Source organism: Haliotis cracherodii, unplaced genomic scaffold (genome assembly GCF_022045235.1).
Source record: "Haliotis cracherodii isolate W230 unplaced genomic scaffold, xgHalCrac1.p SCAF_19, whole genome shotgun sequence".
In the NCBI taxonomy this organism is placed as follows: Eukaryota; Metazoa; Mollusca; class Gastropoda; order Lepetellida; family Haliotidae; genus Haliotis; species Haliotis cracherodii.
In genome coordinates this window covers 8,867,616-8,939,704 of record NW_027266274.1, presented here as the reverse complement: position 1 = coordinate 8,939,704, position 72,089 = coordinate 8,867,616, and the positions used below count along the sequence as shown (strand labels likewise).

At 41.0% G+C, this 72,089-nt stretch overlaps 5 protein-coding genes across 5 annotated transcripts in view; 1 reads left to right on the top strand and 4 right to left on the bottom strand.

Annotated features, from left to right (window-relative positions):
- The window catches only part of LOC139467087 (uncharacterized), a 24,712-nt gene extending 1,362 nt beyond the window's left edge, over nucleotides 1-23,350 (bottom strand). Inside the window, exons 1-17 of the mRNA XM_071248805.1 lie at nucleotides 23,285-23,350; nucleotides 20,036-20,155; nucleotides 18,891-18,968; nucleotides 17,329-17,416; nucleotides 15,654-15,704; nucleotides 12,705-12,740; nucleotides 12,102-12,160; nucleotides 11,451-11,503; nucleotides 10,708-10,835; nucleotides 10,045-10,146; nucleotides 8,014-8,093; nucleotides 6,339-6,491; nucleotides 5,018-5,086; nucleotides 4,726-4,790; nucleotides 3,673-3,735; nucleotides 2,629-2,714; nucleotides 1,651-1,766 (exon numbers count right to left, since the gene is read on the bottom strand). Coding sequence (XP_071104906.1) covers nucleotides 1,651-1,766; nucleotides 2,629-2,714; nucleotides 3,673-3,735; nucleotides 4,726-4,790; nucleotides 5,018-5,086; nucleotides 6,339-6,491; nucleotides 8,014-8,093; nucleotides 10,045-10,146; nucleotides 10,708-10,835; nucleotides 11,451-11,503; nucleotides 12,102-12,160; nucleotides 12,705-12,740; nucleotides 15,654-15,704; nucleotides 17,329-17,416; nucleotides 18,891-18,968; nucleotides 20,036-20,118 — 1,310 coding nt within the window. The 5' untranslated portion in view covers nucleotides 20,119-20,155; nucleotides 23,285-23,350. The remainder of the gene's footprint in view (nucleotides 1-1,650; nucleotides 1,767-2,628; nucleotides 2,715-3,672; nucleotides 3,736-4,725; nucleotides 4,791-5,017; nucleotides 5,087-6,338; nucleotides 6,492-8,013; nucleotides 8,094-10,044; nucleotides 10,147-10,707; nucleotides 10,836-11,450; nucleotides 11,504-12,101; nucleotides 12,161-12,704; nucleotides 12,741-15,653; nucleotides 15,705-17,328; nucleotides 17,417-18,890; nucleotides 18,969-20,035; nucleotides 20,156-23,284) is intronic.
- Nucleotides 23,351-26,071: 2,721 nt separating this feature from the next.
- LOC139467086 (uncharacterized) lies at nucleotides 26,072-30,449 on the bottom strand. Its single transcript, XM_071248804.1, has 3 exons — nucleotides 29,957-30,449; nucleotides 28,729-28,894; nucleotides 26,072-27,343 (listed from the first exon to the last, which is right to left on the bottom strand). Exons 1-3 carry the CDS (start codon nucleotides 30,442-30,444, stop codon nucleotides 26,429-26,431), a joined length of 1,569 nt encoding a protein of 522 aa, XP_071104905.1. The 5' UTR covers nucleotides 30,445-30,449; the 3' UTR covers nucleotides 26,072-26,428.
- A 7,701-nt stretch (nucleotides 30,450-38,150) lies between these two features.
- Nucleotides 38,151-49,329, top strand: LOC139466732 (uncharacterized). The gene is made up of 4 exons (XM_071248390.1): nucleotides 38,151-38,238; nucleotides 42,872-43,786; nucleotides 45,031-46,136; nucleotides 46,816-49,329. Exons 2-4 carry the CDS (start codon nucleotides 42,896-42,898, stop codon nucleotides 48,419-48,421), a joined length of 3,603 nt encoding a protein of 1,200 aa, XP_071104491.1. The 5' UTR covers nucleotides 38,151-38,238; nucleotides 42,872-42,895; the 3' UTR covers nucleotides 48,422-49,329.
- Nucleotides 49,330-53,769: 4,440 nt separating this feature from the next.
- On the bottom strand, nucleotides 53,770-54,387 carry LOC139466922 (dentin sialophosphoprotein-like). The gene has a single exon (XM_071248646.1). It carries the CDS (start codon nucleotides 54,385-54,387, stop codon nucleotides 53,770-53,772), a length of 618 nt encoding a protein of 205 aa, XP_071104747.1.
- Nucleotides 54,388-57,844: 3,457 nt separating this feature from the next.
- On the bottom strand, nucleotides 57,845-70,077 carry LOC139467085 (uncharacterized). The gene is made up of 6 exons (XM_071248803.1): nucleotides 70,036-70,077; nucleotides 64,012-64,111; nucleotides 62,132-62,256; nucleotides 61,484-61,556; nucleotides 58,933-59,060; nucleotides 57,845-58,170 (listed from the first exon to the last, which is right to left on the bottom strand). Exons 1-6 carry the CDS (start codon nucleotides 70,070-70,072, stop codon nucleotides 58,103-58,105), a joined length of 531 nt encoding a protein of 176 aa, XP_071104904.1. The 5' UTR covers nucleotides 70,073-70,077; the 3' UTR covers nucleotides 57,845-58,102.
- Between the last annotated feature and the right edge of the window lie 2,012 nt (nucleotides 70,078-72,089).

Genomic DNA, 72,089 nt, shown 5'->3' with positions numbered 1-72,089 from the left:
ATACAACTGTATTACAATGAATGTGTTGTTTCGGTGTAGATACTAACACCATTAAGGGGCTAAAACAAGGACTGGTCGGCTCGGAGTCAGTATACTGTGTCTGAGTGGGATATTCATGTTAAACTGTGGCATGGTATCTCAGTGAGCTAGCACTATAAATCGGCATCAATCCGGACTAGTACAAGCAGCCACACACACACATGTGCATGCACGTCACTATATAAGTGCAATAATCTTGGACCCGACGTTAAACCCCATTTCACCTCACCTCCAGCTACATGAGGGCTGACTAAATAATTGAGTCTGGACCTGACAATCCAGTGGTTGATATGGCTAGCTATCGAAATGGATCAAAGAGAATGATAATCGTGAACAAAATATCGATCAATTATCAATAAATATCGGAGAAGTACCTTTGAGCAAATATGAGAAAAAGTCTGAAAGAAATCAACATATTTCACATCACTGGTGAGTGGTGACACATTAATGCATGGATTACATTGTGGATATGTAATATATATCAAAAACAATCGCTTTCCGTCTTCGGCAATTGCCATTATTGACAATTAAAAGTCTGTTTTGGTAAATTATAATTTTATTTCATCACAGTAGTTTATGTAATATATTATCAATGACACAATTTTTCGTATCAATAATTGTTAATATTTCTTCCCATCAACGATAATTCCAATTATCAATCTTTCTAGTCAGCCCTAGTGGTTGATAATCAGCAATGATCCACATGGGTACGATAACACATAATCTAGCAAGTCACCTAGCCTGACCACATGATCCACTAAGTCACCTCTTACGACCAGCAAACGTTGCTAAGGACGTATTCTAACCCAGAATTCCCACAGTCTCAGTGATAATTCAGCAATAATTCAGCCTTAATCCTTTAAGCATCCTGCTGCAAAATTCTTTAAACTCCACTAACAAATTCTGTAAGGGACATGCTTTTTAACTGTTAAAAATAAAATTGATGCAGAAACTAAACTTGTTTCAGTATTTGCTAGACTAGGCTTAAAAAAATAAAAGAATTGGCTTGTTGCTTGTTCAAGCAAGTATGTCACCAGATAAACATTTGTGTACCATCAACCTGGGAAAGGGCCTCTACCGGTACCTACATAAACAAGCCTAAAAACTCCTATTGCCACCATGACCATAACTTGAGATGTGCAGTAAAGCAGTACACATGTAAAGGGAAGTAACTGTGTGCTATACTTGATCCAATTGTTTTTAAGTATAAGAATTTATTTTTAAAAATTTATAATTGAAATAAAAACGAAACATGCAGCAGATGATGCGGGCTGTGCCTGAGAACCAATGCTATTTTTTTTTTAGCCCTGTACATCAATTCTGAAATTATAGGCCATGATTTTAACATTGGATATGTCATGTATACTTCTGAATGACAATAAAACAAATGAATGGAAAAAAACAGTGATATCCATTTTTCCAATTGATATTTCTGTGCAAACACAACAAGAGATACTGTATTAGAAATTAAGGGGGTCTTTGGTTCCTTGTGGTTTTATCTAAAATATCCTTACTTTGACACCCCTAAAAATTAATTTTTTGAATTAAACTGTGACAAAGACCCATTGACTTTATTGTGAGCATCATCGATGTCCACACCACTGTACTTACTTCTTCAGCAGTGATGCTTCACTTAGAGTACTGCTGTTCATACTTTCTTCAAAGTAGTCGTCCCGAGCCTCTACGTCCCGCGCCTCCCTGGCCTGGTGAACCAGCTCCTCCAGATCCTGTAAAGGAGTTTTGTTTGACTGTTCTTCAACTCATCAATATTCCAGCCATATGACGGCGGTTTAAAAATAATCAAGTTTAGACTAGACAATCCAGTGATTGACATCATGAGAATCGATCCATGTAACTGGGATACAATGACATGCATCAACCAAGTCAGCGAGTCTGAACACCCGATCCCGTTAGTCGCCTCTTACGACAAACAGAGTCGCCTTTCACGGCAAGCATGGGTTGCTGAAGGTCTAGTCTACCCCAGATCTTCACGGGTCTGGTCAGCAAGACTGAAACAAACATCAGTATAGGTGGGACATACTTTTTCACTGTTTCAATTTGCATCACAGTACACTTTGTCTCAGGACCAGAAGCCATCTACTGACATTACCTTCGGGTGAAGTGAGCTGGATAAAACCATGATGAACCATATTTCAGTTACATCACAGCTTGTCAGCTTCATTTTGGAATATAACTCAATATGATTTAGGTCATAGATTGTTACCACTTGGGTAAAACAAGCACAGGTACTAACAAGGAGCATGAGGGGGCACGGTTGTCCCAGTTGGCTAAGGCGCCGTGATTCGCTGTGCCAGAAACCTATCATTGTGGGTTCGAATCCCGGTTCGCCCCGATTATGTTTCTAGGTTAGTCAGCACCATACCCGTGCTCGTGGGTTTCACCGAAGTGGTAAACATCTGAGACCTGCATCACTTTGAGCTTTCCTCCCACATTAAGCTGACATGCCGCAATAGAACTGGAATACTGTTAAAAGCAGCGTTAAACCTAACTCACTCACTCACTCACTCACTACTGGACCACTTGATCCATCTATAATCTTTGCCAGAACGAGCAAGACAAACATCCTACCTGACTGGAATCATATTCCTCGAAGTCATCAGCATAATCTGCTTCAGACTCGCTGCCATCTTTGGCCTCAGGAACCTCTTGTATGTCTGCGATGAGAAAGTCTCAATAAACCAACACTCAAGTCAAGGGGTTGTCATAGAACTATAGGCTATACTGTAACACCTCTGGTATACTTCAACAATAAGTCATGGTGGTGGCAAAGAATGCTTAGTTTATTTTTGACAGTACAACCATGTAGAACCTGGCGATCAGTGCTGAGGACAAGTTGGTTGGTTGGTTTGTTGTTTAACGCCGCACTCAGCAATATTCCAGCTATATGACAGCGGTCTGTAAATGATCAAGTCTAGACCAGACAATCCAGTGATTAATATCATGAGCATCGATCCACGCAATAGGAATTGATGACATGCATCAACCAAGTTAGTGAGCCTGACCACCCGATCCCGTTAGTCAATTTGGAAATGCCCATGACAAATAGTGTTACGATACACATGAGTCATTGTGCCTGTTTGTTTGTTTGTTTGTTTGTTGTTTAACGCGACCCTTAGCAATATTCCAGCTAAATGATGGCGGTCTGTAAATAATCAAGTCTGGACCAGCACCAGTGATTGACATCATGAGCTTTTGTGATACGATGACATGCATCAACTAAAGTCAGCGAGCCTGACCACCCGATCCCTTTAGTCGCATCTTATGACAAGCGGTCTCCTTTTATGGCAAGCATGGGTTGCTGAAGACCTATTCTAAGAGTTATTGTGTCATTCAAAAGGGCTGAAAGAAACAGAGGGCCTACATTACATCACAACGCTTTAACAGGACAGATGCAGTTGATAAAATTCTGTTTTCATCACAACAATATTTGCTCCACTGCAAAGTTGTTACAGAAAAAGAGAAAAGGGAATATTATGTGATCTTAGCACTAAGTCTTTGTTAAAGTATGGGAGTTATATACGTCTTAGTACTAAGATTGCTTTGTGGAACAAGGAAGGTAGCTCAGAGAACCAGAAATGTCAAATAATATGTATGCTTATAATTCATACCAACCTTCTTCGATTTCAGAAGATGATGATTCATCAAAATCATCTGAATACTCTGCCTTATCTTCTCCTGCAATAATAATTGAAATGATGTAATGTTGCGAATCATTGTCGTGAATGAATAAGTATGCTTTTACGCCGCTACAGCAATATTCCAGCGATATCACTGCAGAAATGGGCTTCACACACTGAAATGAACTCAGGTCGAGCGAACGCTTTCACCACTGGGCTACCCCAACGTCCCGCAAATATAATTCATGTGCAATCCTTGTTCTCTACCATTACTGTAGGGATGGTCCACAAGGTGATTAATGTCACGGAGCTAAGACAGTGGTGTAATGTGCCAGTAGAGATTGTTGTCAGTTTATGTGTTGTGATTGTCAGTGACAGGATATGACGGAAACACTATTAAAATATCCAGTGCTACAGTGGCCAGATTGTAACAGGAAGTGTGATATAGAGTTACCTCCCTTGGTTGTTGACAAACACAGGACAGCTTGACTGTTTGAGAAGCTTCATGATGTGAAAGTTTCTAGAAGGCTGGCCTTACCTTAATAAGGGCAAGACGGGGTGTTTCAAGGCCTTTTACGACCTGACTTACGTCTTGTTTACAGATTGGATGCCTATCTAAGGACATGGAACTTCTGCCAGCCTTCCAACAGTATTCTGGATCCACGAACGGAACACGGCCTCTTTCAAGTCATGCAACAGTGACATTCATAATTCTTGACATTAAAGAGTGCACAGACACTTATTGAAGGGTCTGTTACTTACTGCCACTGATAACCTGAATTTGATACCCACCTGGAAACAATAGGTTAGCCATAGCTCTATAAGTGAGTGCTGCTTCTGGTTGGTGAGACGGAGACTTCTGACTGTCGGTTGCCCTCCCTCCCTCCCTCTGACTACTGTGCCTTGTGTATGACAATACCTACCCTCCGGCCTGTTGCCAGCTCTATAAGTGAGTGCTGCTTCTGGCTGGTGAGACGGAGACTTCTGACTGTCGGTTGCCCTCCCTCCCTCCCTCTGACTACTGTGCCTTGTGTATGACAATACCTACCCTCCGGCCTGTTGCCAGCTCTATAAGTGAGTGCTGCTTCTGGCTGGTGAGACGGAGACTTCTGACTTTTGGTTGCCCTCTCTCCCTCCCTCTCACTAATGTGCCTTGTGTGTGACAATACCTACCCTCCAGCCTGTTGCCAGGTCTATAAGTGAGCGCTGCTTCTGGCTGGTGAGACGGAGACTTCTGACTGTCGGTTGCCCTCCCTACCACTACTGTGCCTTGTGTATGACAATACCTACCCTCTGGCCTGCTATAAGTGAGCGCTGCTTCTGGTTGGTGAGACGGAGACTTCTGGCTGTCGGTTGCCCTCCTACTGACTCTAGGACTGGGACCACTGGAGGACTTGTCACTGGGCGGACTGAAAAACAAAGTACCTTGAGGTTCCCGGATAACCTTTTACAAAAGAATAGAGGGCACGGGTGGCCCAGTCGTGTAAGGCGCCGCGATTCGCTCTCCAGAGTTGTGTCCCTTGGGCACACCCGAACCCTAAGATTGTGGGTTCGAATCCCGGTTCTCCCCGATTATGTTTCTAGGTTTGTCAGCACCATACCCGTGCTCGTGGGTTTCACCGAAGTGGTAAACGTCTGAGACCTGCATCACTTCGGGCTTTCCTCCCACATTAAGCTGACATGCCACGATATAACTTGAATATTGTTAAAAGCGGCGTTAAACCCAACTCACTCACTCACTTACAAAAGAATATTCCTTTCTGTATTTTACAGTTCTTTAATCCAAAGAGTATCAAATACAATCATTAACCAATGTATTTCTTTTGTAATAGTTGGAATACATGTAGTTCTAACTTGAAATCTAAAATACTCAATGGCTATTACCTCATCAGCTTGCATTTTCTTTGCTGTTTGTTGAAATATTTTGTCATATCTCATTACCAATAATCAAACCACCAGACAATCGATCATTGGGGATTGGAGACATCTGCTCCGATAAATGATTATCATTACTCATGAAAGTTTCTAGCTGATTGGCCAGTCACCTTCTTGTATTCAAAGAAGATGGCTTGGCGGCGTGTTTTGTTTTCCATCTCTTGTCACTGGATGAATTTTCTGATCCCACCCGGATCACTGTGGATGGTGATAGCCTGGTTTTATGTGTGTTGTTGTGGTGTAGTTTGTCCTGCCTATGACGGATTGCCTTGCCAGCTGAGTACAACTTGCCTTTGTCATCATGATGTTACAATATTCTATGTGTCTTACTTGCTTGTCACCTTACAACTGCCACAGCTGGTCGGAATCAGTGACCAGATCAAAAGCTTGTAAAGTCGTGATGATAAGTTTGTGTCATGCGATTTTACGTTCTAATGTTCGTGTACAACCCCAGTCATGTGATGTACAGCTTGCAAAACCTCCTACTTCCTGCTAGTGAGACATGTAACTCATATCAACTGTTGGAGTAAGTGAGTATGGTTTAACGCCGCTTTTAGCAATATCCCAGCAATTTCACGGCGGGGACACCAGAAATGGGCTTCACACATTGTACCCATGTCGGGAATAGAACCTGGGTCTTAGGCATGATGAGCGACCGCTTTATCCACTAGGCTACCCGACCGCCCCACCAACTGTTGGAACACAGACTGTCTAAAGTGTCCTTACCTCAAAAGTTTATCTTTGCTGCCTGGACTATCAGCTAGCAGAGACTGGCCTAGCGTGTCCCTGACACTCCTCTGCTGGAACAGTGTCTCCTTCTCCTGGATGAAGTCTCCCAGATGGGTCTGCACATACGGCAAGTTCAGGATGGCGCTGGCGCTGGTTACAGAAACCGTACCGTAAGAGACAGGTAAACCTAACAGTAAGAGACAGGTAAACCTAACAGGGAGAGACAGGTAAACCTAACAGTAAGGGACAGGTAAACCTAACAGTAAGAGACAGGTAAACCTAACAGTAAGGGACAGGTAAACCTAACAGGGAGAGACAGGTAAACCTAACAGTGAGAGACAGGTAAACCTGACAGTAAGAGACAGATAAACCTGACCGTAAAAGACAGGTAAACCTAACAGTAAGCGACAGGTAAACCTGACAGTGAGAGACAGGTAAACCTAACAGTGAGAGACAGGTAAACCTGACAGTAAGAGACAGATAAACCTGACCGTAAAAGACAGGTAAACCTAACAGTAAGCGACAGGTAAACCTAACAGTAAGAGACAGGTAAGACTAACAGTAAGAGACAGGTAAACCTGACAGTGAGAGACAGGTAAACCAAACAGTGAGAGACAGGTAAACCTGACAGTAAGAGACAGGTAAACCTAACAGTAAGAGACAGGTAAGACTAACAGTAAGAGACAGGTAAACCTGACAGTGAGAGACAGGTAAACCAAACAGTGAGAGACAGGTAAACCTAACAGTGAGAGACAGGTAAACCTGACAGTGAGAGACAGGTAAACCAAACAGTGAGAGACAGGTAAACCTAACAGTAAGAGACAGGTAAACCTAACAGTAAGAGACAGGTAAACCTAACAGTAAGCGACAGGTAAACCTGACAGTGAGAGACAGGTAAACCTAACAGTGAGAGACAGGTAAACCTAACAGTGAGAGACAGGTAAACCTAACAGTGAGAGACAGGTAAACCTAACAGTGAGAGACAGATAAACCTAACAGTGAGAGACAGGTAAACCTAACAGTGAGAGACAGGTAAGACTAACAGTAAGAGACAGGTAAACCTAACAGTAAGAGACAGGTAAACCTGACAGTAAGAGACAGGTAAACCTAACAGTAAGAGACAGGTAAACCTGACAGTGAGAGACAGGTAAACCTGACAGTGAGAGACAGGTAAACCTGACAGTGAGAGACAGGTAAACCTAACAGTAAGAGACAGGTAAACCTAACAGTAAGAGACAGCTCTTACAACAAGCATGAGGCACTAGGGCCTATTCTAACACTTTCCATATGACTTATTAGTCCCTACACAATTCTGTGATTGTGATTGAGCCGGACCCCAAATGTAGTCAGCATAAGGTACAAGGGCCTCCCCCTGAATATTTGGGTTAGAAATGGTCATCAACAACCCATGCTTGTCGTAAGAGGGGACTAACGGGATCAGGTTGTCAGGCTCGCTGACTTAGTTGATACATGTCATCCCTAATGAGTAGACTGATGCTCAAAATGACAATCACTGCATTGTCTGGTCCAGACACGAATATGCACAGTCCGCCATCAAGGAACGCGTGTGAAGCCAAAAGATCACTAGTGGCCATCAAGATCAACGGGGTTTCTTTGTTTATGTAAAATACAACACTGGAACACAATGTATGTTGAACACTTCCTGACGTACCTGGGTCTGTCTTCTGGTGTCTTGGCCAGCAGTAACTTCACCAACTCCCTCAGCTGCTGCGTGTACCGCGATGGAGGAGGCTGTAACAGTCAGTCACTGAGTTATAAGTTTTTCAGTTAACATGCAAGAGCAATATGCATAATAGGCTTAAAAAAATAAATGAATTGGTGCTCAGGCAATGACTTCTGAAAATATATGCAGGTGGGCGGTGTTTTTTTTAATTTGTTTTATTTATTAGGGGTGAGAGGGGGGTCAAACTAGTATGTAACGTGGGAAAGGGCCTCCCCCCAGAATAAAGTTTTGGGCTACTGTAGGACTTGGAATATTTAGTGATTTTTAAAACTGAAATGTAAAGAAACATGTGGCGAACTTTATGATGATGTGGGCGGTGCCCGAGAACCAAGACTATGATTTGTTTTAGCCATATATGACAACATAAGGATACATCAAGGTTAATACAGATATGCCAAGTCTTACACTAACACTAACACTAACACTAACACACTAACACTAACATATTCCAGCTGTATGACAGCGGCCTGTAATGAATCCAATGATTGATGTTAAGGCAACGATCCACACTGTGGAGGTATGATGACATGCATCAGTCATAGATCCATTAAGTCGCCTCTTACGACCAGCATACGAGGGCTGGCTGAAAAGTTCTAAGCCTAACAGTGAAAGACCCATACCAAGTCAATGGTTTTCATTTATTTCTCCACATAGTCCCCTTCCAGGTTTACACACTTTTGCCAGCGATGCTGCAAGGCCTGGAAGCCGGTCAAGAAGAAATTTTCTTCAGCCACCCTAAAAAAGTCATTCACAGCGGAAATGACGTCATCATTACAAGGAAAATGGCGACCGGCTGGTTCCTTTTTCATTTTGGGAAACAGGTGGAAGTCTGACGGAGCCAAATCGGGTGAATAAGGGGGATGGTCAATGAGTTTGAAGCCACAATCATGGATTGCTGACATGGCAACCACCGATTTGTGAACAGGAGCATTGTCTTGGTGGAACAGGACTCCTTTAGTGAGCATTCCCCGTCGCTTAGCTTTGATAGCTTCACGCAACTGTCTCAGTAGGTCAGCATAATATCTTCCATTGATAGTCTGGCCTTTTTCAAGATAGTCAATCAGCAGAATACCCTTGGAATCCCAAAAGACTGAAGCCATCACCTTTCCAGCAGAGGGAACCGATTTGGCTTTTGGGGGGACTGATGATTCCGGATGCTTCCATTGTTTAGACTGAATTTTGGTGTCTGGTTGAAAGTGATGAGTCATCGGGATCTGCTTCAAAACGGCATAAATTGTCACGGGACGTCAGGAATCTGACACGTTTCTGATCTGCTGTCAAGAGCTTTGGCACCCATCTTACAGAAACTAATGTCATTCCCAACTCGTTGGTGATAATGTGCTCAACCCTCTCATGAGAGATGCCCACAACACTGGCAACATGTCGAGTGGTCAATTGTCGATCAGCCATCACCATGCTATGCACCCGGGAAATGTTTTCTGGAATGGTTGCTGTTGAAGGCCTTCCTGGTCGCGGGTCATCGTCAAGGCTCTCTCTGCCACGCTTGAATTCCGCAGCCCACTTCTTTTCAGTGGAAAAGGAAGGGGTATCATGTCTGTGTTGGAGTTAGCCCTTTCAGTTGCAGGTACTTGATGACTGCCCTATAGCCAGTTTTGTCCATTTCTGGTGATTTCAATGGGTAGGTTCACGAGATGGTCTGGTACAGAGACAATAATAACACTACAGTTGCAGTTCTTATGTCTATGATTCATTAAATGATTGTACTTGTTGGTGTACTTGTTGGTTTCATTCCGATTGAGATATCCCACTTAGGCTTAGAACTTTTCAGCCAGCACTCGTAGGTTGGTAGTGTCCAATTCTAGCATAGATTCCCTACAGGTTCCCAATGTAGATGCCTACTACAATTAGCATTAACTATAGCCATATGAAAACATCAGGTGTTCTTTAACTTCTTTTGAGTAGTATACATATGTATAACATTAATAAAAATGTTTTTACCACAAACTCGGCCTTAACAATCTTGGAGAAGAGACTGAGGATGTTGGGGGCGTCAAACGGCGTACAGAGAGCACACAGCTCATACAGGATACAGCCCAGAGCCTGCACAGACAAAACACATACAGTCATTGTTGGGGGCGTCAAACGGCGTACAGAGAGCACACAACTCATACAGGATACAGCCCAGAGCCTGCACAGACAAAACACATACAGTCATTGTTGGGGGCGTCAAACGGCGTACAGAGAGCACACAGCTCATACAGGATACAGCCCAGAGCCTGCACAGACAAAACACATACAGTCATTGTTGGGGGCGTCAAACGGCGTACAGAGAGCACACAGCTCATACAGGATACAGCCCAGAGCCTGCACAGACAAAACACATACAGTCAACTGTATCAAAATATCTCATAGTCTCAAGTCTTCAAGTTCTAAAGGGGCACGGGTGACCCAGTCGTCTAAGGCCATTATCTGAGTATTTACAATGTCTGTGTGATGCTACACTCCCCATTATAGCAAGAGTAATTGCGATAAACATGGCTGTCTGAAAACATATGATGTCCGAAAACCTATGATCAGATGACAAATGCTGTCCGAAGTGATGTACTGTTAAAAGGAACCACTTAACAAAGTGGCGTTAAACACAGCTCACTCACTACTTACCCAGATATCCGACTTGGAGTTGTACGGGATGTCCTGACAGAGCTCAGGACTCAGATATGTCGGCGTCCCAACCACGGTCTTGGCTACATCAATAGTACTGTCCAAAGTCTTGGAGATTCCAAAATCACCTGTGCAAGTAAAGGTATTGATCATTTGCGGATGCATAACAAGTTACTAGTGTATTTTGATCCAGAGAAATTTAGATTTAACATTTCTCATTATTAATAAAAGAAATGTTATTTTAGATAGATGCTAAGCATTCCTTCTGAAAGTTGAGACTGAAGAATGAGTTCATCAAGTTTATCAAGCCCTAGAAACTCAGGAGTCAAGCTGCTGAACGTGGTCACCAATCAACGCTCCGAGACCGAGCTTGCTTAACTTCACCTGATTTGTTATATGTGCATGTGCTGTGCGCTGTGTGCACAGGACCACATGCATTTCAGCAATAACTATATTATTCTTACCGCGATGAAGTGAGTATGGTTTTAAGCCGCTTTTAGCAATATTCCAGCAATATCACGGCGGGGGACACCAGAAATGGGCTTCATATATTGTACCCATGTCGGGAATCGAACCCGGGTCTTCGGCGTGACGAGTGAACGCTTTAACCACTAGGCTACCCGACCACCCCCTTACCGCCATGAAACAAATATTGGTCAACCCTGTAACAAAACAAAATCGTAACAAAATATCGCAGCCCAAGGCAATTACCATAATAAATTAATAATCAAATTTCACCTTACCTATCTTTACTACATTTTTCTTTGTCAGAAAAATATTCTCTGTTTTCAAATCTCTGAAATGGAAAAAAGAATTAAGTACTTCAAACATTTTAAAAGAAGACAAAGATAGAAGGTTTGGAACTTGTGACACAGAATACATACATGAATCATACTGACAATACTAAAGCACAACATCAAGGTCACAATCCAGGGTAGGTACAATAGCGATACTTTGACAGATTTGAACCATGAATGGGTAAACTAAATTGGTATTTATGGTAACAGCAGCGGTTTGCCAAACATATCAGCATAAATGCATCTCGCTTTCTCCTTCCCTAGTTACCAATATTATAGAAATATCATAGATTTGTTTGTTGATTGTTTAACACCGCACTCAACAATATTTTAGCTGTATGATGGCAGTTTATAAATAGCCAAGTCTGGGCCAGACAATCCAGTGATCAGCATCAATCTATGCAATAGAGATCCAATGACAGGCATCAACCAAGTCAGCGAGCCTGACCACCTGATCCTGTTAGTGGCTCCTACAAGCACTGGGTTTGGGGATCCCCACGGAGAGAATATAGTTAGTCAGTTCTGGCTAGTGTGGACATACTCCGCCCTGGAATCACCATGGAGAGCTCATTTTCATGAAGTACATGATTGACATACCTGTGTAGAATCTTCTTGGAATGGAAATACTGCACTCCCATTACAATCTGCAGGAACCACTAATGAAAAGAGGAACACCCTGATTAAAACTGAAGTTGCATTATCTGATGTTTCTTTGCATGTTAACAATGAAATAAGTCCCCCTGCTACTTTCAAAGTGATCTCAATGTCATATGTTGAGAAATCTTTCATCATACCATAAGCTCATTTGGGAGGTGAGGTGAAATGGGGTTTAACGTCACGTCCAAGATTATTGCACTTATATAGCGACGTGTATGTGTGTGTGTGGCTGCTTGTACTAGTCCGGACTGATGCCGATTTATAGTGCTAGCTCACTGAGATACCATGCCGCAGTTAAACATGAACACCCCACTCAGACACAGTATACTGAATCCGAGCCGACCAATCCTTGTTTTAGCCCCTTAATGCTGAGCGCCAGACAGGGTAACAACAAGTACCATCTTTTAATGTCTTTTGGTATGACGCGGTCGGGGATCAAACTCCGGACCTTCCGCTCTACCATCAGACCACGCTCATTTGGAGGTAAAGAGGTGATGACACTTTTCTGATGTTATCGTATTTAAAGAATACAAATCTACCAACCTCCATGATCTGCTTTTCTTCAAAATACTTTTTCTCCTGGAAAAAAAAGGAAAATAATACATTGTCGGAGATATTTTGATGTAGTGATTGTTTGTCTCTAAGTAATGATCACTTTGATTATTGTAATTTTTTTGTAGCTTGTAATACCCATCATGGCTGAACTTCACTACTGGTAAGGACTTAATTTTCTCTAAGTCATTGCTTAAAAGAACAAGGGCAAAAGTGAGCATGGCTCACTAATACCCCCGACCCGCCTAGTGTGTCAAGCAGTCCATCACGCTCAACTGGCCCTGTGTGAGATGCGTGATGGGAGTCACTCTGTTTCATTAGAAAATGGATAGGGTTAGGGTTTGAAAAATTCATATAAAAATGGCAAAAATAATATAAAAAAAATTTCCCTTTTGACTGCACCCCTCCATATGACACAGATTATATGCATATAATATAGATTATAAGTTTGAGATGAATCCACTGAATAGTTTAAGAGAAATTGTGAGGACAAAGTTTTCGGATGGAAACTTGGTATAACTATATACCCCCGACCTTTTTAGGTCTGGGGTATAAAAATGTGACTTAAGGTAACTTCAATTCGGTTTTAAATAATGACTGAGCATGGAGGGGGATATAGGCCCAAAGCTGCTTTTGACAGTATTTCATCTCTGTGTGGGAGGAAAGACCTTAATGACACATTAGCACCAGTACAGCAAAACCAATGTGGGAAAATCTGGGACTTGAATCTATGATCCAAAGCTCCTCACAGAGACATTCTCATTAAAATCAGATCTTAGTTCTCGCTACCGCTAAACAAAGATCTGAGGACATCCCATTAGGGGTCACGTCAGAACGATCTTTTATCCGACCAATCAGAGCATCGCTTACCAGATTATGGAAGTGACAGTCGGAATGGGATTTCTAATCATGCAACCTCGGAAACTCTAACTCCGAACGATAGTTACGTGTTCAACGACTGAATCCATACAATCTTAGAAATAAGATTTGATTTTAATGAGATTGCTCACAGAGACAGCCAGCTCTCTATACTACCGCTGCCACCAGTCAAAGCTCCTCACAGAGATAGCCAGCTCTCTATACTACCACTGCCACCAGTCAAAGCTCCTCACAGAGATAGCCAGCTCTCTATACTACCACTGCCACCAGTGAAAGCTCCTCACAGAGATAGCCAGCTCTCTATACTACCGCTGCCACCAGTCAAAGCTCCTCACAGAGATAGCCAGCTCTACCGCTGCCACCAGTCAAAGCTCCTCACAGAGATAGCCAGCTCTCTATACTACCGCTGCCACCAGTCAAAGCTCCTCACAGAGATAGCCAGCTCTCTATACTACCGCTGCCACCAGTCAAAGCTCCTCACAGAGATAGCCAGCTCTCTATACTACCACTGCCACCAGTCAAAGCTCCTCACAGAGACAGCCAGCTCTCTATACTACCGCTGCCACCAGTCAAAGCTCCTCACAGAGACAGCCAGCTCTACCGCTGCCACCAGTCAAAGCTCCTCACAGAGACAGCCAGCTCTCTATACTACCACTGCCACCAGTCAAAGCTCCTCACAGAGATAGCCAGCTCTCTATACTACCACTGCCACCAGTCAAAGCTCCTCACAGAGACAGCCAGCTCTCTATACTACCGCTGCCACCAGTCAAAGCTCCTCACAGAGACAGCCAGCTCTACCGCTGCCACCAGTCAAAGCTCCTCACAGAGACAGCCAGCTCTCTATACTACCACTGCCACCAGTCAAAGCTCCTCACAGAGACAGCCAGCTCTCTATACTACCGCTGCCACCAGTCAAAGCTCCTCACAGAGACAGCCAGCTCTCTATACTACTGCTGCCACAAGTCAAAGCTCCTCACTGTGATAGGTTGCTTCCACCATGCATGGAGTTGAACTCGCTACCAACTGACCTTTATGTTTACAAACAAGTGAGGACTGTCATGACGCCGAATACTCCAACCCCGCCTAAATTGTCTTCTTTGTTTGTCAGTTTGAATTTCTATTTCATTTCAACTATCATGTATTTAGTATAGTAAGAATGTAAGGGGTGAGTTGGTTGATATATTACGTTGTCTGCAATTTCGAACCAATCTGATTAGACAAAAAGTAAAATTCATCAAGGAAATCTTCTTTTTTTTAAACCTTTTCAAACTTCACAATGATGGCACATAAATAAAGTATCAACTTTACTACATTTGGGGTTAGAGGGAAAATTTCAAGATTCTTGTAATGATTCTTGTTACCGAGAGTGTAACAAGGGTGTAAACAGCTGAGAAGGAGTTTGCTATGGTCCAATGAAAGGGACGTACCGTATTCGACGTAATAAGCGCCCAGGGCGGTCTCAAAATAAGAAATAGGGGGCTCTTATTAGAATGTTATTTTGTTGAAAAAAACAGAGTTGAAAGATAAATTTTGTGGTTTATGCTGACAGCCTGAAATGTTTATGCACAACAGACATATTTTTCCAGAATCAAATGCCCATATTTAAGGGTGCATATAACACACGAGTGTGTATTTTACGCGAATAAATAAGTCTTGTGTACAGAGAACTGGAGCGCCAATGACTGTTGGTCCACCCATGCCCTCCCTGTTTTAGTGTCATGTCGATCATATGTAACATGAACTTCATTTCATATTTCTTTTCCACATTTCATGGATATGAAGAGGTATCGTTTTTAGTTCCTTAAAGAATAATATACAATATATCAGCTGATCAACCCCCTTATAAATCCCTACAATACTAGCACACTTAAGGCATTACTTAAGGGGTGATGGAGTAGCCTAGTGGTTAAAGCAATTGCTCATCATGCTGAAGACCCGGGTTCTATTCCCCACACGGGTACAATGTGTGAAGCCCATTTCTGGTGTCCCCCGCTGTGATATTGCTGTAACATTGCTGAAAGTGGCGTACAACAATACTCACTCACTCATTACTATAAATACCTTTGTTGCTTCTCGAATCTTATCTTCAATTGTACCCCCATCGCAATAGTCCTGAAAATAGACAAAAAGTCACTTTCTCTTCAGTTATAAATCAAAATAGTCATATAACATGCGTAATTATAATAATTATACCAGAAAATATAGTTGATATTGACACACTATAAAACAATATGAAATCTACATCATAGCTGCAAAGCATAATGCTAACATGACAGATTAAGCATGCTGAGTCATCGATTTGTTATATATTACTTAAAAGAATATACTTTTCAGGATTATGTCATATTTATTATGGCTGTTTATTGTCTGGAATTTGTATAGCAATATATTGCCATCAACATGCCGCTATTTTTTTTTCCACTATCGAACCATCCTATATTTTTTCTTTCTTAAAGAACAGAATAGTGCTTTCCGTCGGCTTTTCGGCTTTTCCAGGGATTAATATCATAGTCTACAGGCTCAGTTACCATTGATAATCAAAGGAATGCTTCTTCAAGGGAGGTAACACAGTAACAAATAACAGTGCATACCAGAAATATTTATTTGTCTGAGCATAGCTATTCCACCTTTTTATCTTTGTTCCTTAATTGTAAAATTCAAAGAAATACACTTATTTATGTAATTTTTCCTTAAACCGACCCACTTGGATTGTATCATAAATACATATAAATAAATATCCATATAAAATCTCCACAATAAATATTTTCATACCACCATGTCAAAATGATGTGACCTGATTGGTCCACATGATCTTGATGAAATACTATGTATCCTGCCTTGGATATGGCTGCACATGGATTTCTGAGAGGCAGAATAAATCCCTTCTACCAAGCTTCGAAGCAAAAATCTGCACGCTTTTTCCGAATCAATGAAAGTCACTTGAGTCATGTGACATAGCACAAATTAATCCCAGCTCAATCGAACAGCTGTTTTCCATTAATTTTGAATTTGTTTTAATTCTTTATAATGTCATTTTAAAACATGCTGGTAAGATAAATTTGTAGCGGGATCACTTGGGATGCATGGGGTTTTAGGCATCCCTCGTTAGGTTTTATACAATGAGAGAGTGGAATAAAACCTAACGGGGGACGCATAAAACCCCACGTGACCTTGCTACAACACATAATATAAATACTTGTTAATTCATACTATGGTGGCCTACATTTGAGTCGGGCTATGTTCTTACCAATTAAAATCAGATCTTAGTTCTCGCTACTGCTAAACAAAGATCTGAGGACATCCCATTACGGGTCACGTCAGACCGACCTTGCGCGAACTTTGACCAACGAATGGACTGACTGACAAGAAGTCGACATTAGCCAATCAGAAGGCAGCTTTCTCGTGCTTTACGGCACTAATTTCAAATTGGCGACTACGCTTCGAAACATATGTTCACAAATTCTCGATTAAAAATTTGAAACCTGAACTAAAGAGCATTCTGGAATGGCTAAAAGATGGTCTAGATTGTATGGATTCAGTCGTTAAGCCCATAACGATCGTTCGGAATACCCCGTGTTAAAGTTTTCGAGGTTGCATGACTAGAGATCACATTCCGACTGTCACTTTCATGATCTGGTAAGCGACGCTATGACGTGACCCTCAATGGGATGTCTTCAGATCTTTGTTTAGCGGTAGCAAGAACTAAGATCTGATTTTAATGAGATTGTGTTCTCACCTGTATTATAACAAGACATTCCTCTACTTCATCACAGAAGCTTTCTTGAAAGGCAACAATATGTGGGTGCTTCAGTTTCTCTAATATTCTGAAGAAACAAAAGAAGGCTTGATTAACAAAGACAAATACAACATGCTGAAAGGCAACCGGTCTGCCATACAGACCCCATCTTTAAAAGTCCAGTTCCCACCCTTGCCGAACAAGGCTGTAATTCCTGGGCTCGATTGTAGCACCACCAGTTGTTATTACGAGTCATGTCCCTACTGAGCCTCTCCTATGGACCAATCAGATTCCACCTCTTGTATCACTTGCATTTGTATCAAACAAAATGGCAGCGCCAAGTCAAAACAATCTGATCGATAATCAAGTTCTATAGTGTTATAAAAGGGGGTTTTCATCGTGATGTGCAATAAATTGCGTGAGCACCTTCATTAAAAACATGAAAAGAGTTGGAAAATATTTGTTGACAACGAGTTGGCGGTTGCCAATTTTGATTGGACTATGCATAGACTCGTTAGTCCAGCCAAAATGTAACTCCTTAATACCAGCCTAGTTCGGCAAGGGTGGAAACTGGACTTTTACAGTCAGTTAACTCTCTTGCTTCGGGGAGATGTACAGACCCTGAAACAAATATATCCAGTCTATCCCATGCAAGTCTTTAATAGTTGGCTTTTTGTTTTGTTTGCTGTTTAACGCCGCACTCAGTGTTCAACGCCTCACTCAGCAATATTCCAGCTATATGACGGCGGTCTGAAAGTAATCGAGTCTGGACCAGACAGTCCAGTGATTGACACCATGAGCATTGATCCCTGCAATTGGGATCGATGACATGCATCAACCAAGTCAGCGAGCCTGACCACCCGATCCCCTTAGTTGTCTCTTACGACCAGCAAAGTCACCTTTTACGGCAAGCATGGGTTGCTGAAGACCTATTCTACCCCGTATCTTCACGTACAATAAGGTTGGTCTAGATTACTGCACTTTCAGCAGATGAGTGTCTCCAAGCTCCTTTGTATTATATGCTATTAGATAATTTAACAACTGTTGATGTGAGTCTAAAGAGATACAAACAAGCCAGTAACAAGCATTATTGTCCCAGACAAACAATACTTTCTAGATCTGAAGATCTAGGTGGAGAATAGGTCTCCAGCAACAAAGACTAACAGGATCATGTGATCAGGCTGGCTGACTTTTGATGCATGTCATTGTATTCAAAATACCAGTACCTAGATCAACGATCATGATGTCAATCACTGGATTGTCTGGTGCAGACTTGATTATTTACAGACCGCTATCATTTAGCTGGAATACTGCTGAGAGTGGCGTTGAACAACAAACAAACAAACAAACAAACAAAACAATCATACTTTCTGATACATGTATGATAGGATGATCACATTCAGCTGTTACAAAATAAAGTCTTAACATGCAGAGTTCTTAAATTCAGTTTTTATCACCCCACTTTTATTCACTGCATAAAATAATCTATTCTATCTTTTTAGATGTCGAAAATGCCGGAAGTATTATATTTGTTTCTACTGACAAAAGAACTAAATGGTTACCTGGCCTCCTTTATTACTGCTTCTTTTGTTCGTGTTTTTCTCCTTTCGTCCAGATCTATCTTCTTTAAAGCAAACAATCTGAAAGTAAAGTATTACATATGTAGGTGCATGAATAGTTGGTTAAACATGGGGTCAATACTGGAAACTCTGCCTGCCCTGCGCTCATAAACAGTCCTCCAAATTATTCACCAACATGTCATTTGCCTATCACATTCATTGCTAAAGTCTGACATTTTGTTTCTGAGTGTCTCAGTGCATTGACAGTAGGGCTGGGATGATTAAATAAACCGGGTACCCGACCACCTATTACCTGACCCGACCCCCTATTACCAGACCAGGGTACCTGGCCCCCAATTACCTCACCCGGGCACCAAGCCCCTATTACCCGACCCAGGTACCCGACCCAGGTATCCGACCCCCAATTACCTGACCCGGGTACCAGGCCCCTATTACCTGACCCGGGTACCAGGCCCCTATTACCTGACTCGGGTACCAGGCCCCTATTACCCGACCCAGGTACCCGACCCCCTATTACCAGACCCGGGCACCAGGCCCCTATTACCTGACCCGGGTACCAGGCCCCTATTACCTGACCCGGGCACCAGGCCCCTATTACCCGACCCAGGTACCCGACCCCCTATTACTTGACCCGGGTACCAGGCCCCTATTACCCGACCCAGGTACCCGACCCCCTATTACCAGACCCGGGCACCAGGCCCCTATTACCCGACCCAGGTACCCGACCCCCTATTACCAGACCCGGGCACCAGGCCCCTATTACCCGACCCAGGTACCCGACCCCCTATTACCTGACCCGGGTACCAGGCCCCTATTACCCGACCCAGGTACCCGACCCCCAATTACTTGACCCGGGTACCTGCTGAACATAATCCTTCACAATTACATTTGTAGATAAATCAAATATTATTGGCTAGTTCAAATGCTTCACAAAGTATACAATGTATATAGCCCATAAAGACATTACTTTACTCATTAACATCTTCATCTAAAAAAGGTGTGAATAAAATTATTTTCTTGTGAGAAGATAATCAGTTCATCACTGCACAGCTGTAAGAGCAATGCTAGACACATTCGTTCACATATATTTCATCAGTAAACATAGTATGAATTCTCTACTGACTTACCTCTTTGTGTCCTTATGTCTGACCAGGTACACAGCACCACATGACCCCGAGCCAAGACGCTTGATAGTTTCATACTTGTCCATTTTGTGACCTGTTATATCGTCTAATGACGTTGTTTACCTGAAACAGTCAGAAAAAAGACATTCAAAACTCATAACATGACTAATTTTATACATATGATACCCACCCATTTTTACAGTAATTTTTTTTAAAATTCTAACAAATTCAATTTAGTTTATATTTGACTCTTTGTCTCCATTAGATTCCAGGGCATCAATTAATTTCATGCAAACAGCTGACACAGCATCTATTCAGTGTCCGAAATAACTGCCTGCCTGACTGTCTGGCAGATAATTTTAAGACAACTTACGTATTCCGTTCTATTATAAATCCCCGTAGATTCTCAAGTAATTGTTTATTATTTAAACTGAATCAAGACATGATTTGTCTCTTATTTTTCGCGATTTTTCAATATTTATGATGTCTGAATGCGGGCAGGTAACTTTGAACATGTTGTGGGTGACCTGCACGACTGTCTTGTTAGGTCTTAAAACTATTTCAAACCCTGGCTGGCACAGTGGCAACTCAATTATTAATTAATAATTATTAATTGGCCATCTAATCCCAAAAGTAAACCGTATTCTTAATTAAATGTTTAAAGACAATATATATTTTACTTCCCACTCGTAACTTACAGAAAATTAAGAAAGGTGCTTGCCAATGGAATTAATAACTTGTAAATATTTGTTTTCAACAAATGTGGGCCCACTTTATTTTCTTAATAGAGATGACTGCAGGTGGGCCCACATTTTAGAAAGTCGATAGTTGTCATGTATTGAGTGTAATATGTACATCTTCTTTGGTTGGTTTAGTGCTGGTAGCAATTTTCTAAAATGTGGGCCCACTCCCCTTCCCCCATCATGTATGGTGATCCAAACAAGTGCACCCACATTTTTATAGGACTACAGGAAAGTTTTATTAGGTTGGCATGGTGCTGATAATCTATTTCTAAATTTGGGCTGGCATGTTTACGTCATAGAGATTGCAACAGGAAGGACCACATTTATAACTTGCGAAGTTCCATTAACTTACTGATAACCTTTTTTCTATTCTATAATGTGGGCCCACATTGTTCCCGTCATTTATGGTGATCGAAACAAGTGGGCCCACATTTTTATATGGCCAAGCTTCATTAGGTTGCTTAATTAGATCTGATAATCAATTTCTAAATGTAGGCCCACATTTTCCGTCATAATGATTGCAGCAGGAGGGACCACATTTATAAATCGCTAACCTTGATTAGGTTGGCTCACTTATAACCATTTTCTAAGATGTGGGTCCACTCCTTCCGTGATATGTATACATAGTGATCGACTCAGGTGGCCCAAATTTGTAAATCGCTAGGCTTCATTTGGTCGAGTAAGTCATTAAGTGGGCTCACATTTGTAATTATTTTCTATGGATATGTAGCAATATATATGGTTCTCAGTTTGATATATTGATGGGAAATGTCTTTATAAATTATTTAGTGTAATGTTACCTCTACGATAGGTGCACAAAGTCTATGAAGTTTTAATAACGTCATCAGCTGATCACTCTCGTTCCACAAAGTTTTGCAAAAATAGTTACAATGCAAGAAACGTATTTCAAATTAAAATTGTGAGACAATACCATACATTCCACGTTTTCCTGTATAACATGTCTAATCATAAATGTTGGTGGTGATATAAAACCGAAAATTGTCTATACTTGAATCGAACTCGGTCATAATACAAGCCTATATGACCTCAAGAAAATTCCAGGAACTTGTTCCATATAAGGAATAACTCATGAATATTAATGACCCCATGACCTAGTTTTGTGATGTTTGTACAAGTGGGTTCTGCTGTAGTTTCTACTCATTTGTATATTCTTATCCAATTAAAAGTCACAATACTCATTTTAAATAGACAAAATAGTAGTTCATAATACAGAATTTTTATGTAGTATATATTTTCTACAACAAGTGTGTTTAGTTTTGAATTTGGGCTCAGAGCTACAGATAAGATGTGCTGTGTATTTGTGTAAATTACCCCCCAAAACAAATTAAAAACCCAATTACTTTCAATTAACTTGCGTACAGAAATGCATTCATTAAATGGAAAACTCAATTGTTTGAAAACAGCATGCAAAAATACCCAATGAAGCACCCAGCATGCATACAACGGATCTAATTTCCAAAACACTTACTTTCCGAGTCAAGCCTACATTTAGAACCAGTATATTACATCATTGCATATATTTTTTTAATCTCAGAAAGTTAACTCACTTTGGAAAAATCCAATAGAGTGAAGAATAGATGAGTTAAAAAGATATTGGTTACGCAATGAAAAATGTAATAACCCAATTAAAATAAGAAACCTTTGAGTAAAAACTCAATTGCTCAAAAAGTTATCTCGAGCTCTGTGAGCCCTCAAACTTTCAGGGGTGGTCAGGTAACCTAGTGGTTAAAGCGTTTAGCTCGTCAAACCGAATACCCGGGCTTGATTCCCGACATGGGTACAATGTGTGAAGCCCATTTCTGGTGTCCCTCGACGTGATATTGCTGGAATATTGCTAAAAGCGGCGTAAAACCTCACTCACTCACTCAAACTTTCAATTAGGCAAGCGGAATAAGCCCCCTTCCGGAAACACAGATAATGAGATTTCGCCCTACAGTCATTCAAGGGGTACACATGCAGAGAGCAACCATAATTAATCACCAGCAATAAGGCAGCATATCACAGTATTAGAGAACCTATTTTGTGGACAGAGCATATGACCACTGTCTACTAAGGGTCGGCATTAGCTGGAGGACGGGTCTAATAGAGGAAATATGGCAAATAATATGGTGCATCTGTATTTGACTGAAATTCACAGACTCATGCCAGTCCCGGTGTTTGTGGCAAGAATCTTATTGTCTTTAATTACGACAGGTAGAATGCAAGCGACAGCGATCAGCAATTGCATAATTTTTTTAACAATATGGTTCTGCTTGGCTGGGGTGTGATTACTAGAATACACGCTTTAGTGAGGGAAATGACACATTGTCCTTGTGAGCTGTGATGACAAATTCCGAAAATAGAGTCGACTTGAGCTCTAGTCTAGGCCTATTTTCGTATCGATTAAGGTTAATTTTAGCCCTGACAACTCAACAACTAGGTCATAATACATCTTCTCAACAAGGAAGTATATCTAAACATTTGAAATTGCATCCGAAATTACACTTACAACTCAAACACAAAACAAATTCATCAAACGAGCCCGTAAAACAAATCACGGCGGCCATGATGTAAACATAATGGAATCCATCGTCATGTTTGCTATTGAAATAGCGATTGGCTGACTTAACAGCACTTACCCAATGGAAAAGCTTGTTACAAAATACACCCGGACTACTTTAACCGTGCCAAACCATATCGTTTTCTCTTACCAATAACGCCTTTTACCAAACGAGGATACGGTATGTAGAGTTTTATATAGAAAAGTAACGATATATGATCTATTTTTTTAATATCTGTCCATCAATATATTACTTAGGTTGGTTTCCACACTTACATTTTTCATATTAAATTAACAAGAAAAACACCCCAATGCCAGTGTATCTCAAGGATAACCAAATCCGTCCCTGTTTCAGGTAAATGAAATAATTATAAACATCAATGTCAAGGTTCATTACACAAACATGAAAACATGTATACCTGTTCACCTAGCTGTCAGTGGGAACCCGGTAGGATCAGAGAGTATAAGGTGAATGCAAAACCCTCTCAGACAGAACAAGCGGATGGGGTTGCATACTCCCCATGGAGCTGAGAATGTAATAAAATGCACAGAAGCCCTGTCCTTCGTTTTCATGGTCACGGCGTAAGTTTTCACATGTTGTTTAGCATGTGCCGCTGTGTCTACAGAGTCGTATGCTACGTCATTTTTAGAAGTGGACTTTAATTACAAATACGTATTGAGTATTTGGAAACAGATGAAGTGTTCCACTCAAGTAACGTTAGGATAACTATTGTAGTTTTTGGTCAAATCCATGTTTTCAAGTGTATAAATGCAATCTTTCTCTTGCAGTTTATTTTGGCAACATATGGTGATACATGTTAGATTACAATTATTGTGGGGATGTAATATGTGACATCTTCCCCAAGCTCCTCACTGCGATAGTACGTTCCCGGAGCTCTCAAGTCTAAAGAAGGTGTCACGCGCTGGGAAGGAGCTTGCATCTAAGGCAAGGGAGATAACTTACCATAATAGTCCAGTTTCAATTCGGTTAACTCCCTTGCCCCGGAAAGATTACTTTGAGACGAAAATAGCTGATTTCTCACTAGCTTCATTTTCTGATGTTGAATGTTCATGAAAATTAATGAACACCCAAATATTTAATCAGGCTGAATAATGGATGCTATGTGTTTAATCCAGAATGTTGATGGTGCTGGCTCGTAGATAAAAGGCAAATAAAAACAAGTGTGAAATCGAACGAAGGTTATCGTATTGTTAACTTTAGTAGATTGTTCCACATGTGAAATGTTTCAGTCTGTCTTGGGTCCATATCTTTTTTTGTGTTTCTTATCTCCGACCTCAACCAGCAAGAGATCGAGCGGGCGAAATAGAATTGAAAACTTTTTTTAAAACAAAAAAACCAACTGTTTTTCACTAATTGTGTAATTACTATATGACATCGTAAAGTTTAAAACATACGAAAGCCCATTACGACCATATTAGTATTTTTTTTCTCTCTTTTAAAAGTCGTTATAACGAGAAAAAAGTCGTAATTACGACTCTTGTTTTCATAATGACAACTTTTCTTCTAGTAATTACGGCTTTTAAAAGAGAAAAAAACCAAAATACCAATATGGTCCTAATGGGCTTTCGTAAAAACACTTAGGACCATTGTTTCACAAACTTTATGACTTTGCTTCGGAAACGAATGTTTTATAAAAAAGCTGAAGAAAGATTAAGTTGACCTGGGTTTTTTTAATGAGTGTACAATGGTAGTATGGTGTTTGTTTTCAGTATCAGGGCAAAATTGTCCACATCGGCGGAGAAATTTGAGATCATTTTGTATTTTACGTCGTGGTGAAAATTCAGAGCAGGCGGGAGATTGGAAACTTAGGAAAGAATAGGGACAGCCTTACCGTTGCCTGAATTCAAAATTATAATAGGTTAGTAGAACGACTAGGTTGGCGTAATGCGCTCTCATGGTGTGGTCCCCGGACGATGGTGTAGCCAAGTGAATGAAGGCCCAGGTTCAATGTTACACGGATTGCTCAAGAAGTCAACCCATTTTTTTAGGCTGCCAAAACCCTTTTGGAACGCGGAATTCGGGGGTCTGCTATTCAGAATTTAGCAACATGGCTCGCAGAAGGGGTATGGGGGGGGAGGGATTGTCGCACTCCTTTTTTAAACGAAAATACCAAAGTCAATATCAACTGGTGCGTGCGTGCGTGAGTGAGTGCATGGCTGGTTCTAGTCGGGATTAATGCCGATTTTATACCATGCCGCAGTTCAAAAACCCTCGGAGCCGACCAATCCTTGTTTGAGCCCCTTAATGTCGAGCGTCAGGCAGGGTAACAACAAGTACCATCTTTAAACGTCTTTTGGTACGACACGGTCGGGTATACTTCTATGGGCAGACACTCTATCCACTGCACCACGGTATTAGAGTGGAATGTGTTTGTTTTCAAGTGTGCCATTGGTCACTCATAAAATATTCCAGCCTAAAAAACAAACATCTGTTTGTCCAGTCTACTTGTGTGAAGGTTCATTATTTATTTTAAAACAAAAGTCTGCCCACCAGGTACAAAGAACTTTTTTAACCATGTGATTATGATTGGTAATAACTGTGCCATTGACACTGTAATGAAGGACTTTGGAACAGAGTAAGCACTACAATAACCACAATAAGGGAAACTTTTATCATGGTACATATATGTAGCAGCAGGAGAAAAACACACCACCAGGAAATGTTTAAAAATTTTAATAAGCATTTCCATGTCACCATTTGTACATTGTCTGTGTACATGATTTCAAGAAATATTTACAATATATTACTCACAAGAAGTTACAGAACACCCAGTTTTTTCATATGACTATAGTTAATCTGTCATGCCAGGCCATATCAACTGAGAAAATCGGCTGTTCTGTAACCTCTTTTGAGTAGAATATATGCAAAATCCACTTCTAACAGGGCTGGAAACGAAACTGGGTTATGTTATCATCAGCATGTGATATAATGACAAGAACACCTTGACAACAAATTAGTTGACAATAATTATTGTCCATATCAATGTTGTGAGATGTGCATGTATTAAAAGGTAAAAAAACAAAAAGACAGAAATCGTTCATGAACTGTCAATTGTGTGTGTCCTGAAATCATTAGGGTTGCTCCTCAAAGAAAACACAGGGTTCCAAATCACTGTCATGACCTGGTTCCTGCTTAATAAATGTCTCCGTATCAGAACCAACCATGTCTGTTTCTTCCCCTTCCTCAACACATGGGCTCCCGTGAACCCCAGAGTCGGTCAATTTGCTTGACCACTGCCCCGAGCAGATGGAGCTCGGACCTGTGTTACCATGGTAACAATCCGACTGACAGAACTCGGCTGAGGATGGACTGTTTTGACCTGGTTGCTCCAGGTGACAGAACTGACGCCCACTAGACACTGTAAAGTTGGAGGCCATGCAGTGTCTCTGTGAGATCAGATTAGCAGGCAGTGAAGCCCTGTTCTTCATACAGGTAAGCAGACTGGTATCAGAAGACGAGAAGTCAGCTCCTGCAGTGTCCATTACATTCACATGATCTGACACACTTCTTCCATCACCTGCATCAGCAACCCTATCACAATGGGTCTCCAAGGAGACTGTTCCGGATTCAGAACAAAAATTCCTCGGAAGGTCCCCAGCAGGTTCCGAAGCACTGGGATCAGGGATAACAACGGTCCTTCTATCCCCTGATCGTCCTACAACAGCTTCTTCTTCCCGAGACACAGTAAACCTGACAGGCTGGGTGGGAGTCGGGTTGAGGCCCAGCTTGCCCGCGATGTTCTCTATGTACTGTTTACAGTGATGCTGCACTTTGGTGACCCGGAGGATGGTGGCTATCTTGAGGACCGCCTGTGCGGTGTTGATGGTGAGGCTGAGGGAGCCGGTGTAGATGTAGTGCAGGAAGCAGTACATGGCCTCTATGGAGACTGAGTCTGGCATCTGGATGTCCACACTGGATGTCAGGTCCTCCCTGTCCAGCACTGTCTTCATGTGGGAACTACATGCTGACATCATCAGACGGTGAAACTGTAAAACATATGAAAAATATTTTCAAAATGAACATGATGAAGATGTTTTTCCAATCTCATTAAAATCAGATCTTAGTTCTTGCTATGCTAAACAAAGATCTGAGGACATACCATTGAGGGTCATGTCAGAACGACCTTTCATCCAACCAATCAGAGCATCGCTTACCAGGTCATGAAAGTGACAGTCGGAATGTGTTTTCTAAACATGCAACCACGAAATATATAACACAGGGTATTCCGAACGACAGTTACAGGTTTTATGATTATATCCATACAATCTAGGCCATCTAGAAGCCATTCCAGCCATTTTCAGTTTTTGTTTTTTTAAGCGAGAATACATCAAAATATGTTTCAAAGCGTAGTTGCCAGTTTGAAACTAGTGTCGTAAAGCTCGAGAAAGCTGCCTTTTGATTGGCTTATGTCAATTTCTTGTCAGTCATTTCATTGGTCGGTCAAAATTCGTGAAAGGTCGTTCTGACGTGACCCGTAATGGGATGTCCTCAGATCTTTGTTTAGTGGTAGTGAAAACTAAGATCTGACTTTAATGAGATTGATGTTTTTCAAAAAGAGCAGGAAACAAAAGTATCACATATTAGGATTTGTTTTGTTATATTAAATAGATCTAAAAAATAGGCAATTTGATCCCATTTATACATGCCAACCTATCACCATGACTACCAGTTCTTGTCACAAGGCTGCAGGTCAGGGATTTACCTACACCAACTCAGAGGCATTCCATCGGCACCGAGAATCAGAGCTCCAGGTAACTTTTTGAGCAATTGAGTTTTTACTCGAAGGTTTCTATTTTAATTGGGTCATTACATTTTTCATTGGGTAGCTATTATTTTTTCACTTGTTTATTCATCACCCCGTTGGGTTTTTCCCGACATGGGAATAATGTGTGAAGCCCATTTCTGGTGTTGTGATATTGCTGGAATTTTGCTAAAGGCGGCGTAAAACCATACTCACTCACTCACTTTGTAACAACATTTCAGAGCTAAAACTTTAGTCAAACATGATAAAAATAAGGTCTTTTTATCTATTCAGTTATGCTTCACTTACCACTCTATTTTTATACGCCACATTGAGTAAAATCTCAGCAAAGTCACAGAATGGGACACCCAAAACGAGCTTAATACAGCCATGTGGGTAATGGCAGCCCGATTTTCAGCCTGATGAGCTCACGCATAACCACTGACCAACCCAACCACTAATAAACTGTTAAAACTTGCCTAGAAATAGTTCTGTCACCTTGGTTGCATCACTAGCAAAAAACTTTCAAACTGAGGTTGTCTTAAGTTTGCAGCTCTGGTAGGTAAAAAATATGAGGAAAAAAAGACACCTTTTATAATAAACAAACTCAAATAAGATGTAATGACTCACTGGAACCTTCGTCCCCTGGACAATGAACGCTGCATCACACATCTTCTGTTCCTTCCACATGTCGAACATCTGCATCATGATGACCTTCGGGTGATCGTGGTCAACATACCCAGATGTTAGTCCACAGTCAGACTCCACACAACTCCCCCAGTCTTTCACTAAAAACCTGAATATTAAAAAGTTATAAAGTGAATTATTCAGTGTGCAAAATTCCCTTAAATTTCAGTTAGACAACCAGACTAGCAATATTGCAAAGTTACCAGACAAGATAAAATGTTGCCAGTCAAAAATTTTCTAGACTAACAAACAAATATAACAAAAGGGTAAACATAAGATTTTTTAAAAGTACTGTTTAATGTCGTTCTCTGAAAATAACTGTAAACTGGTGGACTGTTAACTTTGTAACTCTAACTCCTGACCATCGGGCGTGCAACTTTTCAAAACTGACCGTCCATCAACATGATCAACAAAACAGACTGTCTCGAACTGTCAATTATTTTAAACTCTAGAATTATTTTATTACTCAAACCAGATGAACAAGCCAAAATTAGTGTTTCATGGAGATTTAATAGTTTGAAGCCAGGGGATCACTAATCTGAAAGTGTGCTATTTGATTTGCTTATCTAACATATCCAGTCTATGCTGTTGCATGTGTAATAAATCATAACTCAAGGACATCCACAGGGCTGTAAGAGAAATGAGTATTTGTCTTTACTGTTTAACCCCCTCACAGAAGGTAATGAACTTAGGTGAAATGGGGTCTAATGTCGTGTTAAAGATATTGCCCTTTTATAGCAGTGTTTGTGTGTGTGTGGCTTTGTATACAAGTCTGGACTCCTGCTGGTTTTAGCCTACATGAGTGCTATGCGTAAATTTTTTACATGGATACCCCACTCAGACACAGTAAACTGAGCCAACTAGTCCTTGTTTTATCCCTCAAATGCCAAGCACCAGAAAGGGTAACAGTAAGTACCATCTTTTATTTTGAGCGTCTTTTGGTATGATGAGACTGGGGATCAACCAAAAACATTCTGCTCTCTGGGCAGACACTCAATGAGTTGGATTAATTGGAGACAGTTTGATCAAATTATTGATAACACCACAGATTTTTAATGAGAGGATAATAAACTTGCAACGCCCCAAACAAAATGGGATTAATCGGGGCATCAAATGAATAATCTATGGCTTCATTGTACCCATTAGAAATCAGGACTGACGTACTACTAACTTGATTGACTTAGTTTTGTTCCTAGTTGCATCACTGCCCTGCTGCCCCGAGGTGAATTCTGAGTAGCCTGGCTCTTGCTTGACTAGACTGAAGTAATTCGCATTTTGTAGATTGTTGAGCTGAGCTGCAGATGTTACTGTGAATGTCTTTGCTTTCTTGGCCGCCTTTTGAATCGCATGGTGCGGTGCTACGCGCATATTTCCATGAATACCTCTGGGTATTCTTGATATTTTGCCTGGAAACTGAACTGGGTCTGGATATTCGTCAGTTGGACCATTGCCCCCGACAAAATGCTTAGAGCAGACATAGGTGTATCTGTTGACGCGTTCGGGTGTCAGGTCAATGCGTCCAGATAGTGTTATCCATCGGAGACATTTCTCGTGATTTTTGCCAGTGTCTCGTGGAAATGAAATAAATGTCACATTGTCTAAATTTTCTTTTCGGCTATCGCTTCTGCAATCGCCGTATCCACACGTTTTGTGCACCATATTGCGCTTCACAACACTGTTCGTAAAGGCATACAACAAATTGTACTGGCTTTGATGGGCTTGATGTCAACAAACAAACCGGAAGTCAACGAGTTGCGTCCCTTACACGTCAAATAAAATACGGACAGGACATATTCCGATCGGTGATGTAAGTGAGGGAGTTGTTTTAACGCTGCTTTAAACAGTATTTCTGTTATATCGAGGCGTTTCAGCTCGAAGTGGTGCAAACTTACCACTTTGTTGAAACCCATAAGTATCGGTATGGCGCTAACAGGCATGGACATAATCGAGGGTCCTGATGGGTTTTAATGCTTAACGTAAAACTTTAAACACCCTTCAAACACTATCGTAAACGTAAAATTCATCTTTTTTAATCGTAAATGCTATCGAAAATACCAAAAAATAAGTGCTTAACGTTAATAAATAATTTACTGCTTATCGTAAAATTATTAAAATGGTCAAAAACAGTCTGTCTTCAATATCCAAATGCTTCGCCACAGAAAGCAGGCGGCGCAACTGATGCAGGGGACCAGTCTAGAATGTTTAGCGATTTGAGATTTTACCCGGTATTAAAACTATGAATTGTTAGGATGAAACGAAAGCAGGATTAAAAGTCCCATGTCCCGCCATGGCCGATTTAGGAATAGTTTCGCATCGAAATTCCAAACGGTGATAATAATATAATATTTGTTTAAAAATTCATTTGGCATTTTTTTGTGAAGCAAATATGCGACCCCAAAACCTTTTCACGACGATTTTATTGAAAAATAAGAAAAATTACTGCTTAATGAAAAAGTATCCTAAATTTGACTGCTTACTGCCGGGTCTGTGTCTAATACCCCGTTCTCATACGCATACGTATTTACTAACGTAAGTACATTAAAACATTTGTAACTATACATACGTGTGTGTATGTAAATTTACTATGCGTTCACATGGAAAAACATCTTAGGTATGTAAATAAAGTATGTTAATTGTGTAAGGCACACATATTCGTCAGTCTGTTCACGACTTTCAACATAAAACAGGTTGTTTTCCAATCAAAGTTGAATAAGAAGTGAGTTACCTCACCGAAATGTTTTGCGTGAAGCAACATGTGTTTGATTTTATTTGTATACAAAGTTTTGACTCCTTGAAACCAAAAGAAAACAGTGTTCGCTCAACTCTGTATATACGCATAAAAGTTGGCAACTATTGACAATTTGTTTGGTGTTGACAAAAGAACACTCAACAGATATTAATTAGATCATCCTCTTACGATGACATAAACGTTCACATTGCAACATATACACACAGTGCAAATTTACATTTACATTTGCACCTGCTACATGCATTATACAAATTTGCTGCTGGTGTAAATATACACACATGAGTAAACGCGTTCACATTACAAGTATACTCACGGATGTATTTCTACACACGTATGCACATATACAGACATATGTATAGAGGTGCATGTGAACGGGGTATAAGACTTGGAGTGTAACAGAGCCTGAATAAACCAGTGGTCAATAGTGTGACCATAGGCCAAAGAAACTACCCAGCTACTTATAATAGCCTAGGCATGTCTAGATGAAACTACACCAAGTCTAGTTTCCTTGATTCCACATGAAAACAGCAGAGGAGGGCTCTTTAAAAAATAGTTAACAAATATTTTAAAGAAATGTTTTCATTGACTAAGTGTAAGTCTATCACTTGTGTTTGGAGTACGATATACTAGATACATAATCATTGTTCTAATATTCAGACAATAACCAAAACACCTATCCAGCAAAATTTAAGAAATGCATCTTTGGTGAATTGAGTCACAAACTGCTCATAAAATGTTTATAATGTGATAAGAACGCAAGTACACAAGTGAACGCGAGTCATATCACCGTTTGGTTACACGAATAGTATCGTTGAAGGTACAGAAAAGTTTGTTTTTTTTACAAAGGAAATAAAAAAACATCATCTATTGTCTGGATCAATTGCCTGACCAAATATATTAGTCTGAACTATAGACGACGGTGACTAAATCCCACATGGATATGACTAGACCATGCAGAGTAGGGTGTGCCAATGCTCTTGCGTTTTTATTCTTGTAGTTTTCCATCTTTAAGAACTATTCAGCCAGTACGCCATAATCATATCGCAAGTCCCTAAGATCAAACGTTGTATTTGATTTTTCCTCCACAGCATTTCTCGCCAAAAACATATCACAAGGACATAATTATGTGTCTACATTAACTGAAGGTTTCTACCAACGTATGTTCTTGCAATATATATGTTAATTTAAAGCCTAATACTGCCAATCACGAGTTGCTGAATTACGACAAAATTAATAACAATTTTGATGAATATGACCAGGATGCATTTGAAAGAACATTTAGTGGACAATATGTTTATCTGAAGCAAGATGTGATGTAAATATATAACAAGAAACCAAACACATTCTCTCACCCTTAATACACTATATTGAAACATGTTCTTTCATTAGTACAGAGACACGGCAACTACGGAGACCACGTTACCACGGAGACCATTTACTACAGATACCCTGTAAACCACGTCTACCATGTTACTATGGAGACCCTGTTACCAGGGATATGGCATGTTACTACGGGTACCCTGTTACTAAGGAGACCATGTTACTACAGATACTATTTCACTACGGATACGTCACCGAGGAGATCATGTTACTACGGAGACCATGTTACCACGGAGAACATGTTTCTACGGATACCCTGTTATTACTGAGACCCATTTCCCGGACGGTTACTATAAGGAACATCTACATGATACATTTATATATAGACAGGAAGAAAACTCTAAGTTATTCTCAGTTGGTTAGACTAAGAGAAATCTTAGCTATTATACCAATACTTTGCCAAGAATAATGCTTTGACTCTTTGTGAAGTGATACTTAAGATATTTTTCTGAGCTAAGAATTTTAAAGAAAACATAAGTGACTGTCACTGCCTTAGAAAATCTCAGAATCTATGTGAATACCGGCCCAGATAATAAATTCAGTGCAACTACAAAGCTCGGGCAGATTGTTTGAGTATATTTTAGCTCTATATCGAACAGTATTTCGTTTATAACATGGCAGCTTAATTAATGTGTGAGGAAAGTCTGAGTTAGGTATTGGGAATTGGGACGCTTGATCAGCAGATCCTGGCAGTTAAGGGACGTAACTCCTGCATAGAGAATTTCGCCAACCTCCACCCAAGATAACATGAACATATTTTAGGTGTGCTTAAGAATCAATCTCGAACCTTCCGTCATTAGTATTTTATCTTGTAACCATGGTAATTAAAAACAAATGAATAAAAAATGTAAATTATCACGGGCAAAATACTCCCTAAGAGTACTTGTTAAATATGTAGCTATAGTGTCTTATGCTCATATCGTAAATATATAGGTTTGACCTGTTCCATAGAATTGAGTTCAACGTTGATATGTCAGCAGTAGATTTCACAAAAGATAATGAAAGGTTAAAAAAAATGAATGCTAAGTGTACCACTAGTTCACACTGTCACGATCAACCTTTGAAACTTAGTTTACATTTATCAGTTCTTGGCAAAATGTTCCGGAGACTCAACAGGACGATTGACCAAGTGAGTGAGTCACAATGCATGTAGCATCGGTAATATGTCAGCCATTTTGAGACGAGGGAACATTTTACATTCATTGAAAGCATTCACAGTAAAACGTTTAGGTAAATATCACAAATGCAGTATAAAACACGGTTAAGAGTAAACATGTACACATGAATAATAATTAAGTACCAGATTCAAAATCCAATTAAAGTAATGACAAACCCCATCTGAATCCAATTGAGCATAACCCGTGAAGATCCGGGGTAGAATAGGTCTTCAGCAACCCTGCATGCCGTAAAAGGCGACTATGCATGTCAGAAGAGGCGACTAACGGGATCGGGTGGTCGGGCTCGCAGACTTGGTTGATGCATGTCATCGTATCCCAATTGCTGTAGATCGATTTTCATGGTGTCAATCACTGGATTGTCTGGTCCAGGGGTCGGGTAGCCTAGTGGTTAAAGCGTTCGCTCGTCACGCCGAAGACCCGGGTTCGATTCCCGACATGGGTACAATGTGTGAAGCCCATTTCTGGTGTCCCCCGCCGTGATATTGCTGGAATATTGCTAAAAGCGGCGTAAAACCATACTCACTCACTCACTCTTTTGGATGGTCGCCAAGCGAGAGCTACAGACCATCCAGTTCAAAACCTGAATGAACTGACCCAGGCACTGCACCAGGAATGGCATTGCAGTATTGAAAATCAGCAGCATTTAGAGTCGCCTCGCGAATGCCATCCCTGATCGGGGTGGACCAGAGGCCATATACCGATATCTGCACAATCTCATTAAAATCAGATCTAAACAAAGCGGCAGCGAGAACTAAGATCTGATTTTAATGAGATTGGTGTCTGCATGGTCTCTGGGTGGATGCTCAGATACTGATTCCAGAGTCTGTGGTGATTCCCAGGTTGGCAATAATCGTTTTTCACTACATAAGGTAACAGTCCAATTCGTGGTGTGGTCTGGATGTTAATATTTCGCATTTCGCATATTGTTAAAATGAACGTTTTTAACGCCATTAAATCGATTTATGATCGTTGTGTACGGTTCTGTTAATCGGTTTACTTCTGTTTTGTCGTGTTTCCAACAATGACTCACACCAGTTATTTTTTAATGCAACAATATCCAAAAACGTGGGTGGTGCGTAATTAATGCTGATGTCTATATTTAGACACCCCCATGCATGTATGAACAACAATCTCATTAAAATCAGATCTTAGTTAGCGGTAGCGAGAACTAAGATCTGATTTTAATAAGATTGGTATGAACTACAAATACAAACATATTGTTTCAGCAGATATATTCACACTATACGATAGAAAATAATTGCCTTTAAATATTTCAAACTATGCTTCTCACAACATGTTAAAGATCACCTGATTCTTCCAAAGTACTATAGTTAATCTGCCACTTCTTTTGTGTAGTATATATACTGCCCGCTATCGCAGTTTTCTTTAGACGAACCCCTTGCCATTGCGTAGGCCACGCAGTCAAGCAGAATATGTTTGAGAGTGAACCTTTCATTAGACTGACGCTTAGTCCCAGGAATTAAGTTATCTTATTAAAAATATATATCGACAAAACATATTTAATCCAATGGAGCCCAGAACAATCCTTAATTTCAGAGTTAAGGCAATCTAGACTTGCCAAATCATTCTAGACTTGAGTTGGACTCCTTTCTGAATTTTATTCTCTAGGGTCTGGGAGACAGGGTAACCTTTCATCACAAGGGATACCTTAAGGGGGTTTAATCCCATTAATCATTACATCATACACAAGCATGTTTTAACTATGGTGGTCAAGAGGACACATCGCTTTCTCGCCTTCATTTACGGCCGCGAGAAAGCGATACCCTGAGGCGAGAAAGCGATACCACGAGGCGAGAAAGCAATGTCACCATTCGTGACCAAGTCGTGTTATTCCGGGACAAGCCGAATAGCTTCTGGCAGGTTACGGAAAGGGGCGAGTGGTGACAAATGCAATGTCGGCAACATACTTAACTGACAGACCGCCTCCGTGGTCTAGTGGTAGAGCGTCCGCCCCGAGAGCGGAAGGGTTCGATCCCCGGCCGCGTCATACCAAAAGACGTTAAAAGATGGTACTTGCTCGGCATTAAGGGGCTAAAACAAGGACTGGTCGGCTCGGGGTCAGTATACTGTGTCTGAGTGGGGTATACATGTTAAACTGTGGCATGGTATCTCAGTGAGCTAGCACTATACATTGGCATTAGTCCGGACTAGTACAAGCAGCCACACACACACACACACACACACACACACGTGCATGCACGTCGCTATATGAGTGCAATAATCTTTGACGCGACGTTAAACCCAATTTCACCTCACCTCACCTTAATTAACTGACAACCCAAGTAGATATGACCGATTTTTTAGGTTAATTCATAAAGTTTATTGATGCATACTTAAGTATCCCACATTTGTTGCGATTCCGAAAAAAATGTGTTGTTTATTAGATCACTGTATGTGATAAGCAATGGAGATAAGGGCTTGTGATGAGCTGTCATAGCTGTGGCATCGGCTTTTGAGTTTCACGAACACCGGGGGGTCATCGTTGATTCTCAGTGAGTGAGTGAATATGGTTTTACGCCGCTTTTAGCAATATTCCAGCAATATCACTGCGGGGGTGGGACACCAGAAATGGGCTTCACACATTGTGCCCATGTCAGAAATCGAACCCGGGTCTTCGGCGTGACGAGCGGACGCTTTAACCACTAGGCTACCCTGCCGCCCCTGATTCTCAGTGAACCATTCACTTGTTTTTTATCGCTAATTTGCCTTACACGCCAACTGGAATCTGTTTCCGCGGATAACGAGACACTTTTTATCGAAAAAAATAAATTGTCCCTGAACATTCTTGAAAATAATAATTATGCTTCAGACCTTTGACTAAAAACCGTAATTGCCAGCGTGACAAAAATAACATTGTTGCATTTACATGTACCTTTGCCAAACCCATGGCTTCATAGGCAACAACAAAACACGATGACGCATTGGCCAGTAGATAGATATGTATGTAGTTCTTAAGCCATTAACACTGACGGATGACTTGAGGAAGCATTTGTAAGTGCTTGAGGGCAAGACAAAGAATCTAAAAACCAAAGATGTTAAAATATTTTTTGTTGCATGAGCGTGAAGATTGAGCTCGTGCGTGCGAAACTGGAGGAGTACTCTAGAAGCAGTCGCATGTGTATCCAATGACGGTACCCCAATGACAGTAGTAGAAAAATGGTTACGTGAGAATATGTTGTAATTAGCCTTATGTGACCCGTGAATATCCGGCTTAGAATACGTCTTCAGCAACCCATGCCTGCCGAAAAAGAAGATTATGCTTGTCGTAAGAGTCGATTAACGGGATCGGGTGGTCAGACTCGCAGACTTGGTTGACACATGGAATCCAACACCATACAGTAATTAGCACTGATAAAGTGTTGGCTTCCATTGTCTATTGCTAATCACCTATCAGCGCCAATTATCTGTTGGCTTCCCATGTTAAGTTTCCACTTTTTGTTATCTTTTTACTTTTGTTGTTCTTACATGTACATATATAATATGCTTTCTGCCACAGAGCATTTATTCGCTTGATGAAGGAATAAGCATATTCTCCGAAACGTTGTGTTCCTTATCATAAAGAAGTTGACATCCATAAATTATCTCTCTTAAGAGTCCTGTACATTGAAAATGTGTAAATATAAGGACAAATCATTCTGCCGAACAGGGATGTGCCGGGGAAAGATGACGTAAAACCAACTAATATTTAAAAAAAAAAGAAATCCACAAAAAAAGGTTTAGGCTAGCTCTAGTTTAAGTATTCGTATCAAATATTCATGAAAAGTATATTTATCTATGACTCAAAAGTCCCAAAACGTCATTTAAATTGGCACATTTATCCCAACTCCTAATGGGCGACTTATGAAGCGAAAATTGACAGCAATCAGTATGAAATGTTATCGTTAAACCTCAATTGGGTAATTCAACTTCCGCAGCTTGGCTAATTAATCAATGAATACGCAGCGTCAAGCACCTGCGAGGCTGGATGTAATTCTAATGTATTCACAAATCAGCCAATCAGATTGCTGCAAACCCACAGTCAAGGTCACATTACTGAAGTCTGTTTTGGACAACGAAGCGATGTGTGTTAAAACTTCATCAAAATCGGCATTATAACATATTGGACAGCTTCAAGAATCTGGATCGGTAAAGCATATTGTTCTATTTAATGATGGGTATATGCGATATGTAGTTTTAACCGTGCGTAAAGTCAAATATGAATGTTTTATTAATAGGGTTATGCTCCGCTTGGCTAAAAATGGCCGCCATGTCAGATAATTTGACTGCGCCTCGCGCAAACAGAAACGTCTAATGTCGAACTGGAAGCTGTAGTAGTACTTGTGGCAACTGTAAGTTGTCTAAATCGGAGGGGCGTGTCGTGTATTTTGCAAATGAGACCATGACAATGTTCAAAACGAATTAAAAAGCCAGTTTTCAGTCGGGAAAGTTAAGGGATCGTGACTTATCTGATACGAAGTATAGAATGGTCGGGAAGCTTTAGAAACCGCTGACCCACATTGAGATGTTTTTATAACGGGACGTCTCAAAGCTAACTGACAATGTTTTCAGTCCACACATTCATAGGGAAATATTTTATATATTACAAAAAATCCTTGGGGTATTATTGCGTGACATTTGTATCTGTATAATATTTTTATTTTTATTGAACAGATAGAAAAAGCTAGGCCTAAAATAGTACATTTTGTGAAAAGAAATCCACAAGAAAAAACTTTCGGTTAATAGCTTAAGATATTGAAATATTTATTATCATACGAGAAATATGAAAGTTTAACTTGACAGCTGTAAAATATTTTGAGTCATTCTCACTTAATCATGTTAATTTACAAATAAAGGTTCACATGATATTTATTTTTTTTCATTACAATCATTGAAATTACAAACATTGAAATTAGAAAAAGCCCAATGACTTATATTGGTAAGTTAAATGTAAATAGAATAATTTGTTTGTAAATCCCTGTGTTTCTTATCATATTTACAGTGATTTTGCTGGAGTATAGGACATTTTTAATGATTTTTGTAAACTTATTAAAGACAGTATAGTATATCATTACCGAATTTGAAAAATATGTTTGAGAAATTTTGGATGACCATTGGTCAGTGTCCTAGAAAATGATCAAATTTCTAAAACCCAGTATTTATAGTTTAATATTTTTCAACATGACTATTGCATGATGAACATTGATTTGAAGGTAAACATGGTAAAGTAAGTGTAAAGTATGTGTGTCTGGTAAACTTCGGGCCAAAAACTTGATTTTAAACCCACCCTCCTACAGATTATATCACTTTATCATATAATGGGTAGGTTTCTCTGCAGGATGAAGCCAATGGATAAAAACGATATATCCGCTGGGGTCATATGCGGATAGAGATGCAAATATTAAAGGTCAAGTAGGGACTATTTTCACTGTTTATAAACAAACATGGCGTCGCCCTCGTCATTCGGCGATTGAGTCAGAATTAACCATCGGGAATCTTGATAAACTACAGGGATAATTGCAATCATTATCAAAAGAACAGTCTAATATACTGAAAATCAGTGTCTAACTGTAATGTAGCTAAGGCATTTTATGAGTTTTGGCAACTTTGGAGATATAAATTTCTCGAACAATTTTGCGAGGGCACATCTGTGCTTGTAGACCTCTGCGGCTTGAAACGGTCTCCTCAAATTAAAATAGTTGGATTCGGCCGAAATATGTTTGAATTGTTACCTTGTTTCGTTTTGTCGCTTTGTGTACATCTGACTACACTTCTTAACTATGACAGGACAGACCGACTGTCAACATCGTCTGACCGTGGCCGTGACGTCTCATAGACTAGGGTTAGAGTAGCTTCTCTTTGACAAAGGGCAGTTACTCTAGCGGACAGACCGATGGATTGCCGCGAAAGGCAATTAAAAACAATAGTTGTTTCGCGTACATGTTGCTTCACCACTGTATAAGAAACCTATTTCAGTTGGAACTATATTGGCTACTGTCACTGTACCCTGTGACGTAATAAATATTAATGCGCGCATTCAAGGAAAACTCACAATGTTTCGCCAAGGCTCGCTAAATACAATGTTTATTCCTAATGCAGGATATTTACCATCCCCAAACACACTTGCGTGATAACCTCTATATATGTCTCATTTCCTATGTACAGCACATTTCTGCTGTAAATTCTGTAGTAAATACATTCCGTATTCGACGTAATAAGCCCCCACGGCGCTCTCAAAATTAAAAATAGGGGGCCCTTATTAGAATATTATTTTGTTGAAAAAAAGTTGAAAGATTGTAAATTTCGTGGTTTATGCTGACAGCCTGAAATGATACAAAAGAAAAGTCTATGCGTATTGTATATGTCAGATATATTTTCCATAATTAAATTGCCCATAATTAAGGGTGCATAACACAAGAGTGCATATTATACACGAATAAATATGTTTTGTGTACATTGATCAATCGGAAGGGGTGCTAATATTGCCGTGGGCGCTTATTAGAGCGGGGCGCTTATTACGTCCAATACGGCAACCATTTGGCCATTGCTCCTTCAAATATCAACTCATTTTTTGAAAACTTGAATCCAAATCTGAAACAAAATAATTCCACAAACTGTCATTATAAACAGTAATCATTTGATTAGACATCATATAATGCATGTGAATATGCATTGTGTCACTTATGTTATGTATGATTAGATGTAAACATAGTTTGTGTCATAATCATGTCACAAGAACATTTACAGGTCAGAATTATATATTGGAAATTTCGTTCTGTTGGTGGCTTCATAGTTTAAATTGTATGTTTGAATTGCATGTTAAATGTTTGGGCATCATTCAGGAGCAAAAATTTGATAGAAAAGCTTGCAAAAAATGAAAATTAGAGTATTGATTGAAAAGTCAAAAGTCAAATTCTATGATTTTCCTGCAATTCTGCTTTAAAGTATGTTTTTCTACAAATCTTTCAGCAATCGCTGAATCACAGAATTCATATGGGTCGGCTACAGCGTAACAAATGTTGTCATTGTGACCTCCTCTCCTTACTGACAGTATTTGTGTTGTGGCTTCTTTATGACGTGTGGAGGGGATGGGGGGTAGTCTTGTGGTTAAAGTGTTTGCTTGTCTTGCTGAGGTCCGAGTTCGATTCCCCAGGTAGGTGTTCCGCTGCCACGTTATTGCTGGAATTGCTGAGAGGGGCATGAAAACTCCCTCCCTCACTATGATGTGTTGAGGTTTACTGTCTCAATCTATTTCTATTTCTATTAATCTCTATTTAGCCCACAGACCCCCAATAATTAATTTCCATGGTACTTACAGGAAATATGAGGGTTCTGTAAAGTAATAAAATGGTGTACTACCGTATTCAACGTAATAAGCTCTCTGCTCTATTAAGCGCCCATGAGGATATTTGCTGATATTTTCAACTTCACCTTCTGATTACCGGTACTTCCCGTTTGGAACAATGGGCATCGACGATGATTTTTACTTATCACAAATACGTAGATATGTAAGTGAATACGTGCAAGCATGCACACGGTATTGTTTGTAATAGTCATATACAGTCAAGTCTGGTTAATCTGACACTAATGATGGGAACCAATTAATTCAGTGTTATTTAGACCCGTTATTCCGACAGTCTCGCACTCCGACTCCGACACACCTAATTTGCAACAAATGACCGTAATCACTCATTAATCAGTCTCGTTCATCTGACACAGTGATCAGCGAACTCCGTTGTCATCTGCCCGCGAGTACACAGCCCGTGTTTTGATGCGAGATAAGTCGGATGGTAGCTTCACATTACAAAGCTGCAGAGATAAACTTACTTAACAATAAACAATTAATGCTTTAAATAAAGACAACTGTATAAATCACAAGCTTAGATTACCTTAATCTCGTTAAAATCAGATACAAGTTCTTGCTATCGCTGAGGACATCCTATTACAGGTCACATAAGAAGAACCTTTCGCGAACTATGACAGACGAACGTTGGTACTACCTAATTTCGTTTATAAGACAAACTCTTTAATGCGACATAATCATATGCAACCAGCCAAGTCAGATTAACAGGACTTGACTATACATTGTATATCTAAAAGGGTAAAATACTGAGAGCGATCGTTTTCTGTGTTCAACAAACCACAAAATTTACGATCTTTCAAGTCTGTATTTTTTCTATCAAAATCATATTCTAATAAGCGCCCCCTATTTCTACTTTTGAGACTCCCTGAACACTTATTACGCTGAATACAGTATACTGTACTGTAAGTGATGATAACTGCTACAATGACAGGACCTGTATGTCCTGCATATGGTTTACAAAAGTGGGTAGGGGAGGTTCGTTGTATTACTAAAACACTGTAAAATTTGAGCTGTTTGTGTGACATGCCAAAAAAGAAAAAAGAATTTACAAACATTTCATATTTTGAGAAATGGATGAACATTTTAAATGGAATCAATTTCCAGATTTTGTTTTGAAGTGAAGCTGACTTTTGTATTATTTCTTACTGAAAGCGCATGCCTGTATGTTTAAACCAATGATCACCAGATTCACTTCAATAAGCTGTTCTAGCCATGGATAAGTTTATCACAAAAATGCCTGTCACAAGTCAAACTGGCGCAAAACTAAGAAATTCATGAAAACTAGGCTTAAACATTTGCAGAATTGTGTGAAGAATTATCAAAAATGTTTTTATTTTTTTTCGCAGAATGTAGATTTTTTGGCAGTGGAATACAGCGGGGACTGTTGATGTGGTTTATATCGGCTGGTGTATGTTGCAGGGTGACAGAGCGACACGGGTAGGGATGGATGACTACCCAGGTGATGGCCAGGACCCCGGGGTCAATGATGTGTCGTCTGCCGACCTACAGAGCACCATCCCCGACATCGGGATGACGCATCCCTCCCAGCTGGTCGCTTGGTCTCAAGCCCATGCTGCAGAAGATGGTCAGTATGGAGGGTTTGTGCCAAACGCAGGATCGCAAGCTGTGTACGAAGCTCAGGTCACGGATATCGTCCAGCAGGCCTACCTACAGTCTGCTCTTGCCCAGACGGATCCTGGAACCGATAAATTTACAACCTATTCTGTTGATTCCAGTTTGGATAAGAGCTGTGAAGACCCTAGTGGCTTTTCCCGATCTGTTGACACTGATAGAAGGAATTATGAGCTGCTCAGAAGTAAAGGTTTGGAGATTGTACATACTGTGGTTCTAGATGAGCAGACGGCGAAGTCTCTGCCACAACAGACTCTTCATCAACATCAAGCAGAGACAACCTACAGACATCTTCCGAAAAATATTAGTGACAGTTTACCACTTTTTGAAAGCAATACCCACTCAATGAACCAAGACATTAAAGATGTTGCTCTGCTCCCCAAAGCTGGAATGACAGAGTATGGGAGAGTTATGCTCAAGCACCAGCAGAACCAGTACAGCTCCCACAGCATGGGCAACACAGTCATGATGTCCTCGCCCACCTGTGTGGACACCCAGATGAAGATGGTCGTCAACGTTCCCGCCAAGAAGGTGGCTGAGAAGGCGAAGACGACCCAGCGGCCGGTGAGAATCAATCCAGCGGAGGAGGTGGAGCTGTATGACCAGGAATGGGGGGACCAGACCCGGCTGCTGCTGTTCAACTTGATGACTGAGCACAAGCTGTGTGATGCTTCCATCTCCACGGGCAAGTTTACTATCAAGGTATATCCTTCAATAGTTTTGTTTGTTTGTTGTTTAACACCGCACTCAGCAGTATTCCAGCTATATGATGGCGGTCTGTAAATAATGGCGTCTGGACCTGACAATCCAGTGATTGATATCATGAGCATCGATCCACGCAATTGGGATCAATAACATGCATCAACCAAGTCAGCGAGCCTGACCATCCGATCCTGTATAGTTTAGTCATGAACGAATGGATGTAAACATACTGTGTTTAACTTTTACCTGTTAATTTAACCATGTTAACTTCTCTATTTTAAACTTTTGAAACCTTATGCTGCATATTTGGTTTGAAACGCTTAAATCTACGGGTACCCTAGGTCAACATTGAAAGCAGAGCATGTTTACCTCCTAAATATACCATAGTGATTAACATGATTAATGAACAGTTCCTTGGTTGGTTGGTTGTTTGATTGTTGTTTAATTCTGCACTCAGCAATATTCCAGCTATATGACACGGTCTGTAAATAATCGAGTCTGGACCAGACAATCCAGTGATTGACATCATGAGAATCGATCCCCCCATTGGGATCAATGACATGCATCAACCAAGTCAGCGAGTCTGACCACCCGATCCCGTTAGTCGCCCTTTACGACTTCATAGTCGTCTTTTACGGCAAGCATGGGTTGCTGAGGACCTATTTTGTCCTGGATTTTTACGGGTCGGTTCCTTGGTGATACATGGGCATTAAAGTAATATAATGAGAAGTAGCCTAGCAACACATTTAAAATTTATGATATGATGGATGAAAAGTTGTCATTATTTGCTCTTGGCAAATATTGTAATCATGGTAATGTGGTAAAAATGGAAGAATATTTATTTTTCAACAACGTCCTCTGACCTGTGCTGTGTTTTGGGGAAAAGTCTTCACTATTGTCAAAAAGCAGACAACAATCAAGACAAATAACCCCATGAAGATCTGGGTTAGAACTGATCTTCAGCAACCCATCCTTGTTGTAAGACAGGACTATTAGGATCAGTGATCAGGATGGCTGGCTTGGTTGATGCATGTCATCGTGTTCCAATTGTGTAGATCGATGCTCATGATATCGATGACAAGATTGTCTGTCCACATTTGATTATTTAAAGACCGCCGTCATATACATGGTACAGCGAGAGTGCAGTATTAAGTAAAAAACAAACATACAAAACAAACAACCTTTCACTGCTGTCAGGTGACTACATTCATAAGAAATAGACTGTTAATCTAAATCTGTTTCAGCTCCACAAGCTGGTGCTAGCCATGTCCAGTGAGCGGTTCGCGAGCCTCCTGTCGGAAGGCATCGACTCCAGGTTTGCTAGCATCATCGTCCCAGTGCACATCTCTGAAACTACCCTGAAAGTGTTTGTAACGTTCCTCTACCTTGGCAAGGTCAAAGTTAACCTTGGAATAGTGAAAGAGATAAAAGTGTTATCCAAAATATTTGAAATCCATAACCTGGAACATCTGTGCTATGGGATCATGATTAAGCACAACATGTCCACCAACGTTGGAAGCTGGCCTAAGTTGAAGGTGTCATTTGAGAACTCAAGCAAGAATTCCAAGAAGGATCAAAATGTGGGGACAGAAGAGAGTTACTTCAAAGCAATGTCTGAGATTGCAAAATCCCCTTTGCAAAGAGCGAAAAGGGGTCGACCCAAACGTGGACATAAGAAAAGGGTTACAGGGACAATCTCAAAAGCTGCAGGGCACAGATACGGCACCAGGGGAGCGACTGCCCCCAAGGTTGAAGAGGATGTGTGGGAAGAGGAGGAGGTAGAGGAGGAGGTAGTTGGGCCTGTGGTGAAGGCAGGACCAAAAGGCAGATTTCAGGCAAGAAACGCTGCCAAGAAGGAGTCCAGTAGAAGAGGCAAGCCTGGGCAGACTGTTGAGAAATCCGTAAGTTTTAATGATGTGAAACATGGTTATACCCTTACAAAGTGGAAACAGCCCTTGGGTGCTTCGGACATATTGCTTGAGATGGCCGATGCTGGTGAGAGCATGGTGCTGGACATTGACTCCATGGACAGAGGGGCGGTGGAGGAGAGTCCAGTTCCCACTCTTCAGGGCAGGAAACAGAAGCTGCTTCAGTCCGTGGAGCTAGCCAATAAGGAGGTTAGCACCACTCTGCCTGTTACCATGGAGACAAGCATGCGTGATACGACAATTATTGTCACACCGAGTATGCCTGAAATAATCACTAGCAGCATCAATGAGGTAGCTGAGGGGAACTACGTTTGTGCCAATATGGTGATGCCTCAGCCTATCCTGGATGAGGTACCTGGAAAACCAAACACTGTATCTGATGCCTTGACAGGGATGAAGAAAGGCAAGAAGGGAAGGGCAAGGTAAGAAATTTATAACAGGGGTAAGAGCCAGAAATGTTTTATGCACTAATGCACTGATGTGAAAATATGGATCCTCCATAATGCTTGTCATATTTGTGGATGACTCTCCTCATATATTTATATATATTTTTGTTGTTGTCATGACCCTCCCCGAAAGACAAAATGCAATATATTTCATAACATTAAAATGTCTATTTTTTATCACCCTCAACAAATATGTGTAATGTTTTTTAAACCCTCCCCTAAAACTGTCATATTTTTTGGTAACCCTCCCCTGAGTCCCTCTGACCCACCCAGCCCTATAATAAATGACCAGTCCCTTAGGCTATGTGAATGAATGAATGAATGCGTCAGTCAGACATTGACGGTCACTGACTCAGGCAAACCAAGGCGTCCTCAAACCAATGAGCACAAACAGCAATGTTTCTCACTTGACTTCTAATCTAACATGAGCCAAAACCTTGTGGTATCTGCTCTACACATCGCCTCAGTGAGAGGCAGCGTTGGGGTTCACACATGGCATCTTATCAGTAGCTGACTAAACTTAGACACACCTCTACTACACCACATTTCAGCCCAGTGTATTCTGGGGTGATAGAGAAAAGTAGTCAATACATGACAAATAACTGTGAAGCATTGACAGGGGTGATAATTGATCATGTCCCTTTTGTGTTTCCAGGAAATTGCCTCTTCCGACCCATGTGGCTGTGAGACCTCCTCCAAAGAAGAGAGCAAAGATGGAGCTGAACCGTCTGACGAGGGAGAATGACGAGGATGATGAGTACGACCTGCCAATGATCTTCCTCAGCCCGAGTCCGAGCCCAGCCAAAGAGCTGGAGAAGCCAGCAGCTCCCAGGATCACCAAGCCCCGACCTAAGAAGAGGAAGAGATGGCCCAAAGCCGACATCACGAGCCAGCTAGCTAGTGAACTGGAGAGAATGGCGGAACACATTGAGGAGGGTGAACGGCAGTATAAGTGTGAGCTGTGCGGCAATGAGTTCGTGTTCCCGAAGCGAAGCGTGACTCATCTGCTGAACACTCACGAAGTTACGGCTGATGAGGTGATTAGCAATGTTGTGATACGCAGGAGGGAATTTAGTCCCAAAGTTTGTGATATCTGTGGCTACAAGACTAAGGATCCTAACTTCTACTACATCCACTACCACAAGTATTTCCGGCATGGCATTCCGCTGCCACAAGGGTGGAAACCGTTTACGTGTGACATCTGTGGCAAGGAGTGCTTCACCAAGTTTCAGTTGAAGGACCACAAGCTGATCCACCAGGAAGAGACCCCATTTGTGTGTGAGGTTTGTGGGCAGGGATTCAAGAGCAGGACCTGCCTCAACAGTCATGTCTTCCACAGACACAGTGATGAGAGAAAACATTCATGCTCCGAGTGTAACAAAACTTTCAAAACGAAAACCCAGCGACTTGTTCATATGAGGACACACACGGGGGAGAAGCCGTTCAGCTGTCCTGATTGTCCGTACAAGAGTACGACGAGAGGCAACATGAGGCTGCATCTTTGTAACAAGCATAAATATGACCCTGAACGTATCAAGGCCCTCATGTCCCAGCTGAAGACGCTGGAACCTGGGTTTGATGCCCATAAGGTGTATATTGAAACTGGAAGCCTGGATCAGTCAGGTATGGCACATGCAGCCTCCGACACTTCTGGGATGGCAGACACTTCGCTGAATGTGCCAGATACTTCCTTGCCCACGGCTGAAGTTCCACTGACCCTGACAGCCACTGCAGCTCTAGACAGAGCGGTCAATGTCATCGCAGCAGAACACGCAATGCATGCCATTCTGCTTCCCCTGTCTACAACAGACTCGGCCACGTCTCAGAGCATCACAACCTATGCAGTGGAGTCCACGATACCCATCACTACCATTGCCACCGAGACCCAAGTCCCTGATCAGCCACCCTCCTCCAGTCCGACACTTAGCCCTCAGAGACAGCACACCATGGCCGCCAACGCCAGCCACTTCTACATGAAGCATTCTCCCATCAGCCCTCCCCCACCCTCCGACTCCCCCCACACCCCCTACCCGGTTGTCACCAGCTTGCAGCAGGCCGTGTCGCCTCTCAACCTCCAAGCTGCTCAAGTAGTCACGACCTTGACCCCAGCATCTGTCCCTCAGGTCTTGACCCCTGACTCCACCCAGACGTACGAGACAGTGACTTCAGTAGGCAATAACCAGCAGCCTTATGATGCAGCTATGATCCAGGCATATTACCAGCAGCAACAGCACCAGTTCTATCCCCATGGATATAACTAGGTGATAAAACACTATTTCAGCTTTAGCACAGGTATTGGTGGATCCAGGATTTTAAAAAAAGGGGTGCTCCAAAGTTTGGAGTCCAAACCAACTAAATCAACATGTTATCATGTTAGGAAATGCACATACAAAATGTCATCAGATGTTAAAAAAAAGGGGGTGCCACCCCCAGAACCTCTCCCTCTGGATCCACCACTGACAGTGGAGAGTTGTCTCCCCTTTATACTGGACCCCCGTTCCACATAGTGATATATAATCGTCATCATTTTAGGGCAGTCAAATTTTGTAGATGATTCAGGGTTTTTACTCAATGCACCGATATCAGTCCTGTATGCTAAAAAAAGAATGGACTCGAAAAAATATATACAGGGTCCCAAGGGACGCGCAAAAATATTTATTGTACCTACAGAGTATTGAGAGCAGTCATGGTAGTCTGTTATTTTATCCAGCAAATATGACCACTGTCTACATGATCATTGATTCATTCCAGGCTCATAAGTAGTTGTCTAAACGTACAGTACACTAAACCGTTTCATTACTTTACTGGACCTCAAACTGCCTGCAAGGTCCCTTAGATTTCTAATTGGGGGCTCCCTAGGCTCCTACTTTCACATGTCTAGGTAAAACCCTGCGGTATTAGTGCTATGAGGTATTAGTGCTAAGATTGCTTTGTGGAATAGAGCCCAGGGCTGAAATGATTTACTGAAGCATTTATATCCATGATGTCTGCACAGAAATTCATTGTGATGTGAGGTCATGTTCTGGTATGATACGATGCATATATATTAAATAAGAACAATATTACATTGTAACAAAATGAAGTGTTAAAGTAATATTTCCTGATACAGCATAAAGATCCCGGGTAGAATAGGTCTTCAGGAACCCATCTGACTATTCTTGTCATAAGAGGCGACATGACGAGATCGGGTGGTCAGCCTGGTTGATGCATGTCATCGTATCCTAATTGCGTAGATCGATGCTCATGATGTCAATCACTGGATTGTCTGGCTCAAATATTGCTGAGTGTGGCGTTCAACAACAAACAAACAAATAGTAAGCATGGTAAGTCCTCATCATCTCCCTTATGTTAAATGTGTTAAAATGTTATTGGGTACCTGGATTTAAATGCTATGTCAGAAAATCTAAAGGAAGCCATATTAATTTCAAACTCGACTGACAATATGGGCATGTATTATCAAACATTTAGTAGTATTAAATGTTTTGGTTGGGCCTCAAGTCATTTGCTGTGGAAGTAATTTGGATCTTAATTTAGTATACTAGGCAAAGGAAGTTAGGGGTGATAAATATTTTGATGAAATTGTGTGCTCAGCCTCCACTACAAAAGTATTTTCCGAAATATATTCATGATCCCTTACTTTTTTTGTTCCGTATAGTTTTGAGGTTGGATTTTTAACACATCTGACAAAATCAACTTTTCAGGATGTTTTGAGTCACTAATAACAGCTTGACTTTGAATGATCATATATTTACCCTGATAATGAACTGTATTCCCATGCAAGCCCCTTTAGACACCAAGCAAGCTGTGCCCATCCAATCCCCGTCAGACGCCAATGCAGCTGTGTCCACCAGATCCCCATTAAAAACCCATGCAGCTGTGCCCATCCAATCCCTATTAAACACACATGCAGCTGTGTCCACCAGATCCCCATTAAAAACCCATGCAGCTGTGCCCATCCAATCCCTATTAAACACACATGCAGCTGTGTCCACCAGATCCCCATTAAAAACCCATGCAGCTGTGCCCATCCAATCCCTATTAAACACACATGCAGCTGTGTCCAACCAATCCCCATTAAACACCCATGCTGCTGTGCCCATCCACTCCCCATTAAACACCCATGCAGCTGTGTCCACCCAATCCCCATTAAACACCTCAAAAGATATTGTACTTGAAGTATTCCTCCTTGAATATACACAGGGGACTGTTTATCCCGAACTTGTGTACATGGTAATTTATTTATTGATCACTGTGGTTGTTATTTGTTCTTCTGTTACCATGGTTACGTTTATATACAGTTGTCTTGTTCTGTTGTGATTTGGTCCACTTGATGCCAATGTTACCAGTTGGAAGAAACACAAGATAAATGTTCATCATATTCTGTCAACTCCTAAACATGCTACACAATGATTTTGCATGCCCAAAATGTGTGTATACATCAGATCCTTGTGTTTATTTGGTTAACAGATATTTTTTTCTCAAAACCTTTGGCTAGTTGTCGATTTATTAATAAGGTTAGACCTTTAAATTTGTTTGAAAACTAAACACTAAACACACACACCCCCCTCCTCTGGATCCGGCTGTTTTTCATGTTAGTATCCAACATTACAAGAGTACCTTGAGGACTGTAGTATTAGGTACATAATCAGGGGTAACACATCAACCATTGCATGTGGAAGCTCACTAGATCCTCTCATATGTGGGCATACTGCAGGTTGTAAAACCTCTTAAGTAAGTGATGCAGTAGAAGCTGCCATTGGTTCAGGGTGCCCAAGTGGTCCTGGAGGCTGACAGTTGTACAGAGTTGTCTCCCTTACATGAGCATGATGTACAGGGCATTATGGGTTGGTTGCTCCAGTCAAACTGTAGAACCAAGAGAAGGTAGTTCCCATATTTATGTCAGTTATTTTAGAATTGATATTGACAGTTTGCATTTTTGTCCTACACGTTCATATTTACATTTTTTTCTTTTTTTTTGTATGAAGTTCCACAAAAACAGGATTATACTTTTATGATGTAAATAAATCCTCAATTTATGGGTAAAAAATATTATTGTTTTTGAGAGTGTTGATGAACAATATAGAGATAATTTAGAATACTTCAAATAAAATGAGGCCATTAAGGGCCTGCTCATTTATTATAAGGGTGGGCCAGTGGGGTTTGCTGACACCCTCTTCCACCCCCCACCCCTTCATCATTACCCCAATAATCTCACCAGCAACTTGCGCCCCTATGATAACTGTCCAGTCCCTAAAAAGTGTTATGATTTCTATTTTTTTAGCGTATTTTGTCAACATTATTTCTAAAACAAACTCTTTTAAAATGTGATTACTTTATGGAAAAAATAATGATAAACATGCCTCATATATTACAGCGATTGAAACCTAAAACAACTCATTCAGTTCTATGTGGTTGTGTCAGCAGTACTGTATCATTCATGAATTATGTGTTACAATGGAGTGTATTATGGGTGACACCTTTGAAACAGTATTATTGGTTTTGTTTAAACTAACATTCTGATGTAAATGGCATTTTTTCAGTACAGAATTGTTACTTTGAATATGATGATAAAATTAAAAGTAGCAATAACTGATATTACTGTCTCATTCTGTCTGTCATTTCTTGTGTTGTGTGTTCCTAATTTATAGATCTTTATAGCATTGATGAATATAAAAATTATACGGAAGAAGTATTTATTTCTCTCTTGTCATGATTAGTTACATTGCAATGAAATTAACATGATTGAAAAGCACAGTGACACATGATGAAACCCTGTAATCTATGCAGTACCCATCCTCGATGATCCAGGGTATTATTCTACTGTCATATGTACCTTGGACCCATTCGCCACCATAGCTTCGTTTGAGTCTGGCTCCAGTGATACTCTAAAAATAACTGTCAAGTGAAATTACCTGTACATTGTTCGTTCATGAGGAAAAACTGCAACATCACTGGTCTATAACTCGCCATGATGCATGATGTTTCTAACACAACTGGGAATGCTTGGCAGTAGAAGGACCTAATACTCATGAAGATGGGCGATGAGGTAGCCGACTGGTTACATCGTTCACTTGTCATGCTAAAGGCCTGGGTTTGACTCCCCACTTGGTACAATGTATGACGCCCATTTCCGGTGTCCTCCACCGAGATAATGCGGGAATATTTGTAAAACTAGCGTAAAACTCACTCAGTCACTCATGAATATATGAAAACAACTTTTCTAGCAAAAGAATATTTAAAAAGAATGTTGCCTGATTTGATTATATATGCCAAGGTATTGCTTATACATGGCTGCAATTTTTAATGTTGTCTGCTGAACTTTTGTAGTCTTGGTGACGTTATTTCCGAAATGAAATTATGGCGGTGAATGGGTCAAGGGTACTTATCATGACAATGGAGATATAATACATTGGATGATCCAGGAACCACTCCCAGTAAAATATACCAATATTACCACATCATGGGTGAATGGAACATGTCCCTCTGATCGTGTTAATTGTATGGAGGCAGTGTTTTGAAACTATCATGTTCATGTATGAAAGGGATTTTAGTATTCTAAACAATCTTGCAATAAGATACTGGTGTATGAACCATGGAAAGACATGGATAGGTAGTCAGGATGATGGTTACTGACTGAATGAAGTGGGTTTACTCCACTTTTAGCAATATCACAGCAATAATACGTTGAGGATACCAGGGCTTCATGCATTGTATCTATGAGGGAAATGAAATCCTGCTCTTTGGTGTGACGATCAAACAGTTTAACTTCTTGGCCACCCAAACGCTGCAGATCTGACAAGTTATAATGGGATCAATTTGAAGTTGGGACATGTTGCTTATATTGAAGCTAGAATTAGATGTTAGGCAGGGCAGGGTTTAGCTAGCTTGATCACATCATTTCATGACACTTGGTCCTTTTTCTCCTGGGGGCACGGGTGGCCCAGTCGTCTAAGGCGCCACCATTCGCTGTGCAGAGTTGTGTCCCTTGGGCACGCCAGAAACCTATGATTGTGGGTTCGAATCCCGGTTTGCCCCAATTATAGGTTTGTCAGCACCATATCCGTGCTCGTGGGTTTCACCGAAGTGGTAAACGTCTGAGACCTGCATCACTTCGGGCTTTCCTCCCACATTAAGGTGACACGCCGTGATGTAACTGTAATCCTGTTAAAAGCGGCGTAAACCCAACTCCCTCTCACACCTTGTCTCCCTCCATTCATGAATAACTTTACTTTCCAGAATCTCCTCCAAGAACATAAAATCATTATGGCTGAAACTCTGCATCAGTGTCTGTACAAACAGTGCCACAGAATTCTCATCCATCTTTTAATGGACATTTGGACAGTTAAAATGTTATTTTGATTATTTCTGAGATCCTACCTGTATGCAGGGATCAGTGTTTAACGTATATGCAATAAGGATGCGATGCAATGTTTTGTTAACCTGATTCAGGCAGGCTGTTGTCTGCCATCTCTCTGCCATGTTGTTCATCTCCCCTGGAGCTAAGGTTTTGACGAGGGATCTGTACATTTGCATGGAGGATCCACAGATCATTTGGATGATGTTTGTTTCATTATATAACCATTTGTTAATGTTTTAGTGGTGATTGGCCTTATGTGTGTGTCACTGTCAAGACATGTATCAGACTCCGATCTGTTGTGGAACCACGATCGGTGAGACTCCAATCTGTGGTTGGACTCAGCTCTGTGGTGAGACTCCGATCTGTGGTGAGACTCCGATTTGTGGTGAGCCTCCGATCTGTGGTGGGATTCAATCTGAGGTTGGTCTCAGATCTTTGGTGGGTCTCAGATCTTTGGTGGGACTCTGATCTGTGCTGAGACTCCGATCTGCGGTGGGTTTCTGATCTGCGGTGAGACTGATCTGTGCTGAGACTTTGATCTGTGGTTGAACTCCGATCTGTGATGGGTCTCTGATCGGTGCTGGGACTATGATCTGTGGTGAGACTCCGATTGGTGGTGGGACTCCGATCTGTGGTGAGACTCCGATCGGTGCCCGGACTATGATCTGTGGTGAGACTCCGATCTGTGGTTGGACACCGATCTGTGGTGAGACTCCGATCTGAGGTGGGACTCCGATCTGTGGTGAGACTCCGATCTGTAGTTGGACTCCGATCTGTGGTGAGACTCCAATCTGTGGTGGGACTCCGATCTGTGGTGAGACTCCGATCTATGGTGAGACTCCGATCTATGGTGAGACTCCGATCTGTCATGGGCCTCCTATCTGTGATGGTGCCTCAAATCTGTGGCATGGTTCCTGTCTATGGCAGATCTTGAATTGGCATGTCATTGAATGGTGGTGACTTCTGTGTGAATATTACTCACCCTTTAGAGATATCTGACAAGAATAAGACAGGAAAACCTCCCATCTATGAAGACACCTTATCAAGATTATCATAGCAGGTTGCCCCCATTAGGGGGTTAAAGTAGGAAGAACTTCATATGACATCTCTGTACACAGATTCTGTCTGTGCCAAAAATATCTGAGTCTACATGCCTAAATGTTTTCTTGGCATCATTTTCAAAAGTAACTGTTGCCATGGTTACTAGATCACAGGCTGCAAGTTTGAGATCCACTATAGATCTGAGACTTACATATATGTCACATAACCAGTACTTGTCCTTCATATCAATTGGCCCTTTCAGTGTTCTGTTATCCAAAGTTTTCAGTCTTCTGTTATATCCAAGTTGACGTTCACAATGCAGGTGAGCTGCAGAGCATGTTTAGCTTGTGGCTAGAGTTGTCAAATGTTGTTACGATAATGTTAATAATTTCCATATTTTTCACAATTTATGCATGTAGTGAAAACTTTGACTGCCAAATTATTTATACATAATAATGTATAGAAATAATGTTTGACCTGAATGTGTATTTCCAAGTTTTATATATTTGTAGGATTTTATAAGCATGTGTATTATGGTAACATAATTATATATATATCAATTTCGTATCATAATTTATTATCCTTTAGACCTCAATGTCTGATGGAGTAAATTGGGCGGAGAGTCAACTGTTTTTCTGCATGGAATGTTTCACTTGTTTATGTCATTTCAAGATTAAATCCACTGCATTTATTCTGTTTCTTGTTTTCTTGTGTTTTGTGATCCCTGATGCAAGGTGAGCTAGGTTATTATGATGGGGAAGAGCACAGCCCCACTATCGATTGGACTATAGGCCATGTAATAGTGATGCCGGTCAAAGATGTTCCCAGTTTTACCTATGAGCAGGGGTATGCTTACGAAAGACTGGGGGTCACAGGTGGCCCAGACGTCTTAGGGGTCGAAACTCGCTGTGCAGAGTTGCGTACCTTGGGCACGCCAGAAACATGATAGGAGTTGGTAGAGTGGGCTTGTCACATTTTACCAATGTGGGGAATCGAACCCCTGTCATCAGCTTGGGTCACGCTACCAGGGCCCACTTGCACAAAGCGATCTTAGCGCTAAGATGATCTTAACTCCCATGCTTTAACATAGGCTTACAATAGTCGTAGTGCTAAGATCGCTTTGTGCAAGTGGGCCCAGGTCTTTGCACAACTTGTAATATACATATGAGTTCTGATTTAAATAATATTAAAAATAACTTCGAAATCATCGTTAATCCGGACACTACGGATCAAACTAAAATATAGAACGCGGATTAACAAATGAGATGATTGAAACATGGCTTTTCATGATCTCCGGTATTTTATACGGATGCTATAAATGTTTATATGAGTACATCTTTACCCGATTTTCCGTGTCTACAAATCAATTACCACCATCATCGTAGGCGACTAACGGGTGGACTAGCTCGCTGACTTGGTTGATTCATGTCATCGTATCCCAATTGCGTGGATCGAAGCTCATGATGTCAATCACTGTATTGTTTGGTCCAGACTCATTTATTTCCAGACCGCCGTCATATGGCTGGAATATTGCTAAGCGCGGCGTTAAACAACAAACAAACAAACCACCATTGGTAGGTGAAAAAAAGACATTTGACTGGTTCCCATCTGAATTTATATTGATCTTAATACCCAAACCAACGGTGGCTGAAACCAGTTGCTGCTATATATAAAGCTTGTTTAATTATTCATTTACCGATGAAGGTTTCTTGGAGGTGCGCATGAAGCGTGTCCGTCTTAACCTATAGGCGCAAGAGTGGGTAATGGCGGCATGCTTGCTGTCGCTGTCAGCTGCACCAAATAAACATGAGCTGTTTGTAAATTTATGAATTAACCTATTAGCGTTGTTTACTGATGCAAAAACTTTCGCCCCTTGGTTCAAGCTGTATCACTAACAAACAAACAAACAAACAAACAAACAAACAAACAAAAGGAGAAAAAACCATGCAGATGTAGTATTTAAAGCGCTGTTGACTACTTCACTGCTAAATATAACCGCTCGCAGTCACCTGATGATTCTTAACCGGATTTTAACCACGTGAGCAAAGCTCAATGATGATGTTTATCGCTAGCAAAATGGACTTTTCTTGAGATGCGCACATTGCAATTTTTGTTATTACTTTAAGTGATATTCCTTATCGGCGGAATGGCTTGTTTTCACTTCATTCATAAGTATCAGCGCACATGTCGCTATCTTCGTTAGTTAATGATCCCGATATTTCTTGATTCTACTTGAAGTGGCGAGGACTATAGCACTGCACCGGTATATAGGATATACTGCCCACCCCTCGTTCCCATGCTATATCTGGACGGTTTCCTTTAATATCAGCGCATCCTTTAATTACCAGAGCCTAATGGTGTCACTTTGGTGCCATATATTTGTTAAAAATAGAACTTTCTCGTTTTTTCCCCATGATTTACTCGTTATTTTCATTATTTTTCGTTGCTTCTAGTTTTTTGTCGTTATTTCAATTATTTTCTCGTAATTGCGATTATTTGCTCGTTAGTTCAAGCTTATGCAAGGAAATTTTATTTACTTAAGGTAACGAGAAATAACTCGAAGCAACGCGACAATAACGAGAGGCACCTTAACGCCAGCACACAAAGTAAGCGATCTAACCCACTCAGCCACCGAGGCTTACACAAAATGAAAGTCCGACAACTGGTATTCTAAAGGGGTACACGAAGTACGTGATCTGGGTGCCTCACTCTGGGAGTGAGGGTTCGAATCCCAGATGGGACTCAATCCAAACAAGTACTTAAATCTGTACTTTCCTGAGTGAGTGAGTATGGTTTTACGCCGCTTTTAGCAATATTCCAGCAATATCATGGGGGGAGTGGGACACCAGAAATGGGCTTCACACATTGTACCCATGACGGGAATCGAACCCGGGTCTTCGGCGTGACGAGCGAACGCTTTAACCAATAGGCTACCCGACCGCCCCGTACTTTACTAAGAAAATGTCATCTCAAATAAAACATTTGTTACATTTGACCGCTCTCTCAACGGCAGTGTCTATTCAGGATTGATTCTAAGCTACTAAATGCGGATTTTCTGCCTCCCGCCTCCATGACCATGCTCAGCAATACGGCGAATAAGTCCATTCACACACACCAGTAAGACACAAATCTCCAAGACAAGGCCGTTTATTCAGTGAAACTCGTTGTACAAATTACACGTCATTCGCGTTGTCGGGAATCAGACTGCTGGGGATGTTTTTCCAGCCGAAATAGGACGACAGATATTGAGTGAGTGAGTGAGTGAGTGAGTGAGTATGGTTTTACGCCGCTTTTAGCAATAGTCCAGCAATATCACGGCGGGGGACACCAGCAATGAGCTTCACACATTGTACCCATGTCGGGAATCGAACCCGGGTCTTCGGCGTGACGAGCGAACGCTTTAACCACTAGGCTACCCGACCGCCCCGACAGATATTGAGAAGTGAGGTACGCGAACTTTATAAAGATGGATAAATTCCGATTAAGGAATGAGGAAAGCACCCTGCGCCTCCTGGCGGAAGGTAGTGATCTAGCATCAGACGTGCTAGTTCTTCAAAAGCATCCCGACAGCAACAAACACGAAGCTGATGAAGGAGACTCGAACGGCGTTGCCTGTAGACAGAGAGGAGAGTCATTCGTAATTTGCTATGCTTGTGTAATAACGATGCCCGATCCTGTAGACGGGCTTTGGGCAATGTATGAAAGCTGTTTGTTTGTTGTTTTACGCCGCATTCAGCAATGTTCCAGCTATATGACGGCAGTCTGTGAATAATCGAGTCCGGACCAGACAATCCTGTGATTGACATTATGAACATAGATCCAATCAATTTGGGACACGATGACATGCATCAACCAAGTCAGCGAGCCTGACCACCCGATCCCGTTAGTCGCCTCTTACGAAGCATAGTCGCCTTTTACGGCAAGCATGGGTTGCTGAAGACCTATTCTACCCCGGATCTTCACTGGTCAGGTATAATCGGCTCAATCTGGAACTGCACTATAAACTTGTTGTAGGAACCCCGTTGATCCATACTACTATGAGTTTAACCAAGCGTCTGGATAACTAAGGCTCCTATGTTGATTATTGTTTTACGCCGCACTCGACCCTCTTTCAGCTATATAACGGAGCCATTTCCGTCGACGCTTACGACCAGGAACACGTGGACAGGTGATTACAATCATTAATCCTCTGAATAATTGAAAAAAACAAAAACAATATCGCGTTTTCACCTTCGCGTACTTTTCTCATTATAAGGCTTTATAAAAAAAAGTCGAGATTGTTAAAACACGACAACGCTTGCAAAAACTGGAAAATATCGCTATCAGAAATCCATCTGAGCTAGAATGATCCCATCTGTTTTAATCTTTACCCACCCGCGGCACACCCGCAGTACGCTGTGACCTTCGTCCTTGCCATATGCCTCATGACAGCGCTGGTCTTGGTGCCGTCACAGCCGGCGGTGGTAGTGCCGTATGCACAGCGGACGAAGTCAGCTGCAGCTCTGTGAAGTAGAAACTCCGAAGTAAATGACTGATTGATATTCGTCACCACTCGCCCCTTACCGTAACCTACTAGTCCATTCGTCACCACTCGCCCCTTTCCGTAACTTTCAAGAAGACTCGTCCCCCTATCGATGAATGTTATGTGCGAAAATACGCCAATCGAATGAGAATGCGCGTATGACTTCAAGTACTTCGGTCAAAGAATCCCTCAGGAATAATTTTTGATTTTACATATGTCTTGCGTCTAAAAATATACCCAAGATACAGTTAAATGTGTTCAATCAAACTGTAAAAATTAATACCATCAGTCCCGATGTGTTTTCAATAGCATCTGGAATATATATGATATATGGGGGAAATATTCGTGAATCATTACGCAACGAGTTGACAATTCTTTTAGCTATGTCCGTTTGCGCTTAGACGGAACCCAGTCGCAAAAATGTTCACAAGAGGGGCACGAGTCACTATTCGGCTAGTCTCGGATAACACGATTTGATCACGAATGGACCGATTGACTTGCTGAGATTTTACGGGCGCTTTGAACAGATGCTAATATTACATTCAGGGCTGTCATGCAAATACATGAATAGTTTTGTTTGTTTGTTTGTTGTTTAACGCCGCACTCAGCAATATTCCAGCTATATGACGGCGGTCTGTAAATAATCGAGTCCGGACCAGTCAGTCCAGTGATTGACATCATGAGCATCGATCAACGCAATTAGGATCGATGATATGCATCAACCAAGTCAGCCAGCCTGACCACCCGATCCCGTTAGTCGCCTCTTACGACAAGCATAGTCGCCTTTTACGGCAAGCATGGGTTGCTGAAGACCTATTCTACCCCGGATCTTCACGGGTCACTTGATTTGTTTTGTACAACTTCATACATAAAGTAGAAAGGAAAAGATTAATGTAATGACAATTTGTAAAAATGTTGACAGTGTTTCATCTTTTAAAAAAATAATATAAAATTGACAATGAGTTAATGAGGGCAAGGAAAGACTCAGAGAGATTTTATCTATTAGTGAGTGAGTATGTTTTTACGCCGCTCTTAGTAATATTTCAGCAATATCACGGCAGGGGACACCAAAAATGGGTTTCGGACATTGTATCTGGGTCGGGGAACCGAGCTCGGGTCTTCGGCGTGACGAGCGAACGCTTTAACCACTTGGCTTCCGCACCGCCCCTTTTATCCATTAATAATATATTATTATCCTGAGTTGTTTGTTGTAATATTTGTTCACTTCACTTCATAGTGGATCAAGTGTGGTGAATTCTATCAAAGCCTCAACAGCGAAACCCGTTAATAGACAAATTCGTTCCCAGTAAAATCACCCCCGATTAAGTAAAATCACCCCCGATTAAGAAAAATCACCCCCGATTAAATGAAATCAACCAGAATTAGTGAAAACACCCAGATTAAGAAAATTTATAGAAAAACAGATCATGGTTATAAACGTATAAAAATAGACATTTCCGATAGTTAAAACCATGCACATTCATCGCAATCCTCCAGAAAGCGGGTTGTCCGGGTTGGAGAGGGTTCACTTCATCATGTCATGTGTAACAATTGTGTTATTTTGGCTTAGTTTGTCGGTCACATCAGCTGAGCATGTACAGCTGTTTGATGCGACGTTTAGGGTTTAACAACCTAAGTGCTTTGTACTTACGCACATTTCTTGTGTAAAGTGTTCCTGATTTATTGGGGGCGGCCGGGTAGCCTAGTGGTTAAAGCGTTCGTGCGTCACGCCGAAGACCTGGGTTCGATTCTCGACATGGGTACAATGTGTGGAGACCATTTCGCGTGTCCCACCCCCGCCGTGTTATTGCTGGAATATTGCTAAAAGCGGTGTAAAACCATACTCACTCACTCCTGATTTACTGGTCTTTAGATGAGTGAGTGAGTATGTTTTTTTACTCCACTTTTAGCAATATTCCAGCAATTTCACCAGAAATGGGCTTCACACATTGTACCCATGTCGGGAAGCGAACCCGGGTCTTCGGCGTGACGAGCGAACGCTTTAACCACAAGGCTACCCGACCGCCCCTACAGCACAGATGAATATAATAATGGGTAGAAGTATTTTTCTCTCTTATCATGATTAGTTACATTGCAATGAAATTAACTTGAATGAAAAGCACAGTGACACGTGATGAAACCCTGTAATGTATACAGTTGCGCGGGCGGGTAGCCTAGTGGTTGAAGCGTTCGCTCGTCACGCCGAAGTCCCAGGTTCGATTCCCCACATAAGAACAATATGTGAAGCCCATTTCTGGTGTCCCCCGCCGTGATATTGCTGGAATATTGCTAAAAGCGTCGTAAGACCATACTCACTCACTATGCAGTACCCATCCTCGTTGATCCAGGGTACTATATCCATTCTATTGTCATATGTACCTTGGACCTAAGTGCTATACTTACACACATTTGTTGTCGCTGGTCGTCATTGTGGCCCCCAGGTATCCGAGCTCGCAAGTACAAGTAGCTGTAAGTGCTGAAAATATATGTATACATTTTGAATTGGATATTCCAGAAGTTGCAGTATGTGATGTGTCGCTATCGGATTGATCGGAAGATGAGGTTAAATATGCTTCGAAACCAGGAAATATTGACAAGAAATATCTACTTGCTTATCAGTTATAAACAATCATTATTGGATACATTATGTCATGGAACATTTAACAAACTGTCTATGGATTGTGTGCAAAATTATTTCAAGCTCCCCACCACCCCCGCCCCCACCCCACTAACACATAAAACACCCTTTCACTCCCCCTCCCTATAATAAATAACTTCTCCCTATATGATGTTTAAATTTATAACTGTTTCATTCAACTAATCGCATTAAACTCACACACACCCATCCCCACCCCACCCACCCCCAACCCCACCAAAACACAAAAAAACCACACACACAAAAAACAAACCAAACCAAACAAAAACAAAACACAACAACAACAAAACAAACAAACAAACAAACAAACAAACAAACAAACAAACAAACAAACAAACAAACCGCACACAGTTATGATAAATGTCCAATCCCTAATGCAGCCTTAAATTACTCACTACAAGTGTATCCTGCCCTGGCAAGGGCGATCACTCCGGCCGTAGCTTCGCCTGCCCTCGTTATCACAGAGGTACAGCCATCTCCGCTTGCTGCCGATAGACATCCTCCGTACTTCTTAATAGCGCTGAAAAATAGGTGACATTCAATCTGTTACTATCTTTATGCTATCTTTATTATATCAAAATATGGAAAAACAGACTCCATGTCCCTTATGGGCCACCGTACTTTACACAGGTCACGTGTCACCACAAATTAACAGGTACAAATAACGCCACACTGTGCTATATGACGGCGGTCTGTAAATTATCGAGTCTGGACAGGACAATCCTGTGATTGACATCATGGACATCGACCTACGCAACTGGGATACGATGACATGCATCAACCACCGAAACGAGTGACGTCTTTAACAATTACCCCACCTTCCCTTTGCCGTGTTAAAGGTTGTAACGGGCGACTAACGAGATGCTCATCATATCCCAATGACGTAGATCGAAGCTCATGACGTCAATCACTAGATTCTTTGGTCAAGACTCGAATTTATACGCACCGCCGCCACATAGCTGGGATATTGTTGAGTGCGGCGTTAAACAAAAAAAACAAACCCGAATAAAAACAGAGTTGTTGCTTTGGCAATTTGTTTTGAATTATTGTTTAGGGTGTTGTGTGTGCGTTTTGAGCGTGTTTGTTGTTGTTGTTGTTGTTGCGTTGGCTATTTTTGGCATAGTTGAATGCGGAATTGGTCGGTTGGTATTTTGAACGTCACTGATATAAATACAAGCGTTATTATTGCTGTTTTCATGGCGTTGAACAAGTGTGGTTATGTTGTGTTTTAAAGGCATTGTCAAGCTTTGCATTGCTCGTGTTGAATGTAGTGTTGAATGTTTTGACGTTTTTTGTATTGTTGTATAGGGGTTGTTGTATATGGGGTTGTTGTTGTTTGTTTGAGTTTATTTTAACGCCGCTTTTAACATTATTCCAATTATATCACGGCGTGTCAACTTAATGTGGGATTAATCCTGAAGTGATGCAAGTATCAGACGTTTACCAATTTGGTGAAGCCATGAGCATGGTGCTGACAAAGCTAGAAACATAATCGGGGCGAACCGGGATTCGAACCCACAACCATAGGTTTCTGGTGTGCCAAAGGGACGCAACTCTGCATTGCGTATTGTGGCGCCTTAGACGACTGGAACGACTGGGCCCCTGTTGTTATAGTGGAGTTTGTTGTTGTATATGGGGGTTGTTGTGTATTGGGTTTGTTTTTGTATATGGGGGTTGTTATATATTTGTTTTTTGTATATGGGGTTGTTGTGTATAGAGGGTTGTTTTATGATGGTTGTTGTGTAAAGAGGGTTGTTGTATATGGGGGTTGTTGTGTAAAGAGGGTTGTTGTATATGGGGGTTGTTGTGTATAGAGGTTGTTTTATGGGGGTCGTTGTGTATAGAGGGTTGTCGTATGTTGTTGAATATGGGGGTTGTTGTTGTATATAGGGGCTTGTTTTTGTATATGGGGTTGTTTCTGTATACGGGGGTTGTTGCATATGGGGTTGTTGTATATGGGGTTGTGGTTGTGTAGAGGGGGGATTAATGCAGGTTTATAGTGATAGACCACAAAGATACCATGCCTCAGTTTAACATGGATAGTTGGATATCACAAAGACAGACACAGCATACTGACTCCGTGCCGACGAATCCTTGTTTTATCCTCTTAATGCCGAGCTTAGGGCAGAGTAACCAAAAGAACCCCATTTTACGGTGTTTTGGTATGGCGCGGCCAGGCAATCGAACCCCCGACCTTCAACTCTCAAGGCAGACGCTCCCCTTACAACACCACGACGTTTGTAGTACACGGTAGTGTCTAAACTATATCACGTACTCGCATTTCTGGGCATTGGTTGTTGATGAAGAGTCGTAGACGCTGTCAAAGGTGGTTTTGCACATAGTACAGGTGTCCGCCACGGCTGGGGCAACCACGACTGAAATAAACAGACGTACAAACTGAGTGAGTTTAAATGGGTGAGTGAGTGAGTAAAGTTTTGCATCGTATGAGCAATACGCCGCAATATTACGGCGGAGGAGAACTTCCAAGTGGCTTCCTACACTCATTGTAGAGACTCGAACCTGGACGATCGAACGCTAAGCCACAAGGCTACTACCCCAACTAGTACAGATACAGATATCTATGTAATATAGGGTAGAAGCAGGGTGCCTCACGGGCCGGGACTGTACTGGTGCCCATTGCTGTTGTTTCGACTAGACCAACGCCCTTTTTATTTGTCTAAACCAGCCTGTCTGTGGTCTGAAACCTCTCCCTAAACATGCCCTCATGTAATCTGTAACTGTCAAATCTTAAACTCTCCCTGAACGAGCTGAACTGTAGCCTTGACCACTCTCTATATACCTGTACGTCCCTAACCTAGAACAATCTCCCTAAATCAGCCTCTCTGAAACGCGGAACACACTCTCAAATCTGAAACTCTCCCTAAACGAGCTAAGCTGTAGTCTTGACAACCCTCTATACACCAGGACCTTCCTCACATAGGACACTCTTCCAAAATCCGCCCCTCTGTATCACGAACCGCACTCTGTAATCTGAACACTCCCCTTAAACCAGCCCCTCTGTATCACGGTACACACTCTGTAATATGAACACTTCCTTTAAACCAGCCCCTCTGTATCACGGTACACACTCTGTAATATGAACACTCCCCTTAAACCAGCCCCTCTGTATCACGGAACACACTCTGTAATATGAACACTTCCTTTAAACCAGCCCCTCTGTATCACGGACCACACTCTGTAATCTGAACCCTACTTCCCCTAAACCAGCCCCTCTGTATCACGGACCACACTCTGTAATATGAACACTCCCCTTAAACCAGCCCCTCTGTATCACGGAACACACTCTGTAATATGAACACTTCCTTTAAACCAGCCCCTCTGTATCACGGTACACACTCTGTAATATGAACACTCCCCTTAAACCAGCCCCTCTGTATCACGGACCACACTCTGTAATCTGAACCCTACTTCCCCTAAACCAGCCCCTCTGTATCACGAACCGCACTCTGTAATCTGAACACTCCCCTTAAACCAGCCCCTCTGTATCACGGTACACACTCTGTAATATGAACACTTCCTTTAAACCAGCCCCTCTGTATCACGGTACACACTCTGTAATATGAACACTCCCCTTAAACCAGCCCCTCTGTATCACGGAACACACTCTGTAATATGAACACTTCCTTTAAACCAGCCCCTCTGTATCACGGACCACACTCTGTAATCTGAACACTTCCTTTAAACCAGCCCCTCTGTATCACGGTACACACTCTGTAATATGAACACTCCCCTTAAACCAGCCCCTCTGTATCACGGAACACACTCTGTAATATGAACACTTCCTTTAAACCAGCCCCTCTGTATTACGGTACACACTCTGTAATTTTGAACACACTTCCTTTAAACCAGCCCCTCTGTATCACGGACCACACTCTGTAATCTGAACACTTCCTTTAAACCAGCCCCTCTGTATCACGGTACACACTCTGTAATCTGAACACCCCGCTAAACCAGTCCCTCTGTATCATGGACCACACTCTGTAATCTAAACACTTCCCCTAGACCAGCCCCTCTGTTTTACGGACCACACTCTGTAATCTGAACCCTACTTCCCCTAAACCAGCCCCTCTGCATCACGGAACACACTCTGTAATATGAACATATCCCCTAAACCAGCTCCTCTGTATCACGGAACACACTCTGTAATATGAACACTTCCTCTAAACCAGCCCCTCTGTATCACGGTACACACTCTGTAATCTGAACACTTCCTTTAAACCAGCCCCTCTGTATCACGGACCACACTCTGTAATCTGAACACTTCCTTTAAACCAGCCCCTCTGTATCACGGACCACACTCTGTAATCTGAACACTTCCTTTAAACCAGCCCCTCTGTATCACGGACCACACTCTGTAATATGAACACCCTGCTAAACCAGCCCCCCTGTATCATGGAAGAGACTCTGTAATCTAAACACCCCGCTAAACCAGCCCCTCTGTATCATGGACCACACTCTGTAATCTGAACACTTCCCCTAGACCAGCCCCTCTGTATCACGGACCACACTCTGTAATCTCAACCCTACTTACCCTAAACCAGCCCCTCTGTATCACGGAACACACTCTGTAATCTGAACATATCCCCTAAACCAGCCCCCCTGTATCATGAACAGACTCTGTAATCTAAACACCCCGCTAAACCAGCCCCACTGTATCACGGAACACACTCTGTAATATGAACCCTACTTCCCCTAAACCAGCCCCTCTGTATCACGGAACACACTCTGTAATCTGAACATATCCCCTAAACCAGCCCCCCTGTATCATGGAACAGACTCTGTAATCTAAACACCCCGCTAAACCAGCCCCACTGTATCACGGAACACACTCTGTAATATGAACCCTACTTCCCCTAGACCAGCCCCTCTGTATCACGGAACACACTCTGTAATCTGAACCCTACTTCCCCAAAAACAGCACCACTGTATCACGGAACACACCCTCTACTCATGCACCTCCATAATCCGAACATTCATTCTCATCCAGCTCCTCTTGATCTGTTCATCTCGACTCCCTCTATTTGAACTCTCTGCCTGAATAGGTCAGTTGTACTCGACAACAACCTCCCCGAACCAACCACTCTGTAATCTGGAACACACTCGCTTATCTGGGCACGTTCTAATGTCCGGAATGCCCTAAATCGTCCCTCTGTGGTATGGAACCCCTCCTTAAGCCCGACACCCAGCACTATCCGTTAACTAGTCGACCCGTGAAGGTCCGGGGTAGAATAGGTCTTCAGCCCCCATGCTTGCCGTAAAAGGCGACTATGCTTGTCGTAAGAGGCGACTAACGGAATTGGGTGGTCAGGCTCGCTGACTTGGTTGATGCATGTCATCGTATCCCATCCCATGTCATTTTGGATCGATGCTCATGATGTCTGTCACTGGATTGTCTGGTCCAGGACTCGATTATTTACAGACCGCCGTCATAGTTCTGGAATATTGCTGAGTGCGGCGTTAAACAACAACAACAACAACAACAACAACAACAACAACAACCACAATCTACTAGTCAATCAACTCTCAAGCCATAAGCCATAGAACATCCGATTCCTTGATATAACTACAGTTATTATGTCATAGATTATCGTAATAAAGTTAACTTATTTTGAGTAGAAAGTATCAGTTATAGCATTAAGTTTCAAGCAGAACATTTAAAAAAACTAAAATGAATTATGGACATATTTAGACAACTTTTTTATTATTTGGAAAGGAATAAAATATTTTAGCAATAAGCATCTTTCGTAAGTCATTATTCCTAAACTACACAATGGGCAATTTCGTATTGAAGTATCAACATTTTCTAACTTTTCTCAGGTTATACGAATGTATAGATTTCTAACTAAAGTAAGATAGTTACTCTTTCTCGAGATCCTTTCATGTATCCGTTATATCATATAATGAATAGTGTTATCGAAGTTTTGTGTTGTTTGTTTGTTGTGTTACGCCGCACTCAGCATCATTACAGCTATATGACGGCGGTCTGTAAATAATCGAGTGATTGGAATACAATGACATGCATCAACCAAGTCAGCGAGCCTGACCAGCTAATCCCGTTAGTCCCCTCTTTCCACAAGCATAGTCCTCTTTACGGCAAGCATGGGTGGCTGAAGACCTATTCTACCCCGGACCTTCACGGGTCTGTTATCGAGGGGACAAATCAATCATTAAACGTAATATGATGGTCCGATACATATCCAAATGAGATCGCCGAGGAGGAACTCCTTTCAAGCTTCACACACCAATGCCTTCCTCCTCAATTAACTATTGACTAACAATCAGTTTATTCATGTATAACTGTAAGGCCACAGGCCCATAGTACAGCATACATGACAATGTGGAAGCGGTTAGGAATGTTACAAGGATTCATTTCTTAATAGCATGGCATGATATATAAAGAGAGAGAGATTTTGTATAGCCGTTTTGCTCACATGTGAAATTAAAGAGATAAACTTGTATTTATTTGGATGTACATAGTATTTCTGTTCAATATCTTTTTTCCTTAAATTATCATATTTACAACATATAAGTAGAAAATGAAATTCATCTTCGACAACATTTAAAGAACATTGTTTACATAATCTTAAACATTTGGGTATTTTGTTGTGCCTGCCAACTTCAACCATTAACCTGTGTGAGCTGCATCTAAATTGTGTTAATGATATTCTGCATTTTCTTATATTTACATCAGTTAAATATTTTTCTGCGCATATTTGCATTTTAAAATATCTATAATATTCGCATTTGCTAGAAACATCTACAGTAGATCTCCATGTTTGAAAGTACATGTCAAAAAGCGTCTGCCTTATTTTCGATATGAACATGGCATGATTCTCTAAGAAACATTGGTTTTCCCAGATGTAACCATACCCACATTTATACAGTAGACATTTAACATTGTACGCCCAATTTTGATCTCCATTCTTTTCATACAATAGCATCATATCATAACATTTTTTTGGCAATCTACTTACTGGCATTTTTAGTAATTTTAACCAGTATCTTATGATTTTTAAGTAGTGATATATATAAAAGGGCATGCGACCACATTCACCATAAACCATTACGTTAGACGTACTATGTTTAACACCAAGAAATCTTTTGCATGCATATAAATGTACGGATTCAATTTCTTTAGCCTCTGCAAAACCCCATATTTCTGAACCATAGGAAAGAATAGGAGCTATTTTTGTGTCAAAGATTTTGAAGAAAGATTTATAAGCACACTCGCTAAAATGTTCAAACGTTTGTAAAATGCCCAATAGCATCTTTTTAGCTTGGATTGCTGCATTACATATATGTCGGTTCCATGACAATTTACTTGAAAATATTACACCAAGATATTTATATGAGGTTTCTATTATCAACAGTAATATTGACTAACATTCCCAATGTGCTTAGAAAGGTCTTTCACATTGTATCGCTGAAAATTGATTTAAAGACATATGGCACTATATTATAAAATGGGCGGTTCACTCAAAACAACTTATTCAAACGCGGTTTCTAAAGCTACTTCATTGCTTGAAATTGTTGCTTAAACATCCATTATTTGCAGAATGACATTACGCGTAAAACAGTTATTACCCTCGTGTGTTTCCGTACGTAAATATCATATATTGGGGATAACAAAATATGTATTATGCTCGCCAAAGGTTTGCATAAAGCCATTTTTATTCCCAATACAAATGTATGTGATATTTACGATACGGGAACAATAATCGTCCAATAATCTCTCTATTTAATTTATCCTGAACTATTTTCAAGTTCCATTTCAAATTTTGCTGAAACATGTTAACAATGAATTACCGAACATATTTAATTTTTTTTGGGGAGGATCACCAAATGTATATGAAAGCCATGCTGTTCCAAAATGATGCCAGAAAGCACATATTTTATTTCTTATACCCAGGTCTTTTATCCTGAATGATCCATTTTATATAAATATGGAATATGTTTTTTTCGCAAGATAGGATCAATTTAATTCGTTTGAAAATAATTTAAGACAATATTTCATACGACGTAAAATAGCTTTGATGGAGCCGGTATACCGACATATATAATTTCCTATAATAATGCATTCTACGATCATAAGAGTAATAATTATTATAAAATAATCCATAAAAACATAATTCTTTACGAGATACTAAAGCTTCTAGAAATGATAATGTTAATAATACAATGGTAATGTTAATAAATACAATGCTCATTCTAATAAATACAATGATAATGTTAATAAATACAATGATAATTCTAATAAATGCAATGATAATGATTCTACCTGCAAGTGCGAGGAATACAGCGAGATAGGATGCCATCTTGACTGCAGGACATCCGAGGGCTCGTCAGAAGTGCGTTGCCACAGCTCTCGAACTCTTTTTATACTGTTCCATGATCGTTCACCCGTTTCGGTGTCACGATACCATAAAAACACTCAGAAACCAATCAATACCAAAAATGGAAGCGCTGATTGGTTCCAATCACTCCAAGAATTGATTAATTTATCAAAATCCACAAAGAGATAAACTAGATGACCTGTCGGGTACCACTGTCCCTCGCAGCGGTTTACTAAATAGTATATCGACAGAACACGCGCCTTTTGACGAGACTTTCGTTTATTGTCTTTAAAGGTTTCACCTTTAACAAACTTGATGGGGTGAATGTGTACTTTAATTTCGTTAGTAAGTTAACGTGCATCATCCTCTTAATGATCATCAAAATACATCTGCTTTTGACGAGACTTTTGTGTGATTGTCTTTAAAGGTTTCACCTTTAACAAACTTGATGGGGTGAATATTACTTTGATTTCCTTAGTAAGTTAACATTCATCATCATCTTAATGATCACCCAATTCATCTTCTGCCAAACAGCATCAGCAACTACAACTCTGTGAGCTTTGTTATGTTCATTTCTTGCTCTAAATAATGACAAAAATGTCTCTGAAAATGTTTTGATAAATCCAAATCGATGACAATTATGATGAAAAAGAATTTTATGCTTAACAGACTGACACGTCTTCTAACTGTGTACACTTGTTCAGATTTGAACTGTTTATAACAGTCCCACATGGAATTTATTTCCCTTTAAACCTGCTGAAATACCCAGTGAGGACAGAAATAACCGAACATTTAAAAAACAACACAGGAATTGGGCACAATTTTGAAATGGTTAAAAATACTTTAATAATAATCTTTAAAAGCCGATTAGGTCCATCTTTTCTTTCCTATTCAAGGATCATCATTTTATTACCGAGTGCGTTCAAGGATCATCATTTTATTACCGAGTGCGTTCAAGGATCATCATTTTATTACCGAGTGCGTTCAAGGATCATCATTTTATTACCGAGTGCGTTCAAGGATCATCACTTTATTACCGCGTGCCTCGGGAGTACGAATACCTAAAGCGCTCATGTATTACATATATGATACATGCCAACTTGTAACTTATATATATATTGCTCATTTGTACGTCGAAAGATGACTTAAGGATTTAACCTTCGTAATATTTTCGTCCTAATCGTAATATAATGAACTACTTTTTATCCCCCTTGCCCAAGGTCACAACGATAGGGTGTACGAAGACTTTGGAGCCTATCTAACATTGACATGTTCATGCTCTTTTGGGACTATTTTCTAATATCAGTGCTTGTGCCCTGAAATTGTTATACAGCTGGTATAAAATATAGAAATTAAACATAAGTGTTTAATATGTTTAACGGTTCTTTCAGTGCGTTTGGTTGCCGTGTGTCCTAGAGCGTCACTGTGTACTGATTGTACATGTTTGTCATATATCTAAACAAAAGCACAGTAAACAGAAATCACATTACCAATAGCAGCAGCATGTACTCTCAGAGCAGTCAGCGCATGCGTCATTGACAATGCGTGTTGTCAGGCGAGTGTTGTAGTAATGGCAACAGGTTAGTTCACCTGTGCTTAAGTCCCGGTTCACTGAAATGTATGGCTGAGACCAAATGATATTTTGTCAATGTCCGTAAGCTTTCATTTGGAAATATCTTATGTTAAAATAACACTTTATTTATAACTTTTAAAACGTAAAAATACCACCTAATACACAACAGTTGATGGGAATCAGAGACATCTTATCTTTAAAAATCAATACATTTGCTATTTTTCAGCACACATTTACATTTCAAACATGGCAGGGTTCATTGCAGTTTTCATTGAACAAATTTATCTTTACACAAAATTACCAAGCCACAGATTACTATTTACAAATTGTTGCTGGAATGTGTGATGGTTAAATAGACATACTAAAATTCAACAACAGCTCTTTCAATATTCAATTGCATAAAAAAAACAACTTGGTATACTTTAT

Coding starts and splice junctions, on each gene's coding strand:
- LOC139467086 (XM_071248804.1), bottom strand. CDS start 30,444: ATGGTGCACAAAACGTGTGGATACGGCGATTGCAGAAGCGATAGCCGA. Junction 28,895..29,956: donor AACAAAACTAAGTCAATCAA/GTTAGTAGTACG, acceptor TTTAATATTCAG/GTTTTTAGTGAAAGACTGGG. Junction 27,344..28,728: donor TCCAGGGGACGAAGGTTCCA/GTGAGTCATTAC, acceptor TATGTTTTACAG/TTTCACCGTCTGATGATGTC.
- LOC139466732 (XM_071248390.1), top strand. CDS start 42,896: ATGGATGACTACCCAGGTGATGGCCAGGACCCCGGGGTCAATGATGTG. Junction 43,787..45,030: donor CGGGCAAGTTTACTATCAAG/GTATATCCTTCA, acceptor AATCTGTTTCAG/CTCCACAAGCTGGTGCTAGC. Junction 46,137..46,815: donor GGCAAGAAGGGAAGGGCAAG/GTAAGAAATTTA, acceptor TTGTGTTTCCAG/GAAATTGCCTCTTCCGACCC.
- LOC139466922 (XM_071248646.1), bottom strand. CDS start 54,387: ATGACAGATCGGAGTCTCACCATAGATCGGAGTCTCACCATAGATCGG.
- LOC139467085 (XM_071248803.1), bottom strand. CDS start 70,072: ATGGCATCCTATCTCGCTGTATTCCTCGCACTTGCAG. Junction 64,112..70,035: donor TGTATTCCTCGCACTTGCAG/GTAGAATCATTA, acceptor TGTTTATTTCAG/TCGTGGTTGCCCCAGCCGTG. Junction 59,061..61,483: donor ACCAGCGACAACAAATGTGT/GTAAGTATAGCA, acceptor TCTACTTCACAG/AGCTGCAGCTGACTTCGTCC.